At 35.7% G+C, this 72,089-nt stretch overlaps 1 long non-coding RNA gene across 1 annotated transcript; it reads right to left on the bottom strand.

Moving 5' to 3' along the window:
• Positions 1-6,953: 6,953 nt before the first annotated feature.
• Positions 6,954-53,951, bottom strand: LOC131813092 (uncharacterized). The gene is made up of 2 exons (XR_009346595.1): positions 53,890-53,951; positions 6,954-8,197 (listed from the first exon to the last, which is right to left on the bottom strand). It is a non-coding gene; the product is annotated as an uncharacterized LOC131813092 (long non-coding RNA).
• Positions 53,952-72,089: the final 18,138 nt, after the last annotated feature.

Raw genomic sequence — 72,089 nt, forward strand, 5'->3', positions numbered from 1 at the left:
ATTTTTATATTCATAAGTTCTCAATTATTTTTTTGTTTTTTCATCCCTTGTCCTTAGTCCCAGGTATCAATATTTTATTCCATAATAAGTATATAACCCCAAATATTCACTGGTTTTATCCAGTTTCTCAAACTTTTCAGAGTTGGCTTTCATGTTATATGTGTACTTTCAGTTCCTTGGAAAATTTTTTTCTGATGTTCATCTTCTAGGAAAGAGACTAACCACTTCACTCTCAAAGATGTTCTTAAAGTTTACTTAGCCTGAGCAATCCTTTTTTTAAAAATATTTAATTAATTAATTTATTTGACAGAGAGATCACAAGTAGGCAGAGAGGCAGACAGAGAGAGAGGAGGAAGCAGGCTCCCTGCTGAGCAGAGAGCCCAATGCGGGACTCGATCCCAGGACCCTGAGATCATGACCTGAGCTGAAGGCAGAGGCTTTAACCCACTGAGCCACCCAGGTGCCCCCTGAGCCATCTTTTTAAAAAATATTTTATTCATTTATTTGTCAGGGAGAGAGAGACAGAGAGTACAAGCAGGGGGAGTAGCAGGCAAAGGAAGAAACAGGATCCCCATTGGCAAGGAGACCAATGTGGGGCTCAATCCCAGGACCCTGGGATCATGACATAAGCCAAAGGCAGATGCTTAACCAACTAAGCCACACAGAGTCCCTATCCTGAGAAACTCTTACACTTAGTTTTGATGCCAATGCAAAAAAGAGAACAGAATTAATTTAGCTAAAGATATATTTAATTTAACAAATAAAACATTTCTACTTTCCATTAAAAAAAATCAAGCCAATATGTTATATATTTGGAATAGGTGAAATGCTTTTATATAATTAAAACTGAGCACTCATTGTTTTAAAATATATAGCTATAACATCTATAATATTTTGGAGAAGAAAGGAAATAATGTTCTCTAATATTGGAGAAAATATAAAGAAAAAAGTCATGGATAAGGCCTAAGGAGGAAAAATGGTGTATTTATATTTACTCAATTTTTTTTCAGAAATATAATATAGAGTTCCCACGGAGCTTTGGAAGTAGTTTGGAGCATTAAGGGAAACTTTAATCATTGCTATGGCACGCTCTGGAGAGGTCATTTCTCTTATGTGACTGCATGATAAATGAAGGTGCATATTCTGGACATCTGTGGCCAGCTTGACTTTTCTCTCTCTCTCTTCCTCTCTCCCTCTTCTTGCTTTTCTGACTTGCCTGAGAGGTTTCTGGACAGCATCAGCTCTTGTGGATAAAAGAATTCTTCAATTCTGAAATATAGAGATACTTTTTCTTATGACTCTAACCTCTTAGATCTCTCCTTATTGTTCCAAGTTAAAGCACAGATTTCGTCCTAAGGAAGCCTCCCATTCCTGGTATAAGTAACTATGGGATAAAGGACAGTGTGCTGCAAGTTCTTATTCTAACAGGCTACTATCTTCTCTGTACCATTGTAAATTTTTCTCTTCGGAAGCAGTGCAGCTCTGAAGGTCCCTAGATGTCCCAGCAAGCGTTTCCATTAACTGCAGCAATCAACAAATATTGCCACCTTAAAGAAGTAAGGTATCCATATACAGGAGAACATCCTTAGATTCTATTGCAAAATATATAATGAGAATTTTCTTGATTCAGTTAAAACATCTGTGGTTTCTGTATGCTGTCATATGAGATTCCCTGCTTTTCTCATACATGGTTCTCTCATTGGTAGGAAAAAAAACAAAAAAACTTTAGAATTTAAAATAATCCCTCTAAATATTTGCTTCTTTCATGTATCATGTTCACCATTCACTGCTCTCGGACAAGCCACAGAAACTGAGAGGCTCATTCAATATAGGGTGATAATACATTTGTTTCATATGAAATCAAGATGAGCAGTTGATAAAACTTTATGTGAAAATTATAATGAGCTGAAACACTTAATGCAACTTTTTATTAACTTTATCAAGACGGGCTCAAACTTTCGATTTTATCTACTGAGGATTGTTCCTCTTTATAGGGCTCTAAACAGACTATTAGGTTTGGTTAGCAATTGCTGGGTTTTATGCTTAAATTTCTTCCTCTCTTTTCTTCAAAAATTGGTGAAGCCTGTTTTCCTAACTTTACTCCACTTTAAACACAAAACAAATAAGCAAAAAAACAGTGATAATTAAACCCATGGGATAAATGTCACAGTGGATAAGGAGAGAATAATAAACCTTTAAAAATACCCTGAAGTCTCAAAAGATTAAAATCATTATGAATCCAATATTCCTTTCCTTATTCTTGAGGTTAGGGGAAGAACTAAGAAAACAACAATGATGACATCAATGACAACAAAAAACAAAATAACAGTATCATATAGTCATCAAAGACATATTTGAGAAAGTTTATGCCACTTTCATGGGCTGTTTAAATTATTTGTGAATACAACAAGTGAAAATAATCTAACCTGTTCCTATAAAAACTACAAAATTGGCTGGGGCGCCTGGGTGGTTCAGTGGGTTAAGCCACTGCCTTCAGCTCAGGTCATGATCTCAGAGTCTTCGGATGGAGCCCCGCATCGGGCTCTCTACTCAGCAGGGAGCCTGCTTCCTCCTCTCTGCCTGCCTCCCTGCCTGCTTGTGATCTCTCTCTGTCAAATAAATAAATAAAATCTTGGAAAAAAAAAAAACCTACAAAATTGGGGCGCCTGGGTGGCTCAGTGGGTTAAGCCTCTGCCTTACACTCAGGTCATGATCTCAGGGTCCTGGGATGGAGCACCGCATTAGGCTCTCTGCTCCGCGGAGACCCTGCTTCTCCCCCACCCCCCACCCACCTGCCTCTCTGCCTACTTGTGATCTCTGTCAAATAAATAAATAAAATCTTAAAAAAAAAAAAAACCTACAAAATTGTCTCAGAAGAGGAGAGGATGGTATGACTTTTAGGAAAAAAAAGAAAGTATAACATGTATTCAACAATACCAACACAGTGGAGAGGTAAAAAAAAGGAAGGAAAAGAGACCTATTAAGCTTGGTAAAAATTATTTTCCCCTTCTCCACCATGTGACAGCAGTCTTCTCCTTTACAATATTTGACACTTAAAATTCCTGGGTCACTTCTAATTAATTGGAGTAATTTGTCCTTTGGCATCCCACCAAAGAGCAAACTTCATGAGAATATGGACTGTGTTTGCTTACACACGTACCATCTTTCTGCCAGAGTGTGAAATACACAGTTGGAGAATATCCAGTAAATATTTGTTGACTAAATCTCTGAATGATAGGGTTTTCTGGGAGATCAAAAGAAATATGCATAAGAAATTCCTTTGTAAATAATAAATTAATGATAGCTTGATAATTTTATTTGTATTGCACATGTGAGTAGGGCCAAATGAAAAAAATGAACTAATGCTAATGCATTAAGGAAATGTTACTAAAATATATGCAAAACCCAGTGCAAACATGAGAGCATATATTGCAAGATTTGGAAATGCATTATGATTTCATGTTAACAATACCTTTCTCTTTAAAACTACTCATTCAAAATGTATATTGCCCAGTGATGTTATTTTAGTTATCTGCATGTTTTGCTTCTTCCCTCAATAAGTTTAGCTGTTTTCCTCTTTTACTTAGTCATCACACACATAGCTAAAGATGAACAAAAAACTTGCTGCTTGCCTGTGGAGATCAGGATTACTTTTAATGGATTGCTCCTTTTGAAAGGGGAAATAAAACATGAGTCAAAACAAGAAAAGAAATAACTTAGACCAAACTTAAAGCTTCCTTAATACACATTCCTCCTGTGCATATTCGTTAGAAAAGTGAGATAAATTTACTCTCTCACAGTCTGTCTTGTGACTATAATATTGGTCCAGAAATACTGTACTACAGGTTTTTCATAGTAGAAAACATTTTACTTGGCTGAATCTCATAGACCATTTGTTTACTGTATCAAAATTGTCATCAAAATCCCTGGGGCCTGGGGCACCTGGTCGGCTCAGTGGGTTGTGTCAGACTCTTAATTTGGCTCAAGTCATGATCTTGGAGCTCTGAGACAAGCCCTGCTTTAACCGTCCGCGCCGAGAAAGGAGCCTGCTTAGGATTCTGCCTCTCCCTGTTCTTCTGCCTCACCCTCCTTCCTCCCACCCCACCCCCTGCTCCCTCAAATAAATACATAAATCTTAAACAATAAAACACCTGGGACTTATCACTATGACGTGATAAGAGAGACTTTGAAATCTGTTTTTAGTTTTTACCTCAACTTTTTATAAATAGTAAAATATTATTATGCCGATAATAGTGATTGCAATATTTCTCCTTTTTTTCTCAGATTAAAGTAGGAGATACTAGACATCAAAATAAAATGGACATTCATCCTTATGTAAGAACCTTGGTGAAGTTTTATGTTTTTTGTTACCAGCTTTGATTTTTGCCTTCCAGAGCTAGGAGACCTACTTCAAAGTTTGTTTCGAGGCTTATGTTCCATGGTGTTCATTCTTGCCAGTGAGTTGTACCAAAAGCCAGCTGGCCGCACAAGACCTTGAATATGGTTCTCATCCTCAAAGGATAACAAAAAGAGGAAAAGGACATTGGAGCCGTGCAAGCCAACTAGTATATGGAAGTAGACTATTCTCTGGCTTGGAAGATTAATGTAGGGAGAAAAAAAAACCAACATCCTCTCATCCAGTTGCCAAGGGCAACCACAGTCTTTTTTTCTATACTTAGGTTTCATTTACAAACTTATTTTACTAAGAAATAACATGTATTAGATAATTAGGCTTCTTAATTTTTATGCATATAACATCTCAGATGGATCACAAAAACATGAAAATTAAGTAAAGAAATCCACAAGAGATCAAATAAATTGTTATTAAATTCAGATAGAGAAAACAACAACAACAACAACAACAAAAACCTTAATACTTAACAACGCATACCTAGGTTGTAAACACAAAAGGAAGCAACAATTATCTCTAGTTGGGAGACATGTATCAGGACACACACAGGGCTCCTCAGATGCTGTCAATCTTCAATTTCTTGACCTGCACGTTGGTCACATGAACTTTGGTATATAATCGTGAATTAAACTATCCATTACATTCATGTTATGCATTTGTCTTATGTGTGCAACTTCCCATTAGAAAGTTTAATAATTGATTATTATATCATTGGAATTTTTATTTAATGAATTTTACAAAGTCACCAGTCTTGGGGTGCCTAGGTGGCACAGGTCATGATCCTGGGGTCCTGGAATTGAGCCCCTGTTCGGCTCCCTACTTGGTGTTGGCAAGGATCTTGCTTCTTCCTCTTCCTCTGCCTGATGCTCCTTATGTTTGTGTTCTCTCTCTGTGTGTCAAATAAATGAATAAAATCTTAAAAAAAAAAAAAAGCACTCTTGAAAATTAAAAGAGATGGGACACCTGGCTGGGTGGCTTAGTAGGTTAAAGCCTCTGCCTTCAGCTGAGGTTGAAACCTCAGTGGCAGTGGTCGGGTTCTGACTTTTACAGATAAGGAGAATGTACTCATGATTAATGGCATGAGAGGGAGAGAAAATCTTTCTAAATTCAGTCTACCCTTACATTTTGGATCTTGTGATCTGAGAATCAATCTGCCAACTTACATTTAGAAATACAGCATTGATATTGCAGTGACTATGCCTCATTCATCGATTGACCCCTGTCTCATATGCATGCGCATATAGAGACATGTGTATAATTAAGTTGTATATCATGTTCACTTATAGGACACCCAATGGGAAGGAGAAATGTACAATGATAATGTTGGTAAAGCCTGTGAAAAGCTAAAGTTTAATTGATTTCCAATATGGAGGATCCTGATTCTGTAACTTAGAGCGATAACTATTCATGATTTATATTTACCAATTCATGTGTAAAAGTTTTATAGAGGATAAGTAATGCTTTATCTGTACCTTCCCAAAGCATGACTGATGTTACTCATTGACAGTCAGAGAAGTGAGCCAAACCAAACAGATGTTCTCCCCACCCAAGGACAGACTAAGGTTTGTTACAACCAAAAATATTGCTAAACAAAATTTCAAACGAACAGACTTGACAATTCATGTCTTCCTGGTTCCCTTCTGCTCCACTATGGCATACATCCACAGAATACCCAAACCCTTTGTTGTTCTCCGTTGCTCCTAGTTTCCTTCAAAAGAATCCCGGAAATTTATTTTGAAACTTCCACGCTTTAAATTTTTATTCTTTTATTTGATTAGCAAAACTCACCGTCATGTGTAAGCAACCAATAATTCACTTTTTCACTGTTCTTGCCTATTTCTTTAGTTTCTTAGTATCAGACATGCTATTTTCCTGGCACTTACTCCACCTATCTCACCTCTTACCTGTTCTTTTATCTCAGAACAATTCAAATGTGAGAAAAAGAACACAAAATTTGTTAAGCTGACCTTCTCTCAGTATGATAGCAATCTTAAACTGTGTTCCACAGAACATTCATATCCCTTGATCTATTAATAAATACTCTCCAAAATGAAAAGTGTGTAAAGTCAAACAGGTCATATGCACAGTAACATATTTAAATAGATAAATAAAATTTTCTAGAAACACCAATTACTATTAAAATCAGTCAGGACTCCAGATTTAGGTGGACTACAGCTTGGAACATAATGGAAGATTTTGATTTATATTGCCTTTCATGATGATGCTTATATTGTTCTATTTCTGGCCATTGAGTTCACAATGGTAGGTGTAACCTGTCCTTGCTCCAACCCTGGATTGTTATTTACTCAGTGCTGGCCCCTGAGTTCTGTGTTGGACTCAGTGATGGCTAATGGCTGTGCAGGTCGTCTGTTGTTCTAGCTGAATGTAGTCCATGCCCAGCATACGACTGAATGCGCAGTACACCTCTGGGTTTCCTTGAGGGATCCATTATCCACTTTACAGTGATTTTTGCATCTGATTTTAGTGTCTACATTATACACACATACATTCACACATATTTACAAACATAATGAAATTCAAATGACATTCTGGACACATCTTTATTGACTATTCTTTTTATGTTTCCAAAAGGGCTTTGAAAGAATTACTGAAGTGATGTGATTGACAAGTGCTTTAAGAATCAGCTAATTAAGTAATATCTGAATATAGATGTTTCCTGGGAGGTTCATAATATGTCTTCATTTTGGCTTGTAGATTTTTTTTCATTTAAAAGTCAACTATTTTAAATAATTTAGCTTCCATATTAGTGAAATATATAACTTTGCCTCAGAAAGCATATCAAAGAGAGTTTCATACAGGTTTAGAAGACCTCTAGATACAATATAAAAGTACTAAAAAGTCAAAATTTCTTTTACAGATGTCTATAAAGTTTCCACAAATTTGGGCCAAGACACACTCTTTTTTTTGGTATTAGCTATAAATTTTAATAATATAGTACAATATATTATAATATAGACTATAATGCTTATATTGGCTTATAAACTGAGTATAGTTCTAAAAAGAAGTACCAGAAATACTTGGGTTATTAGCAGCATGGCTGAAATGATGAACATGTGGCTTCCTAAAGAGATACCTTGAAAAGGTAACACTAATTTACATGTATTTCCTTAGTATTACCACTTACTGGGCCTTCTACATCTTTGCACATAGAGAGTTAACAATTGTTCAGTTGAACTAATATGTCCCATTAATTACCTAGACATGAATGTGTGTGTGTGTATAGTTACAGTTACATATATATATGTAACTATATATACATATATTCATACATACATATATAGTCACAGTTATATATATATATATATTTATATATATATATGTAGTCTCAGATATGATGAAGACAAACTATTTAGATGGACCTCTTGAAAAGCAAGGAAGGGTAATGCATAAAATATTAATAATTTCTATCTCTTTAACATTTAATACTAATAATAATGTTATTCATTTCCCTGGTGCTTTTTTAATTTTTAGGATGCTGTAAGTATATAAGGCAGAGATCTCTACTTTATAGATAAGACATCTGAGAAAGGAACAATTAAGTAGCTCAGTTAAGGTAACTCTCATGTTGCCTCTGGGAGTTGAAATCAGCTACTCTAACCCAAATCCTGAATTTTTACAAAATCTAAAACCCAGCTGACAAAGCCTGAGAACATTACATATGCCTGTGATTTTTTAAAATTTGGAATTGAGAAGGTCAGTCTTTTTCAGGTGAGGATTGCTGTCCATATGAGGTTCAGGAACAATTGGTGGTCATTGTTTCTCACTCTGTTAAAAAAAAAAAAATCAGTTTTGTGATAAAATAATATACAAAGGTAGATCAATGTAGAAGGTCCTAACAGCATTGAATATTCTCGTTCCGTAAGTTGCTGAGGTTGAGCTGCATGTCTGTGCTTTAACAAGTGGGCTGTTAATCTTTCTTGGATTCTAAGGGCCAATAAATCTCTCCCTTTCCATGAGATGGGTTTGTGTCCCTTGTGTAAAATCTGACTAATTCATACAGCTAGCCTGAAACTTTCAAGGATTTTGATACCATTCTCTTCTGTTCAAATTAGGAATCTATTCTCTTTTTGGAAAATAGAAACTATATTATTGATTTCTTTTTTCTTTCTCTTTCTTTCTTTCTTTCTTTCTTTCTTTCTTTCTTTCTTTTTTTTTTTTTTTTTTAGATGGCTTGGTTGTTCAGGCCCTACCCTGGGAGTTTTCAAAAGATGCATTTTCTAGTTTTCTGGCAACTTTCATCTATTGATACTACTCTTCACAGAAAAATCCAGGTCTCCAGTTTCAACTTAAAACATGACATTGATAGTTCACAAAAAGAATTTATTACCAATTTAAAAAAATAGCTTTTTCCAAAGTAAAGATCTTTGAATTAAAAGCTAGATCACTTGGGAGACTGATTTCCTTCAACAGTGATTTATCCAAACCCTATCACATTTAGAGTATGGATTGGGGTGAAGACTGTGGAGACTGAAAGGGGATTATAATACAAAGAAAGAGGGATTTATCTCTTCTTATCTTCAGCCTATGTCACAGTATTTATCCAGGGAAAGGCCTGACCATCCCAATCTTCTTCCCAGAATCATGACACTAATTTTAAAAGCTGTTAAGATTCTGTCATTCAAACTGGCTCATCATCTTTCAAAATTATCCCAGGAATTCAAAGAACCAGTTTGGAGAGGGGTCCTTGGTTGTAGTTAAAGATTATATATATAAATATCTTAATAATTATTGTCATTTGAAATATATGTTGTTTAGACTGCATGTTTATACATAGAGAAGTTTGTTTCTTAGAAAGGATGCATTTGTGACCTTTTTGGTCTGTGTGCTATTAAAAATAGCTGCCCTAGTAGAAGGAAAACTTGAGAGTTTCCTTTACTGCCCACAGGATGGCATCAGAGTTCTCTTCATAAATCCAAAGGTTAGTGCTTTTCTCTGACATTTATGTGCTAGACTCTTAAAGTAGAAAGTTTCAGATCTGAAGATTTGAGTATTCATAACATCTTTATTATGGCTGGTCCTCATATCTCCATTTTGATGCTAATTCTGAGTGTAGTTACATGGGTGAATAATCAGCACAGCACTAAGAGGAAATATAAAACTTGGCCTGAGCAAGCTTGAATAAATGTGAGGTTTTAAAGCACATACTAAATGTAAGGAGAGGGAAATATACTTTTCTGATGGCAGGGGTAGCAGTAGCTGTCTTGATGATTGGATGTTTAACAGAGCATATAAATTCAGCTACAGATAGTTGCCAGGAGTAGTTGCATAATTCACAAGAAGCAAGTTTGCATCAAAGGAAGTCAGTGCATCCACTGCTTGCATCAAACTATACTTTCTCTCAAAGAGGAGATACCTAGTTTCTTCAATATTCAAGGGCTGTACAAACAGAATGGACAGTTGTTTTCTCAGAACAATCAAAAGTAAACTTAATCAGGGCGCCTGGGTGGCTCAGTGGGTTAAGCCGCTGCCTTCGGCTCAGGTCATGATCTCAGGGTCCTGGGATCGAGTCCCGCATCGGGCTCTCTGCTCAGCAGGGAGCCTGCTTCCTCCTCTCTCTCTCTCTGCCTGCCTCTCTGCCTGCTTGTGATCTCTCTCTGTCAAATAAATAAATAAAAAATCTAAAAAAAAAAAAAAAAAAAAAGTAAACTTAATCTTAACTCCTAAGATGTACTCCAGATGTAAGAAATAAGGGCAAAAAGATGTTTTCCAAATTTCAAGTGGAAGCAAAAATGTCTAAAGACCTGGATCCTGAGCCTCTCGTTGCTGTAGCAAATCAGATCTCTGACCAGGCATTCAGTTAGCTACTTTTATTTTTCAGAAATGCTACCTAATACTGAATGGAACCCTATATGGGAATCTCTGGGAATAGGCCTCTCATGGTGGGTATTTTGCTAATCTCATATATGATTTGCGGCAAGAATTTTAACTAATTTCTGCCTTAAGTTTTTGTTTGTTTTGGTTAAATTCTAAACTTAATAGATGCAACCACATGGTCTCTAAGACACCTTTTGCCTCAGAATGATCTTTTTCCATGGATGTAATAATACATTTAGAGATTATTTTTCCTAGCTAACAGCAAGCACTACTCAATCTTATTTCATGATGAAATGATAGTTCATAATGACATCTATAGTTCAGTAAGTAATGTAAAAACTGTTACTTAATATTATTCATTCACTCTTGTAAAAGAGACACAAAGAATAAAAGCTGGGGTTCATTATCAGGAAACTGGAATAACTTCTGACAAAGGGAATTTCAGTGAAGAATGAAGTCTAGAGACGGACTTCAACTATGAAGGATAAAACTGAGATGAGGTTTGGAGAAATTTCACTGATAAAGGCTCTAGAACGTAAGCAGCATTTTCTGAGCAGGAACAGCTCTTGGAGTTCTGGTTTTTCAAGGAGGGAGAGATGAGGGGCACCTGGGTGGCTCAGTCATTAAACATATGCCTTTGACTCAGGTCATGATCCAAGGTTCTTGGGATTGAGCCCCACATTGGGTACCCTGCTCAGCAAGAGGTCTGCTTCTCCTTCTCCCATTCCCCTTGCTTGTATTCCCTCTATTGCTGTCTCTCTCTCTCTGTCAAATAAATAAATAAAATCTTTAAAAAAAAAAAAGGAGGGAGAGATCAATTGACACACATAAATTAGATGTGACCACTCATATATGTAACTGAATTCCTAAATCACATTGAATAAAAGTATTATATCACTATTTGACAACTAATCATATACTCATAAAATAAATTCTTATCCCACAGTAAGTAAATAATAAAAATTTGCTAAATAAAATTGAATTCCAATTTATTTAAATTGCATTGCACATATATGTCGGATATTTTATAAGACTTGCAAAGATGGTTCTGGCTCATTTATAACATGTTAAAATATATTGTACACTGATCATTAAAATATTAACAACAAGTAATTTCAATGTAGATAAGACATTGGATAATCACAGGATCTGATTTTTAAGTGGGAAGTTGGTCATATGGTAAGGGGAGGAAAGTTTAGGAAGAGGATGGATGCAAAATGCAGTGATATGGAAGAACATTCAGTGTATTGGGAACTATGAATAATTTTCAAAAGGAGTGGTGGTAATAAAAGGAGTTGGAAAGGTTGTTTTGATTAAGAAGGGTCTTGTAAATAAGGTAGTCATAGCATGACAAAGAGGAGACAATCTGTATGCTCTGGTAATTAGCAGAGAGTTTATAAGTATTTGGACTAAGGAAAGAAGAGATTCCAGAAATATTCAATTATAGGATTTAGTGGTATGATTTCAAGAAGTCTTATTTTTGAAAGGAAAATATACTTTTTGAGTGAACTAGGATGGGTTATGCATGTAGTTAACATAAATTGGGGTAAATGGTGACTTGTGCAGGAATTAGTTTGAATTCATTCGGTAAGCTGCTAAAACAATAAACAAGCAGTGCAAAGGATACCTTTGAGCTCAAAGACACCGTGGGGTAGATGCAACTTTCCCCTGTTCTTTCATAAAGGTCAACCTAAAGTGCAGTAACCTCAATTTGTGGATCTAAAAACTCCAACAGTCTCAAAGGGATGTAAAAATCCAACACTCAGAAAACCCCAGACCCTCAAGCTTCATGACTCCTGTATGAGTGACTGGAGTGGGAGAACAGTGAATACTTAATAATACAACTTCTTAGCACAGAAGGAAAGCTTTGCTGAAATAGGGTTAAACACTTCTGTATTTGAATTCCCAAAGAATCATCAAGCCTATGGCAGGCCTAACTTGCCTACTTTGTGAAGAAAAATATAGCCGCATACAGGAAATATTTTATTAACTTTAGCTAGAGGCATTTTTTCCATTATCAGCCAGAGAAAAGATAAACATGAAGTTTCTCTATTCAATTTCTGTATAATCTTATATGTTCCACGTTGGAGCACATCTAGTAATTATATGCTTGTCGTATATTAAACTTCTTTCTTTCTATGAAATATTTTGTAGAGGCATTGCAGAACATCCGTGTGCCTCACATCACACAAAACTGAATTGGAATATTCAAAACGTGCATAAATTACCTAAAGAAGTTATTGTATAATAGGAAGAGATAGGAAAGTATCACAGGGAAGAATGCAAGTCACATCAGTGGTGGGTGACGGTAACACAGAATTTCAATTTCTCCTATATTCATGGTAATAGGAATTGATAAATGACTTGGGAAGGCCAGCTATCTATGGAGATAATGCAAGGCTATTTCTTTACCTAGTTCAATAGAAAAACAGTAAGATCACTCTTACTTGCCAAGTCAGAGCAAACATGTTAACAGAAAGAGTAGTAAGAAATGTGTGGCTGTGAGAAGATAAAACCAGATATGAAATAGTCTTAATTTCAAAAAGAAACAGAACAAACTGACGTGCACTTGAGGACTGACATGAAGACTGACTTGGAAAAAGACTGCGTTGGAAGAATCAAGTTTTACAGTTACTCTCCATGCAGCATCCACAATGTGAACAGTACCTCACAAGATAGTGGCATAGGAAGATCCCGAGCCACCTCATCCCAGGGACACACAAAATCTATAGCTACATATGAATCATTTCCCTCTGAAAAAGATCTGAAAACTAAATTAATTCCTTCTCCACAACAAAGGATTAAAAGACCATATTGAGATGGGTGAGAGAGGCAGAGATACAGTCTCATCAAAAATCCCACTCTCAGTGCAGCAACACAGTAGGGAGGAAGCTCGCTAGTCTGGCCCTTCTCCTGGAGGAGTAAGGTGTTGGTGCCCCACATCAGGCACACCAACCTCTGGGATATATACCAAAGAGGTGAGATCTCAAAATATCTAGCTTAGAAAAACAACAGGACTAACATCCAAAGGATGTTATAGGAAACTGAGATTCCCTCCTTAAAGGACTCATGTATAGTTTTATTCACTCTGAAACCCAGCAAAAATTAACAGTGTGAAAAGCACCTGGGCTGTATATGAAGGGGATTCATTTGCAAATCTAAAAGCAATTACTGGAGGGGCAGGAAACTGTTGAAAGACAGAAGGGCTGGCAGATATTTTTTTTTTTTTTTTTACTCAACTCTGACTAGATTGGCAAATTCTACCACTCAAAGATTTAATACCTATCATCAAACTCCTCAAAAAAAAAAAAAAAAAAAAATGAAGAGGAAGGAATGCTTCCAAACTCATGTTACAAGGCTAGCATTATCCTCATACCAAAATCAGATAGACACCACATAAAAAAGAAATATAGGCCAATCTTCTTGAAGAACATAGACATAAAAATCCTCAATAAAATGCTAGCAAACTGATTTTAAAAATATATTAAAAGGATTATACACCATGATCAAGTGGGATTTATTCCAGAGATGCAAGGATGGTTCAACATTTGCAATCGGTGTGACAGACCACATCAACAAAAGGAAAGGCAAAAATCTTATGATCACCTCAAAAGATGCAGAAAAAACATTTGACAAAATTCAACATCCATTTAGGATAAAAATGCTTAACAGAGAATGTATCTCAACATCATAAAGGCTGTAAATGATAAACCCACACCTAATATCATGCTCAATGATAAAAAGTTGAAAGCTTTTCTCTAAGATCAGGAGCAAGACAAGAATGCCTACTCTCCACACTATCATTCAACATAGTATTTGACTTCCTAGCCAGAGCAACTAGATAATAATAAAAAAAAATCCAAAATAAATAAAAGACATCCAAATTGGATAAAGAAATAACTATGACTATTTGCAAATGGCATGATACTATCTAGAAAAAACCTTAAAAACTCTACCAAAAAACTGTTAGAACTAACAAATGAATTCAGTAAAGTTGCAGGATACAAAATTAATATAGAAAAATCTTTTGCATTTCTGCACACTAATAACTATCAGAAAGAGAAATTAAGGAAAAATCCCATTTACAATCTTATCAAAAATAATACAAGTATGTAAGAATAAATTTAACAAAGGTGGTTAAAGACCAGTGCGCTGAACACTAAAACAGTGCTGATAAAAACTGAGGAAGACACAGATAAGTGGCAAGATATTAGTTGCTCATGGATTGGAAGAAATAATATTGCTTAAGTGTCCACACCACCCAGTCTATGGATTCAATCTACAGATTCAATATTAATGGTATTTTTTTTTTACAGAACAAGAACAAATAATTTAAAAATTTATGTGGAATCACAAAAGATCCTGACTAGACAAAACAATTTTAAGGGGGAAGAACAAAGCTGGAGATATTATGTTCCCTAATTCCAATCTATACTACATAGTAATCAAAACAGGATAGTACTTGCATAAAAACAAACACATAGGTCAAAGGCTCAGAATAAAGAGCCAAGAAATAAACCCACACATATTTGGTCAATTAATTTATGATAAGTGAGCCAAGAATATACAATGAAGAAAGGACGGTCTCTTCTATAAATGATGTTGAGAAAACTAAACAGCTACATGCAAAAGAATGCAACTGGACCACCATCTTATATCCTATATAAAAATTAACTCAAAATAAATTAAAGACTTAAATGTAAAACCTGAAACCATAAAACTCCTAGAAGGAAACATAGGCAGTAAGCTCCTTGATAGAGGTCTTAGCAATGTCTTTCTGGATCTGAATTCAAAGGTAAGAACAACAAAAGCAAAAATAAAATATTGGAATGACAACAAAGATCTTCTGCCCAGTGAAGGATGCTATATACAAAATGAAGAGGCAACCTATTAAATGGGTGAAGATATTTGCAAATAATATATCCAATAAAGAGTTAATAACCAAAATATATAGAACACTCATACAACTCAATAACAACAAGAATAACAACAAAACCCCTCAAATAATCCAATTAAGAAATAAGCAGAGAGGGACGCCTGGGTGGCTCAGTTGGTTAAGCAGCTGCCTTTGGCTCAGGTCATGATCCCAGCATCCTGGGATCGAGTCCCACATCGGGCTCCTTGCTCGGCAGGGAGCCTGCTTCTCCCTCTGCCTCTGCCTGCCATTCTGTCTGCCTGTGCTCGCTCTCCCCCCCCCCCCGATAAATAAATAAAATCTTTAAAAAAAAAAAAAAAAAAGAAAGAAGCAGAGGATTTGAATAGATATTTTCCCCAAGAACACACACAGATGGCTATCATTATATGAAAAGAAAAGATGCTCAACATCACTAATCATCAGAGAAATGCAAATCAAAACCACAATGATAGGTCACCTTACATCTGTTAGGATGGCTGTTATCAAAAAGACAAGACAACCAATGTTGACAAGGATGTGGATAAAAGGGAACTCTTGCGCACTGTTAGTGCTCATATAAATTGGTGCAGCCACTATGGAAAACAGCAAAAAGATTTCTCAAAAAAAGTAAAAATAGAGCTACCATGTGATCCAGTGGTTTCACCACTGAGTATCTATGTGAAAACAAAACAAAACAAAACAAAGAAACAAATAAAACAACAAAAAAGCCTCACTAACTCAAAAAGATATATGCTCCCCATGTTTATTGCAGCATCATTTACAATAGCCAAATTATAGAAACAGTCTTATGTGTCCATCCATAGATGAACAGATAAGAAGATATGCTATATATACAATGGAATACTACTGGAACATTAAAAAAAAAAATTGAGATCTTGTGATTTGCAACAACATGAATGGACCTTGAGTGTATCTGGCTAAGTGAAATAAGTCAGACAAAAAAAGATATATCACTGGATTTCACTTATATGTGTCATCTAAAACAAACAAAAAATAAAACCCAAATTCACAAATGCAGAGAAGGGACTGGTGCTCACCAGAGGAGAAGAGAGTGATGGGGGCAAAATGGGTGAAGGAGACCAAGAAGAATAATCTTCCAACTATAAAATAACTTATGGGCATATAAGGTACAGTATAGGGAAGATAGTCAATAATACGATATAAGGATACAGATGGTAATCAGGCTTATTATGGTGATCATTTTATAATGTATAGAAATATAGAACTACTATGTTGTACACCTGAAACTAATATGATTTTCATGTCAATTATACATCATCTTTTTAAAGGGCATGGTTTTCTTTTTTTATTGATGTATAGTTGACATATTAAGACATTTTTTATTATACATTTAATCATTATAAATGTGAAAATATGATAAACCTTTAAATCCTAGTTTCCTAGGCTGTAAGCATGCTCATAACTTGACTTTTCAGGGTTCATAAATCTTGTCAGATTATCTAACCCAACAGACCATGCTGCTCATGGAGCTTTAACACCTCTGCTCATATTATCTCCAGATATCATTAGCATATGAATGTCTTCAGCCAAGCCATTAATCAAAAATATCCACCAAACACAGCCAAGAATATCAGTTCTGTAGCACGCCACTGGGAGCTCCTGATATATTAATACATGTATTATATACCCATTTCACGAACTTGTGATTTGTATATATTTGCTCATTTAATCCTCCACCTTAAGGAAGCTGCTATTATCACCCCCTATATAGGCTGAGAAGGCAGAAATACTGAGAAGCACAGCAGCCACAGTGAGAAAGCCAAGATATGGAGAAGGTGGGACTCAAACCAGCTGATCTGAAGTGTATACATGGCCTCATTAAGAAGAATGTTCAGCCTCATGATTCAGTTGCTGAAGAGAAGAATTCCTAAATTAGAAAACATGGTACAAACCTTCGAGTTTATGGTATAAAACTTTATGACACAAGATACAGAAGAGGGGGAGGGAGGAGTCAAGATGGCGGAGAAGTAGCAAGCTGAGACTGCTTCAGCTAGCCGGAGATCAGCTAGATAGCTTATCTAAAGATTGCAAACACCTGAAAATCCATCGGCAGATCGAAGAGAAGAAGAACAGCAATTCTGGAAACAGAAAAACAACCACTTACTGAAAGGTAGGACCGGCGGAGAAGTGAATCCAAAGCGACGAGAAGATAGACCCCGGGGGGAGGGGCCGGCTCCCGGCAAGCGGCGGAGCAACCGCGCACAAAATCAGGACTTTTAAAAGTCTGTTCCGCTGAGGGACATCGCTCCAGAGGCTAAACCGGGGCGAAGCCCACGCGGGGTCAGCGTGGCCTCAGGTCCCGCAGGGTCACAGAAGGATCGGGGGTGTCTGAGTGTCACAGAGCTTGCGGGTATTGGAACGGGAAAGCCGGCTACAGAGACAGAGCCGACAGTAAGCTCGCAGCTCCGTGTTACCTTGAACCGGTCGCAGGCTCCGTGAGCTCGGAGCGCGGCCGGAGGTCAGGCAGACGGGAGTAACTGGGCGCAGTTCTCTGAGGGCGCACTGAGGAGTGGGGCCCTGGGCTCTCGGCTCCTCCGGGCTGGAGACCAGGAGGCCGCCATTTGTATTCCTGTCCTCTGGAACTCTACGGAAAGCGCTCAGGGAACAAAAGCTCCTGAAAGCAAACCCGAGCGGATTACTCACCCCGGCCCCGGGTAAGGGCGGTGTAATTCCGCCTGGGGCAAAGACACTTGAGAATCACTACAACAGGCCCCTCCCCCAGAAGATCAACAAGAAATCCAGCCGAGACCAAGTTCACCTACCAAGGAGTGCGGTTTCAATACCAAGGAGAGCAGCAGAATTCCAGAGGAGGAGAAAGCCAAGCACGGAACTCATGGCTTTTTTCCTGTGATTTTTTTTAGTCTTGCAGTTAATTTAATTTTTTCTTTTTCATTTTTTTTTTTTTCTCGCCTTCGGGTAAAATTTTTTTTTAACTGTTACCTTTTTCTTTTTTAACGACTTTTTACTAGTTTATCTAATATATATATATATATATTTTACATTTTTCTTAGGTGTTTTCTTTTTTTAAAAATTCTTTTATTTTCTTTTCTTTTTTTTTTTCTTTTTCTTTTCTTTTTGTTTTTTTTTTCTTTCTTCCTTTTTGAACCTCTTTTTATCCCCTTTCTCCCCACTCACGATTTTGGATCTCTTCTAATTTGGTTTAAGCATATTTTCCTGGGGTTGTTGCCACCCTTTTAGTATTTTACTTGCCCCTTCATTTACTCTTATCTGGACAAAATGACAAGACGTAAAAATTCAACACAAAAAAAAGAACAAGAGGCAGTACCGAAGGCTAGGGACCTAATCAATACAGACATCGGTAATATGTCAGATCTAGAGTTCAGAATGACAATTCTCAAGGTTCTAGCCGGGCTCGAAAAAGGCATGGAAGATATGAGAGAAACCCTCTCGAGAGATATAAAAGCCCTTTCTGGAGAAATAAAAGAACTAAAATCTAACCAAGGTGAAATCAAAAAAGCTATTAATGAGGTGCAATCAAAAATGGAGGCTCTAACTGCTAGGATAAATGAGGCAGAAGAAAGAATTAGTGATATAGAAGACCAAATGACAGAGAATAAAGAAGCTGAGCAAAAGAGGGACAAACAGCTACTGGACCACGAGGGGAGAATTCGAGAGATAAGTGACACCATAAGACGAAACAACATTAGAATAATTGGGATTCCAGAAGAAGAAGAAAGAGAGAGGGGAGCAGAAGGTATACTGGAGAGAATTATTGGGGAGAATTTCCCCAATATGGCAAAGGGAACGAGCATCAAAATTCAGGAGGTTCAGAGAATGCCCCTCAAAATCAATAAGAATAGGCCCACACCCCGTCACCTAATAGTAAAATTTACAAGTCTCAATGACAAAGAGAAAATCCTGAAAGCAGCCCGGGAAAAGAAGTCTGTAACATACAATGGTAAAAATATTAGATTGGCAGCTGACTTATCCACAGAGACCTGGCAGGCCAGAAAGAGCTGGCATGATATTTTCAGAGCACTAAATGAGAAAAACATGCAGCCCAGAATACTATATCCAGCTAGGCTATCATTGAAAATAGAAGGAGAGATTAAAAGCTTCCAGGACAAACAACAACTGAAAGAATTTGCAAATACCAAACCAGCTCTACAGGAAATCTTGAAAGGGGTCCTCTAAGCAAAGAGAGAGCCTACAAGTGGTAGATCAGAAAGGAACAGAGACCATATACAGTAACAGTCACCTTACAGGCAATACAATGGCACTAAATTCATATCTCTCAATAGTTACCCTGAATGTGAATGGGCTAAATGCCCCTGTCAAAAGACACAGGGTATCAGAATGGATAAAAAAACAAAACCCATCTATATGTTGCCTCCAAGAAACACATTTTAAGCCCGAAGACACCTCCAGATTTAAAGTGAGGGGGTGGAAAAGAATTTACCATGCTAATGGACATCAGAAGAAAGCAGGAGTGGCAATCCTTATATCAGATCAATTAGATTTTAAGCCAAAGACTATAATAAGAGATGAGGAAGGACACCATATCATACTCAAAGGGTCTGTCCAACAAGAAGATTTAACAATTTTAAATATCTATGCCCCCAATGTGGGAGCAGCCAACTATATAAACCAATTAATAACAAAATCAAAGAAACACATCAACAATAATACAATAATAGTAGGGGACTTTAACACTCCCCTCACTGAAATGGACAGGTCATCCAAGCAAAAGATCAGCAAGGAAATAAAGGCCTTAAACGACACACTGGACCAGATGGACATCACAGATATATTCAGAATATTTCATCCCAAAGCAACAGAATACACATTCTTCTCTAGTGCACATGGAACATTCTCCAGAATAGATCACATCCTCGGTCCTAAATCAGGACTCAACTGGTATCAAAAGATTGGGATCATTCACTGCATATTTTCAGACCACAATGCTCTAAAGCTAGAACTCAACCACAAAAGGAAGTTTGGAAAGAACCCAAATACATGGAGACTAAACAGTATCCTTCTAAAGAATGAATGGGTCAACCGGGAAATTAAAGAAGAATTGAAAAAAATCATGGAAACAAATGATAATGAAAATACAATGGTTCAAAATCTGTGGGACACAACAAAGGCAGTCCTGAGAGGAAAATATATAGCGGTACAAGCCTTTCTCAAGAAACAAGAAAGGTCTCAGGTACACAACCTAACCCTACACCTAAAGGAGCTGGAGAAAGAACAAGAAAGAAACCCTAAGCCCAGCAGGAGAAGAGAAATCATAAAGATCAGAGCAGAAATCAATGAAATAGAAACCAAAAAAACAATAGAACAAATCAACGAAACTAGGAGCTGGTTCTTTGAAAGAATTAATAAAATTGATAAACCCCTGGCCCGACTTATCAAAAAGAAAAGAGAAAGGACCCAAATAAATAAAATCATGAATGAAAGAGGAGAGATCACAACTAACACCAAAGAAATACAAACTATTATAAGAACATACTATGAGCAACTCTACGGCAATAAATTTGACAATCTGGAAGAAATGGATGCATTCCTAGAAACATATAAACTACCACAACTGAACCAGGAAGAAATAGAAAGCCTGAACAGACCCATAACCAGTAAGGAGATTGAAACAGTCATTAAAAATCTCCAAACAAACAAAAGCCCAGGGCCAGACGGCTTCCCGGGGGAATTCTACCAAACATTTAAAGAAGAACTAATTCCTATTCTCCTGAAACTGTTCCAAAAAATAGAAATGGAAGGAAAACTTCCAAACTCATTTTATGAGGCCAGCATCACCTTGATCCCAAAACCAGACAAGGATCTCACCAAAAAAGAGAGCTATAGACCGATATCCTTGATGAACACAGATGCGAAAATACTCAACAAAATACTAGCCAATAGGATTCAACAGTACATTAAAAAGATTATTCACCACGACCAAGTGGGATTTATTCCAGGGCTGCAAGGTTGGTTCAACATCCGCAAATCAGTCAATGTGATACAACACATCAATAAAAGAAAGAACAAGAACCATATGATACTCTCAATAGATGCTGAAAAAGCATTTGACAAAGTACAACATCCCTTCCTGATCAAAACTCTTCAAAGTGTAGGGATAGAGGGCACATACCTCAATATCATCAAAGCCATCTATGAAAAACCCACCGCAAATATCATTCTCAATGGAGAAAAACTGAAAGCTTTTCCGCTAAGGTCAGGAACACGGCAGGGATGTCCATTATCACCACTGCTATTCAACATCGTACTAGAGGTTCTAGCCTCAGCAATCAGACAACAAAAGGAAATTAAAGGCATCCAAATCGGCAAAGAAGAAGTCAAATTATCACTCTTCGCAGATGATATGATACTATATGTGGAAAACCCAAAAGACTCCACTCCAAAACTGCTAGAACTTATACAGGAATTCAGTAAAGTGTCAGGATATAAAATCAATGCACAGAAATCAGTTGCATTTCTCTACACCAACAGCAAGACAGAAGAAAGAGATATTAAGGAGTCAATCCCATTTACAATTGCATCCAAAACCATAAGATACCTAGGAATAAACCTAACCAAAGAGACACAGAATCTATACTCAGAAAACTATAAAGTACTCATGAAAGAAATTGAGGAAGACACAAAGAAATGGAAAAATGTTCCATGCTCCTGGATTGGAAGAATAAATATTGTGAAAATGTCTATGCTACCTAAAGCAATCTACACATTTAATGCAATTCCTATCAAAGTACCATCCATCTTTTTCAAAGAAATGGAACAAATAATGCTAAAATTTATATGGAACCAGAAAAGACCTCGAATAGCCAAAGGGATATTGAAAAAGAAAGCCAACGTTGGTGGCATCACAATTCCGGACTTCAAGCTCTATTACAAAGCTGTCATCATCAAGACAGCATGGTACTGGCACAAAAACAGACACATAGATCAATGGAACAGAATAGAGAGCCCAGAAATAGACCCTCAAATCTATGGTCAACTAATCTTCGACAAAGCAGGAAAGAATGTCCAATGGAAAAAAGACAGCCTTTTCAATAAATGGTGCTGGGAAAATTGGACAGCCACATGCAGAAAAATGAAATTGGACCATTTCCTTACACCACACACAAAAATAGACTCAAAATGGATGAAGGACCTCAATGTACGAAAGGAATCCATCAAAATCCTTGAGGAGAACACGGGCAGCAACCTCTTCGACCTCTGCCGCAGCAACATCTTCCTAGGAACAACGCAAAAGGCAAGGGAAGCAAGGGAAAAAATGAACTACTGGGATTTCATCAAGATCAAAAGCTTTTGCACAGCAAAGGAAACAGTTAACAAAATCAAAAGACAACTGACAGAATGGGAGAAGATATTTGCAAACGACATATCAGATAAAGGACTAGTGTCCAGAATCTATAAAGAACTTAGCAAACTCAACACCCAAAGAACAAATAATCCAATCAAGAAATGGGCAGAGGACATGAACAGACATTTCTGCAAAGAAGATATCCAGATGGCCAACAGACACATGAAAAAGTGCTCCATATCACTCGGCATCAGGGAAATACAAATCAAAACCACAATGAGATATCACCTCACACCAGTCAGAATGGCTAAAATCAACAAGTCAGGAAATGACAGATGCTGGCGAGGATGCGGAGAAAGGGGAACCCTCCTACACTGTTGGTGGGAATGCAAGCTGGTGCAGCCACTCTGGAAAACAGCATGGAGGTTCCTCAAAATGTTGAAAATAGAACTGCCCTATGACCCAGCAATAGCACTATTGGGTATTTACCCTAAAGATACAAATGTAGTGATCCAAAGGGGCACATGCACCCGAATGTTTATAGCAGCAATGTCCACAATAGCCAAACTATGGAAAGAACCTAGATGTCCATCAACAGATGAATGGATCAAGAAGATGTGGTATATATACACAATGGAATACTATGCAGCCGTCAAAAGAAATGAAATCTTGCCATTTGCAACAACATGGATGGAACTAGAGCGTATCATGCTTAGCGACATAAGTCAAGCAGAGAAAGACAACTATCATATGATCTCCCTGATATGAGGAAGTGGTGATGCAACATGGAGGCTTAAGTGGGTAGAAGAAGAATAAATGAAACAAGATGTGATTGGGAGGGAGACAAACCATAAGTGACTCTTAATCTCACAAAACAAACTGAGGGTTGCCGGGGGGAGGGGGTTTGGGAGAAGGGGTTGGGATTATGGACATTGGGGAGGGCATGTGATTTGGTGAGTGCTGTGAAGTGTGTAAACCTGGTGATTCACAGACCTGTACCCCTGGGGATAAAAATATATGTTTATAAAAAAAAAAAAAAAAGATACAGAAGAGGGGTTACTCTAATTAAATGAGATTGATTCAATTCATACAATTAAGGTCAATGTGAAAAGCAAACTCAGTGAAAGGAAAGAAAGCTAAAGATAACAAAAAATTAACTTAAAAATAAACAATTCTAAATACCCCAAATTTGAAGGATAGTTATAGCCTATCCTATAGGCATTAAAAATGGTATCAAACAAATCATATGTGATAATGTGGAGATGCACTTTTTTGGTAAAATATTAAATTTAAAAAACAAACTAAACTGTGATATGTACAAAATGATTACAAGTTTATGTAAGAACATACTGCAAAGTAGCAATAATATTACCAAATTATTAATACCAAAATATGCCAGATTATTATGGAGGGAGCTATGAAAAAGTAAAAATTGAACAGCAATTTTAGGGGCACTTGCACCCGAATGTTTATAGCAGCAATGTCCACAATAACCAAACTATGGAAAGAACCTAGATGTCCATCAACAGATGGATGGATAAAGAAGATGTGGTATATATACACAATGGAATACTATGCAGCCATCAAAAGATATGAAATCTTGCCATTTGCGACAACGTGGATGGAACTAGAGGGTATCATGCTTAGCGAAATAAGTCAATCGGAGAAAGACAACTATCATATGATCTCCCTGATATGAGGAAGTGGAGATGCAATGTGGGGGTTTGGGAGTAGGAAAAGAAAAAATGAAGGAAGATGGGATTGGGAGGGAGATAAACAATAAAAGACTCAATCTCAAAAAACAGACTGAGGGTTGCTGGGGGGAGGGGGGATGGGAGAGGGTGGTGAGGATATGGACATTGGGAAGGGTATGTGCTAAGATGAGTGCTGTGAAATGTCTAAACCTGGCGATTCACAGACCTGTACCCCTGGAGATAAAAATACGTTATATGTTTATTTAAAAAATTAATTAATTAAAAAAATTGAACGGTAATTTTAAAAGATAATAATATAATATGTGATAGTTTAAATCCAGTTGTCAAAAAGGACAATGCAAGTCTTTTATCACTTAAGATATGAACAGCATCAAAGATGTGAGGTGCATTTTTTTGTGGATTTTTTAAAAGCAGGACAGAAAATGCAAGACAAATTTGTTTAATTTGAAAGACAGTCAAATGGCAAATAAATAAAAACAGGACAAATAAGTTATAAAAACGAGTTCAGCAAAAAGTTGGTTTTAGTATTTTCATATTGGACTTTTAAAACAAACAGCATGATAGCACAGAACATCTTATTTTCTGATTTAAGTAGAAAAGAGCATTGACTTCAAAATTCTTCACACTGTGGAGCTTCTTGAGAATTTGTTTGTATTACAAATTTTAGATGGAATGCAGAACAATTTTGTAGTTCTTATTTCACAGACAGTTACTCCAAACTCCTTTTTTGAATACCAACTAGGGGCATCTACTGTGGAAGACTTTAATATAAACTACTGTACCTGCCCACAAATAAAAAAAAAATAAATACATAAATGTTATAAATGTTGTTGATGTTGTGAAGAAGTGTCCAAAGAGGTAGAAATCCAGTTATATTAAAGCACAAAGGAAGGACTCACACCCATCTGGATGTAGGGGTGTCTTTCAATGGTACTTGCTACTTGAACAGTGAATAATGGGTGAAATTGTAATAGATTAAATGAGTTTTAGGGAAGTGTATTTTATTAGAACATACTACATGAATAAAAGACAGGAAAGATTACTAGAAGCATGCTTAAGGAGTTAAGTTTTGGTTTTTTTTCCTTAAAGATTTTATTTATTTATTTGACAGAGATCACAAGTTGGCAGAGAGGCAGGCAGAGAGAGAGTGGGGGAAGCAGGCTCCCTGCAGAGAGCCTGATGCGGGGCTCCATCCCAGGACCCTGGCCTCATGACCTGAGCTGAAGGCAGAGGCTTAACCCCCTGAGCCACCCAGGCGCTCCAAGGAGTTAAGTTTGATTAAAGGATAGGTTATATGAGAAATTGGGACATGTAAATTAGAAACAATTTTGAAAAGGTAGTGAATGTACTCGTTAAAGATTTGGCAGTTTGGTTTTGTTCATGACAGAGAAAAGAGGATAGAAATGGACTATTCAGTAAGTATCAGGTAATTATGTGTTTTTATTATATCACCCTTTTGACTGCAATGGGATTACTGAACTTGAGGCTCATGTTAGTTGCATAAGGTAGCATACTTTGCAAGAAGCAGAATTGGAGTCAGAACCCACATGAATAACTTCATATCACAAGCTCTTTCCATTGTATTATACCCTAACATTTTTAACTCCCTCTGACAGTTGGAGCTAAAATATTTCAGAGCAGTGGAAAAGAAGATGATATTCTGTGTGCAATTTTCAGTGACCCTATGAAAGGGAACAATGGCCACCTGGATTTTTTGAAAGGGGACCATAGTCCATTTAGACACTTATCTCCTGTTTTTCTGTTTGTATGTGTGTGTGAGTTTTGTTTGATTTTTTGTTTGTTTGTTTGTTTTTGTTTGGTTTTTGTTTGGTTTTTGTCTTTTGTGGTCCATACAAATTTTAGGATAGTTTGTTCTAGCTCTGTGAAAAATGTTGGTGGTATTTTGATAGGGTTTTCATTAAATGTGTAGATAGCTTTGGGTAGTATAGATATTTTAACGATATTTGTTCTTCCAATCCATGAGTAATGAATGTTTTTCCATTTCTTTGTGTCATCTTCAATTTCTTTTATCAGTGTTTTATAATTTTCAGAGTATGGGTCTCTCACCTCTTTGGTTAGGTTTACTCCTAGGTATCTTACTGTTTTAGGTGCAATTATACATTCCTTAATTTCTCATCCTGCAGATTCATGATTGATGTGTAGAAATACAACAGATTTCTGTATATTAATTTTGTATCCTGCAACTACACCAAATTAGTTTATCTGTTCTAGCAGGTTTTTTTTCTCTTTGCCTCATGACTATTTTTAATTAAGTTATTATTTTAATTCCAGTATAGGTTATAAACAATGTTATGTTACTTTCAGGCATACAGTCTGGTGATCCAACAGTTCTATACATCATTACTAACTACTCATGATAGGTGTACTACTTTTTTTTTCAGTGTTCCAAAATTCATTGTTTATGCACCATACCCAGTGCTCCATGCAATACGTGCCCTCCATAATACCCACCACCAGGCTCACTCAACCCTCACCCCTTGGCCCTCCAAAACCCTCAGTTTGTTTCTCAGAGTCCACAGTCTCTCATGGTTTGTCTTCCTCTCCGATTTCTCCCAACTCACTTATCTTCTCCATCTCCCCGATATCTACTGTGTTATTGCTTATGCTCCACAAATAAGTGAAACCATATGATACTTGACTCTCTCTGCTTGAATATTTCAGCATAATCTCTTCCAGTCCCATCCATGTTGATACAAAATGTGGGTATTCATCTTTTCTGATGGAGGCATAATATTCCATTGCATATACGGACCATATCTTCTTTTTTCACTCATCCGTTGAAGGGCTTCTTGGTTCTTTCCACAGTTTGGCGACTGTGGCCATTGCTGCTATGAACATTAGGCATACATGTAATTATTTTCATTACATCTGTATCTTTGGGGTAAATACCCAGTAGTGCAATTTCAGGGTTATAGGGTAGCTCTATTTTTAATTTCTTAAGGAATCTCCATAATGTTTTCCAAAGTGGCTGCACCAATTAGCATTCCCACCAATAGTGTAAGAGGGTTCCCCTTTCTCCCCATCCTCTCCAACACTTGTTGTTTACTGTCTTGTTAATTTTTGCCATTCTAACTGGTGTAAGGTAATATCTCAATGTGGTTTTTTTTTTAATTTTTTTTTTATAAATATTTATTTTTATCCCCAGGGGTACAGGTCTGTGAATCACCAGGTTTACTATGCAGCCATCAAAAGAAATGAAATCAATGTGGTTTTGATTTGAATCTCCCTCATGGCTAGTGATGATGAACATTTTTTCCTGTGTCTGTTGGCCATTTGTATGTCTTCTTTGGAGAAGTGTCTGTTCATATCTTCGGCCCATTTTTTGACATGACTTTCTGTTTTGTGTGTTTTGAGTTTGAGGAGTTCTTTATAGATCTTGGATATCAGCCCTTTGTCTGTACTGTCATTTGCAGATATCTTCTCCTATTCCATGGGTTGCCTCTTTGTTTTGATAACTGTTTCTTTTCCTGTGCAGAAGCTTTTGATATTGATGAAGTCCTAAAAGTTCATTTTCACTTTTGTTTCCTTTGCCTTTCAGACATATGTTGAAAGAAGTTGCCATGGCTAATGTAGAAGAGGTTACTGCCTATGTTCTCCTATAGGATTTTGATAGATTCCTGCCTCATGTTGAGGTCTTTTATACATTTCAAGTTTATCTTTGTGTATGGTATAAGAGAATGATCGAATTTGATTCTTCTACACATAGCTGTCCAATTTTCCCAGCACCATATATTGAAGAGACTGTCTTTTTTCCACTGTATATTTTTTCCTGCTTTGTTGAAGATTAGTTGACCATAGAGTTGAGGGTCCATATCTGGGCTCTCTACTCTGTTCCCCTGGTCTATGTGTCTGTTTTTGTGCCAGTACCATGTGGTCTTTGCGATCACAGCTTTGTAATAAAGCTTGAAATCAGGCAATGTGATACCTCCAGTTTTGGTTTTCTTTTTCAACATTTCCTTAGCAATGTGGGGTCTCTTCTGGTTCCATATAAATCTTAGGATTGTTTGTTCCAGCTCTTTGAAAAATTCTGGTGGAATTTTAATTGGGATGGCATTGAAAGTACAGATTGCTCTGGGCAGAATAGACATTTTAACAATGTTTATTCTTCTGATCCATGAGCATGAATGCTCTTTTTGTGTCTTCTTCAATTTCTTTCATGAGTGTTCTGTAGTTTCTTGAGTACAGATCCTTTATCTCCCTGATTAGATTTATTCCCAGGTACCTTATGGATCTTGGAGCTAGAGTAAATGGAATTGATTCTTTAATTTCCCTTTCTATATTTTTGTTGTTAGTGTATAAGAAAGCAACTGATTTCTGTACATTGATTTTGTATCCTGCCACATTACTGAATTGCTGTATGAGTTCTAATAGTTTGGGGGTGTGGTCTTTTGGGTTTTCCATAAAAAGTTTCATGTCATCTGTGAAAAGAGAGAGTTTGACTTCATCATTCCCAATTTAAATACCTTTTATTTTGTTGTGTTGTCGGTTTGCTGTTGCTAGGACTTCTAGTACTATGTTGAATAACAGTGGTGAGAGTGGACATCCTTGTCATGTTCCTGATCTCAAAGGGAAGGCTGTCAGCTTTTCCCATTGACGATGATATTCACTGTGGGTTTTTCACAGATAGATTTTATGAAGTTGAGGAATGTTACCTTTATCCCTATATTTGAAGGGTTTTAGTCAGGAACTGATGCTGTATCTTGTCAAATGCTTTTTCTACATCAGTTGAGAGGACCATGTGGTTTTTCTCTTTTCTGTTACTGATTTGTTCTTTTACGTTGATTGATTTGTGAATGGTGAACCACCTCTGCATTCCATGGATAAATCCTACCTGGTCATGGTGGATAAACTTTTTAATGTCCTTTTGGATCCTATTAGCTAGGAACTTATAACTGTTAATAATAATTTCTGATGATTGTTTCTATTTCCTTGGTGTTAGTTGTGATCTCCCCTTTTCATTCATAATTTTATTAACTTGAGTCCTCTCTTGAATTACTTTGGCCAATGGTTTATCAATCTTATTCTTTCAAAAAGCCAGCTTCTAGTTTCATAGATGTGTTCTACTGTATCTCTAATTTCTACCTCATCGATCTCTGCTCTAATCTTGATTATTTCTCTTCTTCTGTGTGGTGGGCTTAATTTGTTGTTGGTTCTCCAGTTCTTTAAGGTGTGAAGAGAGCTGGTATATTCTGGATTTTTCCTTTTTTTTTTTTTTGATGGAGGCTTGTATGGCTATGTACTTCCCCCTTAAGACTGCCTTGGCGGTATCCTATAGGTTTTCAACCAATGTGTCTTCATTCTAATTGGTTTCCATGAATTGTTTAAGTTCTTCTTTGATTTCCTGGTTGATCCAAATGTTCTTAAGCAAAGTGGTCTTTAGCTTCCAGGTTCCATCCAAACTTTTTCTTGTGGTTGAGTTCTAGCTTCAAAGCATTGTGGTTTGAGAATATGCAGGGAATAATCTCTATCTTTTGGTATTGGGTGAACCCTTATTTGTGACCCAATATGTGGTCTATTCTGGAGAATATTCTATGTGTGCTCAAAAAGTACGAGTATTCTGTTGTTTTAGAATGGAATGCTCTGTATATATGACGTCCATCTGGTCAAATGTGTCACTCAAGGCTCTTACTTCTTTATTGATTTTCTCCTTGGGTGATCTGTCTATCACTGAGAGTGGCATGTTAAGATTCCTTACTATTAGTGTATTCATATCAATATGATCCTTTAACTTGATTAACAGTTGTCTTATGTAGTTGCTGCTCCCATATTGAGGGCATCAATATTTACAAATCTTAGATCTTCATGGTGGATAGACCCTTTAGGAATGATGTAGTGTCATTTATCTCTGACTACAGTCTTTGGTTTAAAATCTAATTATCTGATATGAGAATCACCACCCCAGCTTTCCTTTGAGGCCCACTGGTATGAAAGATGCTTCTCTATCCCTTCACTTTCAGTCTGAATGTATCCTTAGCTTTAAATGGGTCTCTTGTAGACAGTGTATGGACAGGTCCTTTTGTTTTATCCAATCTGCAACCCTGTGCCATTTTATGGGAGCATTTAGGCCATCTACATTGAGAGTGATTATTGAGAGATATGTTTTTATTGACATCGTGGTGCTGTGAAGTCCTTGTTTCTATAGATTGTATCCATAAATTTCTGTTCTATGACACTCTTTGGTTCTTTCTTCCTTTATAGAACTCCCCTTAACATTTCCTATAGTGCCAGGTTGGTGGTCCCATACTCTTTTAAGCCTTGCCAGTCTTGGAAGCTCTTTATCTCTCCATCCATTTTGAATGTCAGCTTGGCTGCATGTTATTCTCATTTAGTGCTCTGAATATGTCTTGCCTGCCCTTTCTGGCTTGCCAGGTTTCTGTGGACAGGTCTGACATTGTTCTGATGGACCTTCCTCTGTAGTGAGGAATCTCTTGCCCAGCTGCTCCCAGGTTCCATCCTGGAACTCTTATCTAAAATTATGATTCGTCAGTCTTACAATCAAATGCCTTGATGCCTCTCTAGATTTGTTGATCTTGGAGGGTGCTCTTTCTACATCTAGGACAGGAACGGTGCTTCAATTCCCCAGGTTGGAAAAAATTTCATCAAGAATTTGTTCAACTATATCTTCTTTCTCTGTCTTCCCCCTCAGGGATCCCAATAATTCTGACACTGGAACCTTTCATGGTGTCATTTATTTCCCTAATACTGTTTCATGGATTCTAAGCTATTTTTCCCATGCCTTCTCCTGATCCTTTTCCTCTATCAGTTTGTCCTCTAGGTCACAAATTCTATCTTCTACCTTGGTTACCCTAGCTGTTAGAGTATTTAAATAAGATTGAATCTCATTCATAGCATTTTTAACTTCTTCCCAGGCAGCTTTCACTTCTGCCCTTAGCAATTCCATGTTGTCACTAATGGTTTTCTCCAACCTAGCCATTGCCTGTATAATTGTTAACTTGAATTCCCTTTCTGACATATTGTTTATGTCCATATCCAATAGTTCTGATGAAGAAGGCACAGTCTCTGAATTTTTCCTCTGTTGGGTGTTTCTCCTCCTAGTCATTTTGGTGAGAGGTGACTGAGGGGATGAGTAACTGAATATATCAATCGCAGTCTGGGCAAGGGGCACCCTGGAATGTTTCTGAGCAATTGGAAGTCACCACCAAAAAGAAAGAAAAAAATAATGAAAGAGAGAGAGAAAGAGAAATTAAAAAAAAAAAAAAAAAAAAAAAAAAAAAAAACAGCCAGAATGGGCCCCAAAGGTAAGATTTATAAGGTATACAAAGGTATACAAACAAAAACGGACAAACAAAAAGACCGACAAAGGTAAATGACAAGAAAAAAAAAAAAAAGAACTCAGCCAAAATGAACCCCAAGGATAAGATTTATTTAATACCAGAACAAAAACAAATACACAGAAACACTGACACAAGAAAAATATTGGAGGGTGGTTATAAATCCTTTCTGTGGGCAAGGAAGTTTATTTTGATTTGTCCTGGGTGTATCTTGATATCTTTGTTAAAGGACAAAACTTTCCAGAGATAAAAGGAGATTAAAACTGGTCTATATATAGGGGTACTATTGATTAGGGAAAGAGGATTAACTTGTAGCTTATATCTGTAGGTATATTAAAGAAATAGAAAAGAAAAAATATGTATGTCTATTAAAGAAATAAAAAAGAAAAAGAAAAACACAGCTGTATGTATGAAAAAAGTTCAAGTTAAATGGTTATTATGGAATATGTTGTATTAAACATCTAGTTGTAATGGTAAGTAGGTTAAAATATTATAAACAACAAGAATAGTGAGAACAAATTAAAAATAAAAGTTGTTTTTATGAACTATACAGTTCTAGTTCTATACAGGTTTTAGGGCAATACCGGGAACTTAATATCTTTTTTCCCCTGATATTGGAGTTTTACAGTTTTATGAGGACCCTGTGTTGGTTGTCTGCTCATTATTTTTGCTGGGTTTTGAGGGAGGGGCCTGCCATGTTGATTTTCAGTGAGTCTTGGTTGGGTTGAGTGCTCCTGGCCCCTATCAAATGGCTGGGCTCTGTGGAAACCGGTTTTTCAGTCTTTTATTCTCTGGAAGATTTTTTTTTCCTTCTTTTGGTGGCTTTTTGTGGCTTTTCAGAGGTTTAGTGGAAAGCAAATTACAGATAGACCTCTGTCTCAGAGAGAAACCTCAGTCTTCTTTCCTCTGGGTGATTCAGAACACACAGACTCCCTCTGCAAACTCCCACAGGAAAAGCATATCCCCAGCCAATGTCTCAGGGGTCACCCAAATCACTTGCTTGTCTCTGCACCCCTGTGATACTAAAACTGCAAGCAATATTGGTCCAGCAAGCCTACTTCCAGTGGCTGCCTTTGCTGGGACTGCTGTGGGTCCAGACCTCAGATTGATACTTCAAGATATTGCACTGAGTTCCTTCTGGCCCCAGCTGGGAGAATCCAGACTCTTGACTGGTCCTAGAGACCACTGGCTAGCCTCTGCAGAGAGCTTTCTCAGGCGTGGGCAGGGAGTGGGTCAGACCCCAGCCACATAGTGTGCAAAAGTTCTAGGGAACACAGGCTGGTGCTGTCACCAGACTCCCTCACATGGGGGCTGAGCTGTGATGTAAGCCGTGCAACCCTGGAGGCTACACCTCACTCTCTTTGGCACGGGTGGTTAGAGAGGTGGCTCTTCTGGGACCGCGGGCTTAGAACTGTGCCCATGACTTTTTGAGTGCTTTTAACCAGACTCCAAGTTAATGCTGGTCACCAATCACAGGGCACTCTCATATTGGGGTATTACTTTCCAATGTGTCTCTTCTGGTGGCTCCCTCCCCCTTCTGTTTATCCTCCAATATCAGTCAGAGGGTTCCCACTGTGCTTTACCTCTCCGTTGGTGTCTTCTGCCACCACAGAGATCCAGAATTATATAATTCTACATCTCAGGCTGATTTCATGGGTGTTCAGAGTGTTCACGTAGATAATTAGCTTATTTTAGGGGACCAGTTGAAACAGGGTCTCCTACTTCTCTGCCATCTTGTGCCTCCTTCTGCTAGCAGTTTCTTGGTAGAGTCTTTCAGGTGTTCTATATAGAATATCATGTCATCTGCAAATAGTGAAAGTGTTATTTCTTCCTTACTGATTTGGATGGCTTTTATTACTTTTTGTTATGCATTTTTTCTTAACCAATCATATTTCTTTATACTCACATCTTATATTTAGTTAAAAAGACTTAAGTTGCTAAATAAAATCTTACTTCCAATGTTCTTATTTTGTCATCTACATACAAGCTCTGGATGTTTCATTTTATGACTAATTTTCTTCTCAGTCAGTCTAGGGAAATTCCCTTTCTAGTGGTTTGATCTTTAGATCATTTCCTTAAGACCATCCTTCCATGTCCTTCTTTAGATCTTCCCTTTCTCTGAGTGAGAGAAGAAAAAATTAAATTTATGGAGTCATATAGTTGTGAATGTGGGGTTTTTTTTCTAATAAAAAGAATGTAACTTCTGACTATTCTATTAAAGAAAAGCATTTTTCTTTTTCTCAAAGTTTTCTTTTTTCTTTTTTTAACTTTTTATGTTATGTTAGTCTCCACACAGTAAATCATTAGTTTTTTATGTGTTACAAGATTCATTGTTTACCTATAACACGAAGTGCTCCATTCAATACCTGCCCTCCTTAATACCCATCACCTGGCCAACACACCCCCCTCTCTGCTCCTCTCCAAAACCCTCTATTTGCTTCTCAGAGTCCACAGTCTCTCTCCCCCTCCAATTTCCCTGCCTTCACTTTTCGTTTCCTTCTCCTAATGTCCTCCATGCTATTCCTTTTGTTCCACAAGTAAGGGAAAGCATATAATAAATGACTTTGTCTGCTTGACTTATTTCATTCAGCATAATCTCCTCCAGTCCAATCCATGTTGATGCAAAAGTTAGGTATTCATCCTTTCTGATGGCTGAGTAATATTCCATTGTATATATGGATTGCATCTTCTTTATCCATTTGTCTGTTGAAGGCCATCTCTGTTCTTTCCACAGTTTGGCTGTTGTGGACATTGCTTCTATGAACATTGTGGTGCATAAGGCTTTTCTTTTCACTACATCTGTATCTTCAGGGTAAATACCCAGTAGTACAACTGCTGGGTCATAGGGTAGCTCTATTTTTAATTTTTTGAGGAATCTCCACTCTATTTTCCAAAGTGGCTGCACCAACTTGCATTCCCACCAATAGTGTAAGAGGGTCCCCCCTTTCACCACATCCACCACCACAACATTTGTTGTTTCTTGCCTTGTTAATTTTGGCCATTGTAACTGGTGTAAGGTGATATTTCAATGTGATTTTGGTTTGAATTTCCTTGATTGCTAATGATGATGAACATTTTTTCGTGTGTCTGTTGGCCATTTGTATGTCTTCTTTGGAGAAATGCCTGTTTATATCTTCTGCGCACTTTTTTTTTTTTTTTTTACTTGATTATTTGTTTGTTGGGTGTTGAGTTTGAAAAGAACTTGGATAGCAGCCCTTTGTCTGTAGTGTCACTTGCAAATATCTTCTCCCATTCCATGGGGTGCTCTTTGTTTTGTTGACTCTTTCCTTTGCTGTGCAGAAGCTTTTGATCTTAATGAAGTCCCAAAAGTTCATTTTCACTTTTGTTTCCCTCGCCTTTGGAGACACGTCCTGAAAGAAGTTGCTGTGGCAGATGTCAAAGAGGTTACTGCCTATGTTTTCCTTTAGGATTTTGATGGATCCCTCTCACATTTAGGTCTTTCATCCATTTGGAGTTTATCTTTGTGTATGGTGTAAGAGAATGGTTGAGTTTCATTCTTCTGCATATAGCTGTCCAATTTTCCCAGCACAAGTTATTGAAGAGACTTTCTTTTTTCCACTGGACATTTTGTCCTGCTTTGTTGAAGATTATTTGACCATAGAATTGAGGGTTCATATCTGGGCTCTCTACTCTGTTGTATTGTTCTATGTGTCTGTTTTTGTGCCAGTACCATGCTGTCTTAGTGATCACAGCTTTGTAATAAAGCTTGAAATCAGGCAACATGATGCCCCCAGCTTTGTTTTTCTTTTTCAACATCTCCTTGGTGATTCAGAGCCTTTTCTGGTTCCATAGATATTTTAGGATTGTTTGTTCCAGCACTTTGAAAAATGCTGATGGTATTTTGACCAGGATGGTGTTGAAAGTATAGATTGCTCTGGGCAGCATAGACATTTTAACAATGTTTATTTAAAGAAGAAATAATACCTATTCCACTGAAGCTGTTTTAAAAAATAGAAACAGAAGGAAAACTTCCAGACTCTTTCTATGAAGCCAGTGCTAGCTGGTTTCCCAAACCAGGCAAAAACCTCATCAAAAAGGAGAATTTCAGACCAATATCCCTAATGAATATGGATGTCAAGATTCTCAACAATAACCTAGCTAATAGGATCCAACAGTACATTAAAAAGATTATCCACCATGACCAGGTGGGACTTGTCCATGGGATGCAAAGTTGGCTCAACATTCACAAATCAATCAATGTGACAGAACAAATCAGTAAGAGAAAAGAGAACCATATGGGTCAATTGGTGCAGAAAAAACACTTGACAAAATACAGCATCCTTTCCTGATTGAAGCTCTTCAGACTATAGGGATAGAGGGAACATTCCTCAATTTCATAAAATCCACCTATGAAAAACCCACAATGATTATCACTCTCAATGAAGAAAAGCTGAGAGCCTTCCTACTGAGATCAAGAACATGACAAGGATGCCCACTCTCACCATTATTGTTCAACATAGCACTAGAAGTCCTAGCAACAGCAATCAGACAACAAAGAGAAATAAAAGGTATTCAAATTGGTAAAGAAGAAGTCAAACTCCCTCTCTTCACAGATGACATGATATTTTATGTGGAAAACCACCCCCAAATTACTAGAATTCATAGCAATTCAGTAATGTGGCAGGATGCAAAATCAAAGCACAGAAATCAGTTGCTTTCTTATACACTAGCAATGAAATTATAAAAAAGGGAAATTAGAGAATCAATTCCATTTACAATAGCACCAAAAAACATAAGATACTTGGGAATAAACCTAACCAAAGAAGTAAAGGATCTGTACTTGAGGAGCTACAGAACACTCATGAGAGAAATTGAAGAAGGCACAAAAAGATGGACAAATATTCCATGCTCATGGATAAAACAGTTTTCTTTTCATTAGGAAATATATTTGTTCAGAGTCTTTCTTGCATTTCCTAAGCACCAGCTGCCACTTCATTTTCATAACCTGCCTATTTTACTCAACATAATTATTGTTCATATACTCTTAATGATAATACAAAAAATGGAAGTAGACATTCAGAGTTCCCTCTTTCATTTTAAGTGCAGTACCAACTTAGTTAACGTGGATTTGGGAAATGCTTGCTCTGCTATATTGTTGACTTAAAATAAAATGAATTGTGTGATAGTCTTAAACTTTGATCTTTTTCCCTCAGCTTTACTGGCATATATGACATATAACACTGTGTAAACTTAAGGCTTACAATGTGATAATTTGGTACATTTATATATTGTAAAGTATTTACCACAATAAGGTTAGTTAACATAGCCTCTACCTTACATAACTGCCATTTTTGTTTTTGTCATTGTTGCTATGGTGAGAGCAGTAAAGCTCTGCTGTCATAGCAACTTTCAAGTATATAATATGATATAGTCACCATGCTTCACACTAGAGCTCTGAAAATTATTCCTCTTAAAGCTGAAAATTTGTTACTTTTGACCATTTCCTTTTTTCCTTCACTTTTCAGTGCCTGGCAACCACCATTCTATTCTCTGTTACTGTTGATGTCTTTTAGATTCCACGTGTGAGATCATACAGTATTTGTCTTTCCCCATCTGGCTTTTTCACTTAGCACAATACCATCAAGATCCATCTATGTTGGGACGCCTGGGTGGCTCAGTTGGTTGGACGACTGCCTTCGGCTCAGGTCATGATCCCGGAATCCCGGGATCGAGTCCCACATCAGGCTCCCAGCTCCATGGAGAGTCTGCTTCTCCCTCTGACCTTCTCCTTGCTCATGCTCTCTCTCACTGTCTCTCTCTCAAGTAAATAAATAAAATCTTTAAAAAAAAAAAAAAAGATCCATCTATGTTATCACAAATGGCAGGGTTTCCTTCTGTTTAGAGACTGAATAACATTCCACCATATATAAATAAATAAATACACACACACACACACACACACACACACACACAAACTTAATTATTAAAACGGAATTTGTTTTTTTAGTGGACTCTTTTGGATTTTCTATATGCAAGATTATGTCATAGGCAAACAGAGACAAATTTACTTCTTCCTTTCCAATCTGGATGCCTTTTGTTTCCTTTTCTTGACTAATTTCTCTGGCTAGGACTTTTACTACTATTTTGAAAAGGAGTGGTGATAGCAGGTACCCTCTTGTTGTTCCTGATTTTAAAGGGACAGTTTTCAACCTTTCACTATTGAATATATTATTAATTGTGGGTCATATGTGGTATTTATTATGTTGAACTATGAACTTAAGTCTTTCTAAAGAGAGAAGTCTCATTCAATAATACTATATAACCCAGATTGTCATGTGTACTTAGCAATCCAAAACTTCTTATTAGATATTTTTATGTTCTTTATGAAGGCCAGGGCATGATGAAAAAATGAATAGTATTAAATCTCAGCTAATAATATGGTTTCTAAATTTATTTAAATGACAACTATCTAAAATTTCTCTGGAGATAAACATTCCTTAAATTTGGTAATAAAGATTATGAGGCAGTGTTTCATCAGGACATACATTTGGGAACTCTGAGGACATAAAGACATTTGTCAAGAGAAGGTGGAATTCTCATACAACACAAAAACGTATGTTTTGGCCAATATGAGGTAATGAACATTAGCAATAGAAAAGCAGAATGTTGAATAGTAAGAGAAGTTTGAACAGCTAACCAAACTTAAGGTGCTGTTCCATTATTCGTCTGAAAGCATAAACATCCTGACTTGACCCTCTCAGATAGTCATAGATGATGGACATGTGCATGACCCATTTCAGGTATGATGGGATATGGTAAAACCTATAGTAATGTGTTAAATGTTAAATGTGTTAAATTTCTTTTCCTGGGGATGCCATTTTAATTCATCTAAATTCTTCTACCTCAAAAGAAATATTATTCACATTTTGCATAAAAGAACATAATTATAAATTAAATGCACAGACAGGTGTTCAGTAAAGCACAAATTATTTTTTCATCATATTATGATCTAGCAAACCTCCAGTTTTTAAATTCATTAAGTAGAATCTATTATTTAAAAATATATCTCATTCTCATCCAGTTTTCCCAGTATGTCATGTTTGTTATTTTTATAGTCACTTATGGAAATTTTTATCACATACCAGATGAAAAATGTTGTTTTCATTCATTACATGTGTTTGTAAAGCCATGTGAGAAAATAATAACAATATTTTAAATGAAAAGTTCAGCAATTCATAACGTCATTTGGAAAGTCATGTATACTTTCAGGGCACCTCGGTAGCTCAGTTAATGGAGTGACCATCCAACTCTTGTCAGACTTGGCATGATCTCAGGGTCCTGGGACTGAGCCTTGTGTCTGGCTCCCTGCTCAGCAGGAAGTACGGCTGAGGGTTCTTTCTCTCCCTCTCACTTTACCCCTCCCCCCACTCATATACACACACTGTCTAAATAAATAAATAAATAAATAAATCTTTAAAAAGAGAAAAATCATTTATACTTCTAATCACATCCTATAATCAAGTTATAGTTTACATATTAAGTCCTTTGAAATTTAGCAAGTGCTTTACACCATTGTCTCATTAAAGATTAATACAAAACTATTGTAGTAAACCATGGAAGAATTTCTTGGTATTTAGAAAGGCTGTTGTTCTGTTATAGTTGTACTATAAATAAACCTTAAAAATTAATAAATAAAACTAATTTCTCATATCAAGGTAACTTACCACACCATACTGTATCACTAGAAGTGCTAAAATATCTCATGTACTCCTTGGTAGCATATACGCTCCTGACCAAGAGTGAAAATAAATACCAGTAGATGTTAAATATGTATAGGTATTGATTTCAAATGTGCTTAGTGATTTCTTCCTTTAATCAATAACTTTGTTACAATTTGTATTAGAGTAAAACATCCTTTAAAACTTTAAAGTTAGATAAACATCATACCTAAAACAGTACAATGGAAAGCCAGAGTGGAGTTTGGATACCACACAAAAAATATCAGGGCTAGGTAAGCAATCAGAAGTTCCAATAGCAAGGATTGGGGCACATCTGGAGGTCCACATGGGTGGATTAGACATTAGAAACAGTGGGCAGAGAGATAAGTGTAGAAATGTCAGTAAGATGTGTAGGGTAAAAAGTGGGCTCCATTCCTATAGGTGATTCAGATGCCGGAAAGCAGAACAAACAGGAGCCAGCATGAAAGTTGATATTACTGGGGCGCCTGGGTGGCTCAGTGGGTTAAGCCTCTGCCTTCGGCTCAGGTCATGATCCCAGGGGCCTGGAATCGAGTCCCACATAGGGCTCTCTGCTCAGCAGGGAGCCTGCTTCTCCTCATCTCTCTCTCTGTCTCTCTACCTATTTGTGATCTCTCTCTCTGTCAAATAAATAAATAAAATCTTTAAAAAAAAAAAAAAAAAAAGAAAGTTGATATTACTACTTTAGTAGTTTAAGTCACATTATATGCTAAAAGAGTTACTCAAAATATAAAATGGGATTAACCAAGGGTAGATTGCTAAATAGGCTTGACTGTGAAAGTTAGAGAAATGCAGGTATTCGAAATAATTAGAGGGGCACCTGGGTATCTCAGTCGTTAAGCATTTGCCTTTGGCTCAGTTCATGATCTTAGTGTCCTGGGATTGAGACCCACCACACTGGGCTCCCTGCTTAGCGTGAAGCCTGTCACCTTCTCTCACTTCCTCACTTGTGTTCCCACTCTCACTGTTTCTCTCTGTGTCAATTAAATCAATAAAATCTTAAAAAAATAATTAGATAATTTGCTCAAGAGCACTTCTGTTGGACTTTCTCCAACACAGATAGTTCCTTTTTCTCAAGAAGTATATTAGTGTGATGGCAAGTGTTTATAGAAGATTTTGTGTCATATAAGAAGTAGTGTATAAAACCAAACTTATTTCAAAATGCCTGAAATAGTACTTTTAATGTAATGAGCATTAGGATATGTTCGTTCATTCATTCAGTCAGTCAGTCAATCTTCATTCATTGATTCATTCACCATTATTTTTTAAATTCAATTTATATAGTGTTCAAGACACTCTTTCTGATCTGGAGACATTGCAGTGAGCAGAACAAATCCAGTCCTACTTTTCCTCTCATGAAATCTGTTTCTGTAAGAGTAAAGCAATAATTAAGATTATAGATAAAAAAGTAAAGAAGTCATATAACACAAACTATGAAGAAAAACCAAGCAGACTAGAGGATTAATAGTGAAGAGAGTAGTGTTGGTGGAGCATTTGTGCTATTTCATACTATTGTGTATAGGATAGACACGGAATGCATCCCAGAGAAGGATATATTTGAGCTGACATATGAATTAAGAGGAACGACATATGCATGGTGTGGGGAAGAAGGAATAGCAAACACAAGGGCTCTGGACTGAGACTGTTTGCCAGTATTTGGGGAAACACCAGTTGCCTGTCTGATTGGCTGAATCAGTGTGGGGAGTAGGTGAGTGATAAGACATGAAGTCACACAAGTTGTGCAGTCAGATTAAGGAAAACCTTGTCAGCTATGAGAAAACTTTGAGTTATATTTTGTGTGAAAAGGAAAGCCATTGCAGGTTTCAGAGAAAGTACTGGCATGACTTCACTCATACTTCTGGATAATTCTGGTTCATGGGTGGAAATAAACTTACAGAACAGTTAAAAGGGAAACAAGAAGACCAGTTCAGAAGTTATCAATGTGTTGATTAAAGGCTATCATATTCAAGCCCCAGATAATTCCTCCATTTAACTGTAGTTTCGGGATAAAGAAGCAACATATTGATTAGCCTATTGTATTCCCTGATGATGTCACACTAATCATACTTAAAAATATGAATAATTCAAATCTATACAGCACCACTAAGAGTTGAAGGCATTTCAGGCTCCACATTATAAGTAAGAAAATGGAGTCTGAGAGGGGTTCCTGAAACTCATGATTAAATTAGAATTGCTGGGTGCCTGTGGCTCAGTGGGTTAAGCCACTGCCTTTGGCTCAGGTCATGATCTCAGGGTCCTGGGATCGAGTCCCACATCAGGCTCTCTGCTCAGCAGGGAGCCTGCTTCCCTCTTTCTCCCTGTCTGCCTCTCTATCTACTTGTGATCTCTCTCTGTCAAATAAATAAATAAATAACCTTTTTAAAAATAAATAAATAAATAAACTAGAATTGCTACAAAGAGGTAGTGATTGAAATATACATAAACTTTGGAGTTACACACATTTGGTTCATCTTTATTACATCTGATACGTAGCAGCAGAGTCAAGTCACATTGTCTTTATGCTTCAGTTTTCTTTACAATTTTCTGTAAAATGGACTTAAGTGAAATAGTTACCCCAAATCAGGGGATGTTAAGGTTAAATGAGATGGTTTAATGATTTATATTAAAATGCTTATTGTCATGTCTTGAATATGAGTACTCAATTCAACTATTTTCCTTATTGTCAACCTCAAAAGTCATCTTCAAATATTCATAGTTCCTAACAGTCTGACAGGTGATTCAAGATAAAGCTACACTATCAAATCATAGATCTGTCTCTGAGCCATAGTCTAGCAGTCTAGTCTTATCTTGACAGAGGGACACTACCCTCTTTAAGCTGGGAACATTTTGTCTTCTGGACCCTAAATCCCTTTCTATAAACTGGCATTATTCAAATTCTTTACACTAGAAAATTTCTTCCTTCTGGATTCCAAAAGCCCCTGCTTTAAAAAGTAAGGACTCAACAGGATACATTACATAAATGTAAGAAATCATGTTTTACATTCTCCCTGGAAAGATCAACACTGTTGCCATAGTCAAATACATTTCAAAATGTAGTCTTATACCCAGAGCACCATTCTATAGACAGGATACCCACAACAAAGCAGTACATATTTAGACCCTATGCATTCTTTTTTCTTTGGATTTAGCAAGACATGCACTATAATCCAATTAGAAAGTAAAATAGGCTTAATTACTTAGCTCAGATCAAAGAACATAAAGAGGCAAAGAATCTAATTAAAATTAATAATATAACGGGCAGCTTTATCTAATGCCTAATCTAGGGCATTTCATCTTAATTTAAACTCAGCTCTCAAGATCACAACAAGGTCCCATCATTGTCACTGATTGTTATGAAATCTGATAACCCTGTGACAAATCCTTCCTGTTATTTGTTGCCTGATTCTAAGTAATAGATTTAACTCTGTTCAACCAAGAGAGGTCAGAAAGTTCACTCTGCTACATGTTTTTATTGAATTTCTTAGCTTCCTATCTCTTATTTTAGTCTGATTAATATTCTTCAGATGTTATTGAGTAGTGCAAATGATCTGTGAAATGTACACAGCCACAGTCCATACTTACATTGAGTAGGAGCAGTGCCTAACTTAATCTAGAACTTTCATAGATGCCACTAAACCTCACTTAGAGTTACATTTACAAAGTGCTATTATTTATTTTAATGTTTGTACTAAATTGTTCCCTCAGTAGAGTCCAGAGAATATATTAAAATAATTTTCTTGGCAATATGTGAAAAAAATAAATCTAGTTAATTTATGGACGTACAATTTCTACTGTTAATGTGTGTGTGTGTGTGTGTGTGTGTGTGTGTGTACATGCAGGTTCAAACAGTCCCAACATGGGTATTACAAATCCAAAACCAAAGCAGACCAACATTTTATCTTGGTTTTTGAGGCAAACCTGAATCAATCCTTCAGTTTTCAGGTAGAAATGACCTATATTTCTGTCAATTGTTAGTTGTTTTAAGTATCTTTCCAAAAAGAGAAATCAAAATATTTTACTATTAAGTATATATATTGATTGTAAGCCTCATTCTTATTTAAAATTTTTTTTGAGCATTTTGGTGTCTAAACGCCAGAAATTGGGTCTACAGTCAAAATATAAAAGAATTCAGTAGGATTATAAAGCCCCTTAGAATGGCAAGGGCAGCTATGGGATAACAACCATAATCAGCTGTAGTTACCCAGGTAAGAAAAAAGTGATGACTAAGAGCCACAATAGATGGCTTTGATCAGGATCAAAGTGGGAAGAAGTGTGAAAGGAAAATGAAGTTTAGGAAAAAGTTGCTAGTATGAGGCAGCTTGGGAGTTTTCTCTTACATGAATGTATGCACTAGCCCTCTTCTGGGAACTCTGCAGTTATGTTCTCATGGGCTTCCCTTTGTGCATCAGAAAGCCAAGGATATTAAATCTTAGCCTCTCAGTGAATAGAAGCCTTCCTGAAGAGGCCAGATCTCCAAGGCATGCCAGAGAAGAGAAAAATAGATCCCAGAACTATTCTTTGGTGAAGTATTTGCTTCCCACCCCCCACCAAAACAAACAAACAAACAAACAAACAAACAAAAACTATTTGGGGTGAAGGTCTGATTAAGCTACTTTAAGAAGACAAACTTGCTTGAACTGATTGGCTAACACCTCAAAGTGATTGAAATATGTGGTTATAAAAAGCAGGGTAATTCTATTGCAAAGAAAATTTGTACACTCAATATCCCTCTTGTAGTGGCACTTAAACTTCAGCACTCCCTGGTGTTTCACCTCGTTTATCCAACTCCCAAAGAGCCTACATAATCAAATACTCCCCCACTACCAAGTTTGGAGCCACAATATTTTCTTGCCCTTGGGAATGTTTCTCTTGATTGCAATGCGTTTCTGTAAGTGTTACCATAGTGGCTCTATGTCAATTCAGCAGGAGATATTTTTGGTACCTGTTGAATTAGGTGCTTTCTTGCTCATGGTGTATTAAATCAGATAAACTAAAAATCTTTAATTGAATTATGGATAATCACTTTATAAAAGTTCATCAGTTTTGAGATCGAAAATTGAGCATACTGAACAGATTGAACAGGACGATCTGATTAAATTCCTCACACACCTTTTTTTTTTGTAAACTGAATTACAAGACTGATGACCACTAAGGAAAATTCTGTACTTCCAAAGAATTAAATGTTAGGATATTTCAAATGCCAAGTGAGGAAATGTCATTGTTATCTTGACACATTTGCCACAAGAATGAATTAGTTTGTAGTGCAGAGTACATAAAATGGAATTGTTTTATCAGGAAAATGAACATTTATTATATTTTTAATGGATATACTGTGACATCTTCATTTTTTTAAAAATGCATTTGGTTGCATATAGTTAATTAGGAAGAATGGAGAAAAAATAACTGAATAATTTCATAGTACAAAACATAAAATCTTGTCTTTCTGATTGGATTATCATGTCTGAATGTCAAGATCATTTTAGATTAATCAAATTATATTATAACCTTCAGCCTCCTGACTACTTCAACTTGGCCTTTGAGTCACCTTTGATAATACATTTGGATAATTGGAAATATTTTTGTCATTCATACTTTACCACATAAAATAATTTTAGACTTTATCTTGCAAAGATACTAAATCCCTAGAACATCAAAACATGTTAATATAAAAGATTCTTCATCAGGTTTCCATGAACAGTGATTCTTCATAATCGTTTAGAATGTTTGCTATGCTGTAAAGGGCCATGGAATAATGAACCTAATTTAGCTTAAACCAGCAGTTTGTGAATGCTGATTTTATTCAAGGCTTTACGCCAGTCATTTTGGAGAGACAAAAAAAAAAAAAAAAAAAAGAAACCACAATGTTTCTTACTCTCAGGAAGCTTTGGTTATAACCTATTAAATGAATGCATGAGAGCTAACTAGGTGGTTTCTTGAGGAAAAAGAAAGAAAGGATTCTTTTCTGACTCATAAATAGGGCTGGCTCTGGTAGATCTCCATGGAAAAGACACCACTTAACTGACCTGACAATAATTGTCAGGATTTTGACAAACTAAAAGGAAGAAGAAACATGTACCAAATATAAGTGTTTTTAAAAAGACAGGTAGAAATGCAGAGTGTTTGCGAAATGATCACTTTTCTAGTTGGAGCCTAATTGGTATACAGAAAAGGGAAGGAAAGAGTATGTAGGCAACAAGAACTGGGGCCATGTCATGAAAGCTTTTGATAGTCATGCTTAGGAGATTAGGCTTTATACTCTAGGACCCACATGTTCATCACATGGCACAACACCTTAAGCAGGATTCTGGAGGCGACTGTGGTCTTTCAAATTCCAGCCCCAACATGTACCCACTTAGGTAAGTATCAAGTATCTAGGTAGGTTTTTTTTTTAAAATGATTAACCCTTCTGTGCCTGATTCTGCATCTAAAATATTGAAATAATAATAGTACCAGTGTGGGGGAGCCTGGGTGGCTCAGTGGGTTAAAGCCTCTACTTTTGGCTCAGGTCAGGATCCCAGGGTCCTGGGATCGAGTCCCACGTCAGGTTCTCTGCTCAGTGGGGAATCTGTTTCCCTCCCTCTCTCTCTGCCTGCCTCTATGCCTACTTGTGATCTCTGTCTGTCAAATGAATAAATAAAATCTTAAAATAATAGTACCAGTGTGTTGCTTTAAAAACTAATGCAATTAAATCAGCTAAATAGCTTAGAATAGTGCCTGCGCATAACAGGTGTTCCATAATGTTAACTTTTTCTTAGCCTAGAACCAGAAAGTGATTCACAAGACTATATTTGACAAGGTGAAGTATGGGAAATTTCAAAGACATATTCTTGTTGGCTTACTCTCCTGGAAGATTCATTGTGTGATTACAAATTATTTTCAACATTCCAACTCTGCAAGGCCACTTATAGTCACTAGCATGGATTGTGGCAACTGAAATCACTGATTTAAATAGTTATGCATATTGAAAGTTATAATTTCTAGCTCTTAATAAGAAGTATATATGTATTTCTTTTCAGACACATACTTCAAATAGATTAGTGAATAAAGCCAGAAGTATATTCCACAATCATTGAGGGCTTAAAAAGAAACAAAACTTAAAAAAAAAAAAAAAAGAAGAAGAAGAAGAAGAAGAAGAAACAAACAAAAACAAAATTAATTAAATTTAACAATGTATTCATTTTGGAACACAAACAAGCGAAACTTAAAATAACTTTTTTTTTAGCCATTCTAAATAGAGGTAATTATATTTCTGCCTTTATACCTCCCAAATTACTTCATTTGGATAAAATATACTCTCTTTTTCTTAACAAATTTATCTAAAATTATATTTTCCTCAAATTAACATCTTATTCTCCTTTAGTTTTTTTTCTTTCATATTTTTACAAGAAGACATTTAAATGTAAGATGACTTTCATACTTTTATTCAAAATGCCTAACATCCTGTATCTTTTTTATCCTACATTAAAAAGATGTGCTGAAGAAGAAAAGAGTAAATATTGCAAAATTATAAAGGGCAATTGGTTTTAGTTATAGCCTGAAAAAATCTACTTAAGTCAAAGGAAATCAATATCACTTGAAAGGGATTGTTGAGGCAGTGGAAATCGTTAAGAACGCTGGGAAGAATATGCCAAACTGTAAGTTAATAGAATTATTGGTAGAATGATAGGCAATCCCAAAGTATCAGAGTTAAATAAAAATAATGCATTTATTGAGCATTTATTATGTAGCTGGTACTATATAGAATGCTCGACATGAATGTTGTCATTTAACCATTATACTAACACCAGGGCATATTTACGATTATTTTCACAATTTTGCAGATGAATAAAATTACGTACAGCAATTAGCTCTCTTTTGTGTAGTTAGAAAGTGATAGTGGTGATTTGAACTACAGAAAGCTAATTTGGGTGGCTTAGTTGGTTGCACGACTGCCTTCGGCTCAGGTCATGATCCCAGAGTCCCGGGATCGAGTCCCACATCAGGCTCCCAGCTCCATGGGGAGTCTGCTTCGCTCTCTGACCTTCTCCTCACTCATGCTCTCTCTCATTGTCTCTCTCTCAAATAAATAAATAAAATCTTTAAAAAAAAAAAAAGAAAGCTAATTTGGGAAAAAACAAACAACAACAACAACCAAACCCCCACTCAATTTACTAAATTTTACACTGAAGAAAGTCACTTAATAAAAAGCAAAGAGCCAGGATATTTTCTCTGATTACCTATTGCTGTGCAAAAACTTTCTCTGAAACTTACAGGACTAAAACAACAGCAACATTTATTTTGCCTGTAAATTTGCAATTTGGACAGTGCTCAGGAGAGAGAACTTGGTTGTACTCATCTGTTAGAGCAATTTGAAATCTCAAGGCTACACTCATCTATAGGTTTGATCATTCACATATCTAGCAGTTGATGATAACTTCTATCTGAAACCTTAGCTGGGACTTTTAACTGGGACAATTAAATGTAGCCTTTCCATGTGGCCATGTCTTCCTCACTGCGTCATGTCTGGATGCCGGAGTGATCCTCTCAAGCAAAAGCTAGATGGAAGTTGTATTAGCTTCTACAGCCTTGGAAGTGAAGTAGCATCACTTCTACCACATTCTGCTTCTTGAGGTAACCAAACAGCTCTATTTCTAGGACAGAAATAGACTCAATTTTTTGATGGGGTAGCAGTAGTAAGGTTCTAGAAGAGCAGGAACTGGAATTGCTGCTCTGGTAACGTTTGGAAAATACAATCTGCTGTAAGGTTAGGGATGAATGGAGAGAGTGAAGCACTAAAGTTTCCAATGCAAGAGGAAGTAACTCTTAGGAGGGACCCTTCCATAGTAAGGGAAATCAGTGGTGATAATTGATAGGCAGTATTGACAAAGTCAGTTTTCTGAATACATGGAAGCCTGATTGCCATGCGCAGTGTGAATGGGAGAGGAGAATATGATCAACAGAGTCTTGCATATTGTTGGAAAAATATACTCCCTTAACCTTACTTCATATCCCCTAGTGGGCTGTGCTCGAGGCACAGTGACTTTTTACCAAGTCCTTCCATTGGTATGCTCCCTTCAACCATATCATCTTTGGATACAGTGTTTCTACTGTTTGGTTTACAATCAATCTACACCTTTGTTTACTTGGTTTCCTACTCTTTCTACTGACTTCACTCATTTTCTCAAAATATTATACCTCCCTCATACTGAGCCAGGTGTTTCATATTACTTTTCTTTCAAAATATTTATCTAACAAATATTAATTTATTTCTGCCATTATTTGATTAATGTCTGCTTTCTTCACCAGTCAACAAGGACTGTGAGATAAAGGATATATCTCTTTTTGCTCATCCCCAGAGCCTAGCAGAGTGTATGGATCCCATTGGTCTCTCTTTAAATAGTTACTATATATGTTTATATAACAAGCTTATTTTTTTAAAGCCTCCATGTAGTATTTAACGGAAATATAAGGTCAAGGAAATTCACTACACAAATGAGAAGATCATTTTAAACCATCAGTGAGAAAGAGTCAATTTGGTATTATTGTTTGTGTCAGGTAAGACAGACTACTCTTTGTAACAGATCACAATCTTGCCTGACTATTCAGAAACACCATGTGCTATTTACCAGTTCTATAAGAAAAAAGGAAAAAAAGAATGTGCAAATGATGATTTAATGATGCAGCTTCAAAGGGGGCTGCAGGGAAAGGGAAACCTAATGTCATTAGACTCCCAAGATCATAATTACAGACCTGATTTTTGAGCAGGGAATTGCCCAGACTTGAAAATTTTTAAAAATCTGAGTGTAAAAGAAACTGAATAAGAAAGGAAAATACTACTCATTCCTTTTTTTTTTTTTTACCTTATATATTCTTTTTATAGAATTAAGTCTTAAACATTATTAAAGTATATAAAATGTTCTATTAAACTTGACTACTTTATATATCTTTAGGGTATGACTATTTTAAATGAGAAATTGCATTTTTAAATCTTGACAGAAGGGATGTAATCTATTTCTACCAGTTCCTTCTTTCCTTTCTGTTCAGGGACCAATTATTTCTAAAAAGGTAGCTGAACACTTGCAGTAGACACTGCTTAGTTAAACTTGGTGCAGAGAGACTATATCAGTCAGGGTCCTATGAAAAACAGATGGCACGTACAAAAGGAGTATAGAGAATTTAATGATGGTATCATTTACTAAAGGGTATGTAAGACTAAGGAAGCCAAGAAGGGACTAGAAAAGACCAGAAGGGGAAAGGAGACTGTGGTTTTCATGAACTCCTCAGAGCTATTATAAAGAAAAAAGCTTCCCAACTAGAATAATGCAGCCTCTGCCTATCCTTTGCCTTATGAAATTTGGGCACAAATCCCCCTCTCTCCCTCTCTTCTCTCCCGTACTGGTTTCCTGCCAGGAAAGTCTTTCATTGGCCAAACAAACTAAAAAGAAGACAGGAAGTTTGACAAAATCCATAGAATTGAGCCTTCTGGACTGGTAGAGAATTGTGGAAAATAGATCTAAAAGGACAGAGTATTTATAATATACACAGGAATGTTTGTGAGAGAGATATTAATAGGGTATATAATAAGGCAAGTGCATATATTTATTCCTGAAATCTATATTTTCTTTAATGAGAACTGTGCGAATATTTGTTTTCTTTAAGCACAAATTTAGAAAATTTCAAAAAGGGAAGGTGGAATCTGTATAAGACCTCCTCGTTAAAAATAAATAAGGGTATTTGAAGTGTGTTTTTGAGCTACTGCCTGACCAAGTGATGCAATACAGCAGCATAGGAGATGCCAAGAGTAACAGCCAAGAGCCCTGATGAAACATGAGTCAATCTGTACTCCATGTTCACTGAGAGGAAAAGGGAAGAGGAAAGGAGTTAGAATGGGGGCCTAGAAGAGATAGGGTGTCCATGCTTTGCAATAAGTATTAACAGAATAATGGTCAAGGTACTCAGATAATCAGAGTCCAGTATTTCAAATCCCACAACATTGTGACTTGAGACTTAATTGGCATCAGTATGGCTGAAAATGGCCATAGCTCAGGATTATATGCACCCATAGGTCCAGAGGAGAAAATTGGTGATGGATCAAGCAAAGAGGATAAGAAGGGATTTTGGCAGACAAGCAGGCAGGCAGGGCTCAGAGGAACTTGGCAATAGGCAGGGATGAAAGAAGTCTTATGAAATTTTGATTGACCATTAGAGAGGTCCATCATGATAACTTGATTAATATCATGCAGATGGTTGATAGATGAATAGAAATTCAATTTCAGGTCTTTTTGACTCAAATAAAAATTCTTTCTGTTGTACCATATGGCCTACAGCAAAGAAGAAATAATGATATCATCAATTAAAATCATTCTTTACCAAGTCTGGAAGTTTTCCTAGCAACAGAATCTCTTTCAGCCAAGGCAACGATGGAGTTGAAATGTACACTTATAAAACTAACGATACAGATGTAGTGGATCACAGTATACCTTGTTGAAAAGTTAAAACAGTGGGATAGACATTTGGTCTTTATGATGTCTATCTCAGATTAAATTTGCAAGCCAGATATTTTTATATTTTAAAGGAACAATTTTATACATAGTACAGAATTGTTTTGTTACTATATCTGGGACTATGTTTTTCCTAATTAGTAACAAGTTTAAAATGAATTTATTGAATGTTATCTGAACTTACTGTGGTGATCACTTCATAATATATGCAAACCAAACCATCAGGCTCTAGTCCTTAAACTAATGCTGTGATATATGTCAATTTTTTCAATAAAACTGGAAAAAAATTGGCATAAAAAGTATAAACTTTAGCTGATCCAATTTAACACCTCTTGGTGTTGCTATTTCTTTTCATGAAACAAACTCTTCTACTCGGCAAAAATAAACTAATTAGCTAATTAATTTACTGAGCCTACTCCTCAAGATATTTTTACATCATCAGGAAGTTTTTCAGGTTCATTGATTTTTACTATTGGGATGAAAAAGGATTTAAATTTCAAACCAAAATACTTTGGTTGAAATTTAAAAATTTAAAATTATAGAGTTAAGTGATATTATTTAATTTGCAATTTATTTGAGCCTTCATTTTTCCTCCTGAAAAATTGGGATATTGTTATCTAATTTCACTTGGTTATTTCCTAATCCACAAAGACTATGAAAGTGGTTTGAGATATATGGGATTCATAAGAAGCAAGGTGTTTTTTGTTGTTGTTGTTTTTTTTTTTTTTTCTAAATGTGTCATTTGCCAGCTATGCCTCAAAGAACATAATAACATTCAGGCCCCTTTTAGGAGTACTGTATATCCCAGGGCTTTGTCTGATGGTGTCACTGGAAAACTTGGATGCTTTGATAAACTTTAGTAATATGACTTATCTGAACTGAAGACTATTGCCTGATACATACCTGGAGACTCCACTAACCTCTTTCCTTTCCTAACATATGAGGTAATAATTGATCACAAAATAGATATGCCAGAGTACAATAGATCCCTGGACAATGCCTTCTTCTCCCTAATAACCACTATCAGAACAGATTACATAAAATAACTTTAGAGAATCTGATCTTGGCTTTCCAAAAAAGCAAGAATGTTTCTTTATTATCTGGTTCACCTGTGTATTCCAAATTTCTTTCACTTATCAATACTAAAAATAGTACAAAAATATAAAACATGAATATTTATAATACATTTAATATCCAATAATTCTTATGTTGTGCTTCTACTTGTGAGTTGGTGCTTATTCTCCCAAAAGTGATGGACCAGAGAAACAGCCTCTAGTAACTTTTACCTTCTGCTATGGCCATGCCTACCCCTCTGAGACTGAAGCATGCTATGTGGCCAAGCCAGTTAATTAAGTAAACATACTAATGTGTCTCCTTCAAGTGATTTTAGCTTTAGTAAGGTAGGAAAGAGCCTCTTCCTTGTCTTGATTAAGTTATAATATTATCAGTGTTTATTATATCATTGTAAATTTTCCGTTCTTCCCTATAAAGGTTTTTTTTTTTTTTTAATTTTCAATGTGAAATATATTGAATTCAGAATATGAACCCATGACCCTTCACTTTTTTCTTATGGCTTACATATGTCCTGTTATGATGGATATCCTGATGTTTTGCTTTTTTTGCTTTTTCTTAAGAATGAACCTCATCTCGGGCGCCTGGGTGGCTCAGTGGGTTAAGCCTCTGCCTTCAGCTCAGGTCATGGTCTCGGGGTCCTGGGATCGAGTCCCGCATCGGGCTCTCTGCTCATCGGAAAGCCTGCTTCCCTCTCTCTCTCTGCCTGCCTCTCTGACTACTTGTGATTTCTCTGTGTGTCAAATAAATAAATAAAATCTTTAAAAAAAAAAAAAAAAGAATGAACCTCATCTCATCAAAAATCCAAATTAAGTCAATAGAATGTACAATGTACATTTTAAAAATAATATTTTTATAGCAATGGAACTAACTTCCCTAGAAAATTGGATAAGGTCATATTTGTTATTTTTAGACATGTTAAGCACTTTATAATTATAGAATATGGGATTTAATCATTTTAGAAAAAGCTTTATTAATCCCATATCCTAGGAGTTATATTTATTTATTAATTTTCCCCATTAGAAATTGTAGCCTAAGGAGATTAAGTGACTTCTTCTGGATCAAACATTAAGTCAAAAAAGTGCCACAACTAAAATTGTGTCTTCTAGCTCTCATCCAATTCCTCTCCCTAATTCAGAGATATGTGACATTTTACTTTAACATATCATAGTAGATGATCATGGTGATAAACTCGCTGTTTATATGGAGTAATAGAGCCCCACAACATCAGTAGAATCCTTTGGGGTAGGGACCATATGTAGAATAGTAGTAAGTGGGTAGATTCTGGGGCCAGATTGCCTAATTCAAATTTCAGTTGTGCCTTCAGTACTGTAAGGTTCAAATCAGCTCCTCTTCAACTGTTATGTGACATTTTTTCCTAAAATTTAAAATGAAATAACAATAGTACTGACTTGAGAAGGTTTTTTTGTTGTTGTTGTTTGTTTCCTTGCTTGCTTGTTTTTTGGAAATTAAAGAAGTTAATGCAAGTGCCTGTCAAATAATAATAGAAAGCACTCTCTTATGATAAGGGCAAATAAGCTGCTATTATTGCCAACAGATCTCATACATGGCCACAGCATTTAAGCTCCAGTTGAATGTTCTGGAGATAAAAGAAAATGAAATATAAGTTTTGGTTCTCAAAATGTCCTGTAAGACAAAAAATTAAGTTACATGATTTAATTCTGAAGGACAAAATAACCATAGCAGTATTTCACATTTGTTAACTGACAATGTGTTGAGTCGATACTTGAACTGATGCACAATCTTTTACTGATCATTTTTCCTTTCCCCTCTTATCACCCTTGTTGAAACCTGTAGATGAAAGTCTGCTTAGTGCTGTGTAATACGATTTAATTGAAATGAGGTTTGAATGTCAGAAATAAAGAAAATTAGAAAACTCTAAATAGCTTTTCAACTTAGAAAACATGAGAATCGCATGAAATTGCACCTTCTGAAAATTTTGTCCAACAGGCAATCTTGCCTTCTCTAAAGGTACATGTAACACATTTCCAAGAAAATACATTTGTTTTTTACTGCTGGAATATTGAGTTTATGGGTCAAATGGAGTCACTCAGCAAAACTAAATAGCAGCGTAACGATGTTTACAAACAGCATTATGTCTGTGTACCTCTGTTTTGCTGTAGTTCAAGGCCTTTCGCAGATTGTCTTTCCAGTCTCCTTAACATGTCTGAAACATAAAAGTAGATATGGACTCAAACACCACATTTTGTATGTGAAAAAAACCACTAACATATAGGGATGATTAAATTGTTTCAAGCTTCACCTTAGCACCAAAGCTCAAACAAAATCCTGACTTTCTGAATCTCAGTTTTATTTACTACCTTGAACACCAGGAAAATCTTCTTCCTTTCTAGTTGTTTCTGAAGTTCAGCACTGTTGGGGGAGGGGATGGTTGGTGGCTAGGACACATTACACAGCAGAGTGATGTCATGTATGATCAAATTCAAGTCTACTCTCCTTTAAAACCACCCTAAAGCAAAGCTAAGGAACTGTTCATTTCTTCAGTGGGCACAGACTATCAAGCACATTTTCCCAAAATGGCTTACAGCAAATGATTCATTAGATTGAATAGCTTTATGAAATATATTCCCTGTAGCCTCTGGGGAAAAAAAAAAAAAAAAAGAATTCTGTTATGGAAGGGCACACAGTTAGAGATTACCACAGTTGAAAAGAACTTTTTAGACCTCTTATCCAACTCTCTGATTTTATAGATGAAGACCAGCTAGGAGATATCACTTGCTCAAGGTCACACGTTGGGTATTTTCTTTCCAGGACACTTTCAATCAAACAGAGCATTGTGGCTGGGTTTTCCCCAGCCTTTTCAGGAAGGGAAGACAAGTGTGCTTCTCTATATAGCTAACACTCTTGTCATTCTCTTTATCTATTCTTTGGCTTGTTGTGCTTATCATTTCTAGTTGTCTTTAAGTCCACTCAAGTGGTAACCTAGAATACATTTGGAAGGTTAAAAAAGAATTTGAAATTCCTCAAAACTACTTTTGGGTCACTTCTGTCCTGGACTTTTATCTGATCATCTTCCTGCAGATCTATGGGGCAAGGGGATACTTATTTATTTCTTAGGTTTTTAAAACTTCTGTTTTAATTCTGTAAAGTGTTGTTAATCTTCTTAAATATAAAATATTCCCAATTTTTTATATCTTTACTACCCAAAACTTTCAAGCTAAAAATTAAGGCTCTCACCCCTAAATAATATTAAAACAGGAAATTATTCAGAAATTGAAGTAGTGAAGGTATACTCAAGGCCATGTAAATGTTACCTATGAACCTAGAGAAATTAAAGTAGGAAAAGATCCTTTTCACAGTTTCTGATTTTCATTAGAGTCCCACATATTTATTTTTTTAAAACCAATAATAATAAAACTTTATTTCTTATAGGCTATAAACTCATTAGTTCACATTCCAAAGGTATTTAATTAAATAAGAGAATATATACATCAAATTAATAGCCTAGAAATAGATGGCAATTCTTACTGGATTACTTAGAATTATTTAGATTTTAGAATGTTACTCTAGAATTTAGAATTATTTAGAAATCAGAACGTGACTCTAAACAATTGTGGAAGGTGTGAGTAGTTAAATAGTAATTTGGTTGATGTCCCTTTGGAGCCAGAGTAGATGTTCCTTATTCTTTGCCTTATGCAATTGTTTTTCACTTATGAAATATCTCAGATTCATGTAGAAATATCACATTTTGCCAGCCCCACTTCTATTATTCCTTGTATAATAGACACATTCATTTATGTAAGAAATATACATACTGATTCTTTCCTTAGCAAAAGAGAAGACATATGACTTGAACCTGGCCCTCAGAGTACCGAAGACTTAATATTTTTCTCTGGTATCTAGAGGCAAAAACTATCTTCTTTTGAGGCTGCTTGTGTTAGGTTGGATTCCCATAGCAGCGGACTCTTGGGCAAGGATTTGAAGGGAAGTAGTTTGAGAAGTGATCCAAAGAAGCACTGCTATGGGAAGAGGAAAGTGTGCAGAGCAGGACAAGAAAACAGTTGAGAGAATGCTAATGAGATTACTGCTTCAGGAAACTGGAGTTCAGTCTCATGGGGGAATTTCTGGATGATGGTGCAGAACATACCTCAAAGCTGAGGGCTGTTCCAGGAGACATTAAATCCTTCACTCTCCCGGCTTCCTCTTGTTCCAGTAGCTACAGAAAGCCTCTAGACAGAGAAATTGCAGATGCTTGGGATAGAGAGCCACTGACACGTGTGGGAACTATGAATACCAAGGGAATATAGAGAGGATACCAAGCGCTTCCACCACATTGTTAAATTGGAAGGAAGAGACTCTTGGGATGCTGGTGACTGTATGGATCTCTGTGAGTAGTGAACCTGCCTGAGGTTAAAGTCAATACTGAGAAAAGCAGAGCCAAAGAAAGGCAAAGAAGAAGATACAGGAAAAAAAAAAATCTATTCTGGTCCTCTGTGCATTTTTTAATCAGATTTATTTCGTATTGAATTGTATTACACTTGTGAGCATAACATAATGTCTAAAAAATGTGTTGAATCACTATGCTGTACACCTGAAATTAATGTAACATTATGTGTCAACTATTGTCAAGTTAAAAAAAGAAAGATGAAGAAGAAGATTTAGAGAGAAAATGAGGTTGAAAATTGTTTGGCTTGGGGCACCTCGGTGGCTCAGTGGGTTAAAGCCTCTGCCTTTGGCTCAGGTCATGATCCCAGGATCCTAGGATCAAGCCCCACGTTGGGCTCTGTTCAGCAGAGAGCCTACTTCCCCCTCTCTCTCTGCCTGCCTTTCTGCCTACTTGTGATCTGTTTGTCAAATGAATAAATAAAATATTAAAAAAAAAAGAAAAGAAGATTGTTTGGCTCTTAGTTTTTCAAAGACATCCAGATGGCCAACAGACACATGAAAAGATGCTCAATATTACTGATCATCTGGGAAATACAAATCAAAACTGCAATGAGATATCATAGCACACCTGTCAGAACATCTAAAATCAACAACACAAGAAACAACAGGTATTGGCAAGGATGTGGGGAGAAGGAAGCCCTCCTGCCCTATTGGTGGGAAGGCAAACTCGTACAGCCACTCTTGGAAACAGTATGGAGATTCCTCAAAAATTTAAAATATAGAACTACCCTGTGATCCAGCAATTGCACTACTAAGTGTTTACCCAAAGAATAAAAAAAATACTAATTCAGAGGGATACATGCACCTCAATGTTTATAGCAGCATTATCTACAGTAGTCAAATTATACAAACAGCCCAAATGTCTATCAACTGAAGAATGGATAAAGAAGAAGTGGTATATATATATACAGAAATGTTATATATATATAATATAATTATTATATATGGAAATGTTATATATATATAATATATATTATATTATATATAAATAATATAATATAATACAATACAATATAATATAATATATAATAATTATTATTATATATTATAATTATATTATGATATAATATAATTAGTATATATGGAAATGTTATATATATATATAACATATATGTGTGTGTATATGTATGTATGTATATATATATATATATATACACACATATAAATATGTATACTGTTCATTTCTTCAGAGGGCACAGACTATCAAGCACATTTTTCCAAAATGGCTTACAGCAAATGATTCATTAGATTCAATAGTTTCATGAAATATATTCCCTGTAGCCTCTGAGAAAAAAAAAAGAATTGTTATGGAAGGGCACACAGTTAGAGATTACTACAGTTGAAAAGAACTTTTTAGACCTCCTATCCAATTCTCTGATTTTATACATGAAGACCAGCTAGGAGATATCACTTAACAGATAATGTGTTAAGATATATAAGACAATGTGTTAATATATATATAAAACTCATCCATGAAAAAGAATGAAACCTTGTCATTTGCCGTGACATGGCTGGAGCGATGGATTATTATGCCTAGTGAAACAAGACAGTCCAAGAAAGACAAACATAATCTGATTTCACTCATATATGGAACTTAAGAAACAAAACAAATAAATATAGGGGGAAAAGACAGAAAGAAGCAAACCAAGAAACAGGCTCTTACCTATAGAGAATATTCTGATGGTTATCAAAGGGAGGGCATGTGTGATAATCCTGGGTGTTCTAGTCAAGTGTTGAATCACTAAATTGTACACTTGAAACTAATATTGCTGTATGGTAACTAACTGAAATTTAAATATAAACAAAAAAAAAAAAAAAAGGAAAATTATTTGGGTCCTTTAACCCGACAGTCTCCAGAAATCCGAGTCTCCAGAAATCTTAGAAAGCTGATATATTATTTTTTTCCCCTCATCTTAATGGGAGTTTCTATAACTTGCAACCAAAATAAGTCCTCATTTGTATACCTATCCTTATGATTTTTAGGCTTAGGTCCTCCTAAAATCTTAATAGTATATTGATAGACCAGATATTGCAGGAAGTGCTTCCTGATGCTAAACAAATGGTGCTGTCTCTTTTATTTTTATTGCATGTATCTTATTTCTCTTGCTAGTTCTTAATTCTATGAATGCGCTCAGCTTTTATTGCTATATTTGCTGCAATTGCCACTCTTAAAGAATGTGGAAATGCATAGCCAGAGGCTCTTGTGACAATATTGAATATAAAATAAATATTTTAGAAAAAAAATATTTTGATATTATTAACATTTTTGTAATTGCTGTAATATTTATGCTACAATTGCCTTTACTCTACACCCTTTTAATTATTCAACCATAATCCTCTTCAAAGAAAAACTTGAATCATTAAAGTTTTCTCTCTAAGGAAGGAAACTACTCCTTGCAAAAGGCCTATGCTATTAACTACATCTGCTTCACCTGGGTCTTTAACACTCTACTCCATTGCTGTATAGTACTCATAACCTGGGAGTAACATGATACATGAGGCTTCCACTTTAAATTTCTATATCCCATTTGTGACCTTACCTTCTGGTAAAATAGAACCTTTGATCAGAGGCACCAAAGACTTCATTGGCCCATAACTCTTATTCTAGTTGCTTAGTGGAATGATGATAAATACAAAGCAAAATGCCAAGTAAGGACCACTCTCTGAGTGCTACTAGCTATTGTAGACACCTTCTAGTTCTCTTGGAATTTTTTGATTTAAGACAGTGTCTGTGTATTGCTTGAACTAGAGTCATTGATATCCGTGGAAAATGTCATTTATGTTTAGTTGCTTTTAATAATATTGTACCCACACATACTCTCTATTGTATTCCCCATCTCTTCTTCTTTTATAAACATACTGCTTAAAAGCGAATAAGTGTGATTCAGATCTTTTAGTCAAAAGTCCATGTTCAGGGGCATCTGGGTGGCTCAGTGGGTTAAAGCCTCTGCCTTCGGCTTAGGTCATGATCTAAGGGTCCTTGGATTGAGCTCCACATTGGGCTCTCTGCTCGGCAGGGACCCTCCTTCCCTCTCTCTCTCTGCCTACTTGTGATCCCTGTCTGTCAAATAAATAAATAAAATCTAAAAAAAAAAAAAAAAAGAGCCCATGTTCACTTTCACATCCCCAGGTATTTAAATCAGGCATTGGTTTATCATTATTTAGCACTGGGTGCTGAATACAACATCTTATTCTCCATGAGTCAGATTTGACATGAGGGAGGCACCTGGGCGGCTCAGTTGGTTAAGCATCAGCTCTCAGCTCAGGTCATGATCCCAAAACCCGGGACGAGTCCCATGTCAGGTCCCTGCCTGGCTGGGATTCTGTTTCTTTTTTGCCCTCTGCTCCTCTCTCCTATTCACACTCCTTCTATTTCTCAAATAAATAAATAAAATCTTTTAAAAAAATAAGAAAGATTTGATATGAAGACTCTTTTCTCCTGATCTGTTTCAATTAATTTCCTGTATTTCGAGTTCTGGATAAAAACCAACCAACTTCAGCCTATTTTTACATAAGATAATTGGTTTATTGAACCAAGAATTATACAGTTCAATGTCATACATGCAACCATCAAGGCTAGATTGAACGCCAGTCTGATGAATCCTTATGAAACACTACCTGAAAGATTCCAAGATGATAGTCGATTTTCAGTTTGCACCCTAGACTTCTGTTACCAGATGTCCTGCTTATGCTTATGCCATAGAAATGGCAAGCCCAGATCTTTTTCCCCACTTATAGGGGTTTTCCTGGCCAACTGGACTAAACAGGAGATCTGACATAGAAAGAACAAGTAAGTTTGCCTTAATAATGAGTGGATTTCTGTTCGATGAAGTAGTCACAGGACAAACTTTTCATTCATCACTTGTCTAATCTTAATCCAATATAGTAAATAAACAAAACAAAACAAAACCTTTTAATAATTATTAATAATTATTGTAATCAGAATCCAAGAAAAAGAAAACCTTAGAAATTGGCAGCTAAATGTTTTCAATTTAGCTGTTGTGTTTCCAACTAAACGTGTAAACATTCGTAGACAATAAACAAAACTCCAAAAAGGTCACTGCAAAGGGCAGAACAAGCCAGGGACAAGCACACCATGCAACCAAAACAAAGAACAATAACAACTAGTCGTTCTCCTCCTCTAGCTAACTTCAGTGATTATTGCTTCCGTGACACTCATAAATCTATTCCTACTTTCATTTTCAAATCTCCTCAATAAAAAATACCAAGATATCCAAAGACCAAACTGACCTCACTTCACAAGGCTGACCAACCCAAAACTGACATCCACTTCCCTAAACTTGCTGTAAAATCAACCAGAACGAGCATAAAGACTGTAAGATACCCCTTCAAACTTCCTTGTGCTGACTCCCATGGTTCCTTTGGTACATGCTCTATTTTATCACTGAAAGCTGAATAACATAGCTCTATGTGATTACAAACACGTTTCTAGTACTCTCTGGCTGGCCTATTTCAATGCTGGAAATACGGCAAAAATGGACCATCTAAACCATCTATGTAAAGTACAGCTCAGAGCATAGACAGAGCGTAGACAGGTAAGCCAAGGTTATGATTTGATTCCCAAGTTGCTTATTAAAAATGAAATTGGGATGGTAGGAGGTGCTTCAGAGGTGTTGATTAAAGTTTTTATCCTCCCAGTTTTCTCTAATTAATACCACTAATGGTGTCAATTTTGCTATAATGAAAATATTTTCTCACTTTTGCTACAAATCTGAGCATTGATTTTTTTTTTTTTTTTTTTTTTTAATCAGTGTGAAAACATGAAACCACTAGAGCAGCAAGAATGATAAAGGCTGGTCTTTCTAACTTTCCTCTTCCAGGAATGCCACACCCTATTAATTTACTTTCATTTTAATCATGTCAGGCAATTCAAGTCAGCAAATGCATAACAAATGGCTACTATGTGTCAGGTGCTATACTAGGGGCTGAAGGGTGTTATGAGCAAACACCACTTCCTGGCTTCAGAGTTTACAGGTTAATGGGAGGAAAGAGAGGACTAAATTAAATGTAGATGATTTTGTACAGAGATTCAGTGAAATTTTAAACCCTGAGCTAGTTTAGTTTTCACAGAGCATATAAGTATTGGCACTTGGCAAAATAATTATATAATTGCAGCTTTCACATTTTTCTCTTAAATGTCATTTTTGTGAAATGAATAACACAATTACACATAATGAAAGGAAATAATTATTAAATGCTGTCAGGTGTTTTATATTTTACATGCCAAGAGCCTAGATTGTTTCTAAAGAGAACAAAAAGAGAAAATCAGTGTTTTGACCATTATCCACAATTCAGGGATATAATTATAGAAGATTATAGGGTATTTTTTTCTAAGATTCGCCTGAAGACAGTTGTTTGCAAAACTGTATTTGAATGTTTTCCCTTGCAGACTTACAACATGATGCCCCCCCCCAAAAAAAGAGTTTGTAGGCTTGATTTCTTTAGAGGAAAATCAAAAAATCTATTAGCTCTGTCAATATATTAAGATTGCATGCTAGGAAACACTGAATGCTATGTCCTCCAAAGCCATCTCACGCTGACATCTACTAAATGCAAAGTCCTGGGGAGGAGATTTGTCTGGTTCCTTCATGGGAAGAAGTAGCACACGATCCAAGATGGAGATTTATAAAGTGGGTCATCCTCACATGTTAATTACTTTGAAATGAGTACACAAAATATACAGTGGATGCATACTGTTTATGTTATAGAAATACATTTTAACTTCATCCCTTGGCAGGTCTTTTAGAAAATGCCCATTATAGTTTCAAACTATTACATGTGAGATTTTCGTTTAATCACCTTTTAATAGAATTGACATTATCATCTAATACAGCAAGGCATAAATACTCACATATATTTGTCAAATGTTTAGTGGGAAACCTGGACCATTACAAACATATTCCTCACAAAAAAGTAATTTTCATTTTCTTCTCAAATGACAGTGCATTATTAGACTTTGTCTCTAAAATGCCTATAAGCAAATTTAATTAGTCAGTTAAATGAAACTGTCAGAAATTTAAGAAACATTTTTGTAGTAAATTATAGCCCTAGGTATTTCTTAATTTGCTTTGTGTAACTTCAACTAGAAAGGGTGTTTATAATATTCTATTTGTTCAGCATGGATGAAGGTCACTTCACATTTACTTTTATCTTCAAATCGCCTGGCCATTTCACAGCTGTTTGAATTTTAATAAGAAGGAATCAGTTTGGAGCATTCAGAGAAAAGAAAAAGGAAAAATAATAATAACATTTGGCATTTATGAGATTTATAATAATTCTGCTCTTGGAAACCATGGAACAAGACTGATGTTTTTGTTTCAAGTCATAAGTTATGGAAATTAATTCTACAGACAAAATTAATAGGTGTAAAATTATGGTAATTACAGTCATGGTAACCAGATATCTTTATGCATTAAAAGCCAGGTCCTGTACAGTGGGTCAAGAACAGTATCGCAAAACCATAGCTCATGATCAAATAAACATTTTTATGTAGTATATTTAAGTGTTATACTAAAATTATTCAGAATGTCGTTCTATTAAATAATGATACTTTCCCTCCACCCAGAGAAAAACCAGAAATAACATAAATGAAATGCTAGGAGTCCGGTAGGCAGTCATACACACAATTATAAACACTTATTCATCTACATGGCTTTTTATCACTTTTAATCTTTTTGTTTGTTTCTTTTTCTTTTTAATACAATTAGGAACCTGAAAATCTTCCATCATTTCCTTTGAAGTTGTATTTTAAGATAACAAATATAGAATTCACTTGAATATTTCTCAGTGAGAAACCTTGCTTTGACATCAGATCTCTTTGTGTCTTTTATCATCCTCTTTTAAATAAAATCCCTAATTTAAAAATTTGAGATTGAAGAATAAACTGTGAGAAAACAATATATGTATGAATGTGCAGTGATAAAAATTAATTATTCCCACAGAGAAAATAGTAGTTGATATAGAAGTCAACACATGAACATCTGAGTTTCAATAGGAATAACATGTTTTTAAGCAGCAGATATGTCACATAAACAAGACATTAGAGTAAAATATAAAATGTGATTAATCTTTTTACTGTTTTATTTAAAGTAGGCTGAAGTTAAAACTACATGTTCTTCATTGAACAGTGAGATTCTTGCTATTTTTTTCTTTCTTAAAAGTTTATGGAATTTATTTGGATTTTAGAGGTACAGCAAGATAACCCATATAGCAAGATGTAGTTTTTGTGAATGACCTTGCAATCTAGTAAAAAGATGTACGTTATAGTATTCCCCCCTCATTTCTTGTTTTACTCACAAAGGAACTCTGACAACTTAAAACTAATTGTGAGAAGTTCTAAAGTTTAGGAAAAAAGAAAAAGAAAAAAAAATCTCTGGATTTGGATTTTTTAAGACCTAGTTTCAAGAATCAAATTCCTTATATCTTAATTGTGGCACCAACTCCACGTCTATCTCTTGGCTTCTTTGATTTTCAGTTTTCTCATTTATGGAAAGTGTATGCTAATACTTATGTTACAGACTTGTGAAGTTTAGATCAAGTAAACAGTGAATGTGTAGCAGTGAAAATAGTCTGTACTGATTTTATGTTTATAATTTCTGGTATTATTTGTCTAATGGAAGACGTGGGGTAAGACTGCACCTTAAAAATGAAAGAAAGTAGTCACCCTTGAAAGGCTGTTATTACTACCAATGTTAATCTTAGGGATTAATGAATAAGATTTCTGGAATTTGGGAAACTGTTGACCTTACTGGCTATGATCTGGACTTTGAGGGATCCATCTTTGCTTGAGTATAATCTAGAGTTAGAGTAGACAGTTCTGGCACATGGTGAATTGTCAGCAACTAGGCAGAGAAACATCTCTGTCATGATAATGTTGATAACATTAATAATTACTATGATAGTTAATCTTTATTAAATACTACCTACTGGGTGCTATTAAGCATATATTAAATTAATTATATTTAAATTATTAAATTATTTAGATTATTAAATTATATTATATATTAAATTAAATCCTCACACTACTATGTGGTGGACACTATTGTTATCCCCATTTTACTGATGAGGAAACTGAGGCATAGAAGGTTAAAAAATTGTTAGAGGTCTCATACTTAAAAGTTACAGGGCTGAGATACACAACAAGGCATTCTTGGTTTGCTTTTATTTTTTAATCCCTATCTTAATTTCCTCATTTCGAAAAACAGATTATCTAATCCTATGTTCCTTTTTGTAGCAGATGTATTTCTTTTGTTTGCTTGTTTGCTTTGTTATATTTCTGATTTCCCAAGATTTCTAAATTCTTAATTGAACAGCTCATTCTGTCCTTAAAAAAAGTAATTTTATATTCAATTTTAACATAGCACAATAAATAAAAACAAACATCCCCTGAAAACTGGTCTGATGTTAGGCAAATTTAAATCCTAAGAAGTCATTAAAGTGAAAAATCATGGTAATATGCCAATAAAGTATGTGGTAGTTTTGAGTCAGAAATAGTCTATCGCAAAAAACAAATCTACTGGCACTAAAAATCTAAATATCCACCCCATATAAATATTTTTTTCTTCATTGTGGAATTTGAAGAATCAAGATACGACTTTTGTCATATCTTGATTTGACAATTTGAGTCGTGCTTGTGTTGGGAAAGCTGAATATCTACATGCAAAAGCATGAAATTGAAGCTTTGATGCTATACACAAAAATAAATTAAAACGGATTAAGAGTTAAACAAAATACCTGAATCTATAAAACCTCTTGAAAAAACATGAGAGAAAACTTCTGACATTGGTCTTGGCAATGATTTCTTGGATTTGACACCAAAAGCACAGGCAGCAAAACCAAAAATAGACAAGTGGAATTGTAACAGACTAAAAAGCTTCTGAACACCAAAGGAAACAATCAACAGAATGAAAAGGCGACATGTGAAATGCGAGAAAATATTTGCAAACCATCTACTGACAAGGAATTATTATCCAAAAATATAAGGTATCCCTACAAGTCAATAGCAAAAAACAACATGATTTTTAAAATGCACAGAAGAATTGAATAGACATTTCTCCAGAGAAGACAAACAAATGGCCAACTGGTATATGAAAAAATGCCCAAGATCACTAATTTTCAAAGAAATGTAGGTCTAAACCACAAAGAAATATCACTTACACCTGTTAGAATGGCAATTATCAAAAAGTCAAAAGTGTTGATGAGGATGTGGAAAAATTGGAATCGCTATAAACTCTTGGTAGGATAGTAGAGTAGCAAGGCCATGATGGAAAACAGCATGGAGGTTACTCAAAAAAAAAGAAAAAAAAAAATTTATATATATATCTACCATAGGATCTAACAATTCTACTTCTGGGGTATATATCCAAAAGAATTGAAATTGGGATAGCAAAGAGACATCTGTGCTGCCATGTACATTGTAGCAGTATTCAGTATATCCAAGATATGTAAGGAACCCAAATGTCTATTGACAGATGAATGAATAAAGAAAATATGGTATTGTACAATACAATATTATTTAGCCTTAAAAAAGAAATCCTACCATTTGCTACAAAATGAATGAATGTAGAGGAAATTGTGCTGAATAAAATAAGTCAGTCACAGAAGGCCACATATCGAACGATTCCACTCATATATGGTATCTAAAATAATCGAACTCACAGGATCAGAGAAAGAAAATGGGCTGCCAGGGCTGGGGGTGGCTGGGTGGTTGGTGGAGAGAAGTGGAGAGTTGTTGATCAAATCATATCAGGTTTTAGTTAGGTGAGGGGAACAGAGAATAAAGGAAAGAAAAGGCAGTGAGTCTTCCATCTGGCCCCAATGTCTGGCAGTACCCTGCAGGGATTAATGCAGAGCAAGAAATCAACCTTATTACCTCCCTTGCTAAAATGTAACACAGAGGCTGATGCGGGGGAGGGAGGGTTTCAGAGAAGGGAGAAGGTATTTGGAATCCGAGGCCTGCATGACCACATTGTCTTGCAAAGCCTTGAGGAGTTGCCTTCCTGGAAGCTTTCTTAGGCCAAACAGCCACCCTGTGGTTTAAGAGATGTATGCATTATCCCTTAGGCTATGTTTACCAGCACTCTTAGAAAGGGCACACATTAGTTTATCTTATCTTTCCCTTAAACAGATCCTCCTAGTTTTAGGAAGACCGCTTGTCACACATCAAGTCCTGAGAAACAGTGATAAGGATTTGTGATTACCCTGAAGGACCAATACAAGCTGGAGCAAAGGAGAGCAAAGGGTCTTCCTCTCTGAGTGTTGACCCCCTTTCATTCTCCTCTCTTTCCCAGCAAAATTTGAAGTAATCTTTCATCTGGCAGTATAGGGATTGCTGGACATTCTTGGAAGTACCTAAATAAGTTTACTCCAGTTTTGACAGGCTATTTTCTTAAGAAAGCATTAGTTGCATGTCTGTCATTTAAAACCAAAACATCCTGATTTTAAAGCTAAATATGCTCTTAGATGTCATCTAAATGTGCTTATCTTTTTTTTTCTTTTTTTCCTGTTAAGGAATATCACTGGACTATGAGAAAATACACACCATTTAGGTTCTTGGAAGTGTTGGTCAAAGCAAACAAGCATAAGTACAAATTTCTTTGAAGTTTTATAATTTGCTTTAATATAGCATAAACATTCCACTCCATAATGTTGTTTGGTATATTTGTTCGTTTGGTAATATGAATAGTTTTACAGGGGCTTAACAATCAAATAAAAATTGAAGTAACATTATATTGGAATAAAGGGTTTGAATGTGTGAGTATAACAAGATATACAGTATGTGGGTAGGACAAGAAGACCTCTCTATAGACTTCAGGTATTACCGCTCCTTTACTGACGCCATCCTTATTGTATAAAGTGGATTTAGGCATTTATCAGTAACATTTGAAGATTATGGACTCAAGGTAAACAGCAACCCAATTATGAATATATATGTGCATATTAGGTATCTTAGAACTGTTGTTAGTAAATTTTATTTATGTTACTACTTTTATTCTGATTCTCATTAAGCCATCTGCTGATTATGTACTTGGCTATTCTTGTCACAGTACACGCAGGAAAAGAATGTGCTGGTTCTATGAATGCAAATATTCTGATTCCCAAGATAATTCTGTTGCCTGTACAAATCTATGCATTTTAATACTGCTTTTAGTTATGAGTGTTGGAAACTTCTTAGTTGAGCCTCAAAGGAATAATTGAGATTGTGCTTACCCAATCAAGTTTATAAGCATAAGATGGGCCGAATACTTGGCTATGCTTAATTTACCAAGGTAAATCCTTTTAAACTATATTGGGAAAGGTTTCTGCTAGTGGTTCCCTAGCCTTGCTGATTGTTGTCCCTTAAATTCGTATATTAAAAATGGGGAAAAAACAAAACAAAACAAAACACTAGACTCAGAGGAGTAAGATAGTTTATTATCATTGGCCAAAAACTGCTTTAATAAATATATAAATTTATAATACCAGGAGAACAGTACTCCCTCAGATGTGGTATCAATGTACAAAGTGCAAATTCAAAATTATTTATAGTAGTCATATGAATATCTCATTGCTGTCCTTCTTGCTGGATGGTGAGTTTCTAGGTATAAGGAAGTTAAACTGGTCTGTTGTATGCTTGCAGCAATTAGCAGGTTGGTTACATATAGTGTTATTTAATATATAAATGGTAAATTTATTAAGGCAAACTGAAAGTGAAAAGCACTATGGGTATGCGAATTCAAGCAGAAAGCCTAACTTCAAAGGTAAACATTTCTTTCATGTACTTTGATCCACACTAAAGAACATCTGTAATGGATGACCCTGTTTTTAACTTACTAGTATCCCCTTTAAACTACGAGATGGTTTTGTTTCAGTGAAGACTATTCTTTATTTCTTTCATGATATGCCTCCAACATTTCCTTTTATCCTGGTCTCCCCTTTTCCCATAACTTCAAACTGGTAGTGACGGAGGAAGTTAACTAATTAATTCCCTTTAGACTCAGCAGTAAACTGGACAACTTTAGTCGGTATTAAAAGGTAGACATTTGTTTTGCATTTTTCAGTTATTGTACATAAGGTTATCCTATGTTTGCTAAGGTACAACTGAAAAATACCTTTTGAAATTATTTTGGGGTACTGATGTACTACAAATCATAAGCAATTGTGCCTTCTGTGATTCCTAATGGATTGTTTTGAAGTTTTCTCTTCTTTTGAAATAGCCATGAAAATCTTTATTCTTCTTAATACCTGTGTCTTAAAAGTTTTCTTTATGCATTTTGATAATTATCTAAATCCTCTAAAAATACATTAGCAATTAAAAAAAAAATCTGGTTTGAAAAGAAAGCTTTGATTGTAATGTCTTAATGAGGACATTTAGTAATGCTTTAGTTTTTACCAAAGGCTATTTTCAATGTCCTTGACATTGTCCTTGACATTGAAAATTTCTTTAGGTTTTCAGGATGATACAAAGTAATGCATTATTTCTATGCTTAAGTTTTTATAAGAGCAAGATTTAACTACATCATTCAAAGGAAGTGTTCATTCTTATTCCGGGGCAAAAACTGACTCTGGATACTAGTGATGTCTCACCAATGTAGTCACAACTCATTCACACAAATGCTGTGGTATGTAGTTCCCTTTCTATTTTTGGCTTGTGGAATATCAGTTTCTTTTTCTTATAAGGTTAATCTTGTCAAGAAAAGTTGATTTAATTTGTATCTACTTAAGATTTATTTTTATTTAAATTTTCTGAATTAATAACATTGAATTATATTTGCCTTATAGATTCACATATTTGGAAATGCTATTGTGGCATATGTTAGATACAAATCATACTATGAGGGAAACAGAGAAATTGAATATTAGATATATTAGAATATTAAATATTAGATATATTAGAATATTAAAATCAGATATAAGGTTAGTCTTCTAGGAGAAGGGGGAATCTAATAGTCTAATATGAAGCAAGCAAAGCTATGGCCTTGGCTTCTAGTTCAGCTCTTCCTGATGACCTCGGGCTTCCCAGCAAAAGAGAAGAATGGTATTTGTCTGAAGTAATGAAAATGATACAAGCTGGATGTAAACTGGTGTCATATTTCCAAATGAGCTGTTTGCTCTAAACAATTCTTGCATATAAAGAATAGTCTTGAAGCAAGGGAGGAAAGGGATAAAAAAATACAAATAAGTCTTTAAATATTTTCTTTTTGTCCTTACAGGGAGAGTCTTGCCCTTTTTCTAGGGGCTTTACATGTGCTTTGTATAACTATTAAAATTGTAACACCAAAAAAGTTAATTAAGCTCATGAATGAATGTATATAGATAATCCTTTCAGAACTATGTATTTTTGCCAGGTTCTGTCACAAATCTATGTCACTAGTCAAAAGAAAGATTGAAGTCACCGAAATTTTAGTCCCAGTGATAAAGAGTACCTTTGAAGGGCTCATATTTAGCCCCCAAAATATTAGCCCCCAAAATAGTTTCCTTGCTTTAGTTCCTATAATGAAGACTATTTATGGCACCACAACAACCGGTTTTCATTGCACAGCCCATGATTCCCAAGGTCTAATCAGGTAAAATTTATTGATATTTCTTTAAGACTTCACATAGGGACAGACTTCTAAACTTTCATTCATGCTACAAGGTTTGTGTGGATTATCTTACAAATCTTTCCTTTCTCACATGGCAAAATGCTAGTCATTCTTCAAGATATATGTTAAAATGGACTAATTCATATGTAAAGATTGAATCTGTACTTTCCAAGTTTGAATTTTACAGTGTTGAATTTAATTTATCTACCATGTGTGTTTATACATTTTAATATAAATACTTGATGACTTATGTTAAAAACTGTTCAGTCAATTTGGGATACTTTTCACACGTTTAGTTTAGTCCAGCAAGATGTAAGGAAAGCACCTGCTAATGCTTATCTTAAAATCACATAATTTGGAGTTTAGCTTGCAACCAGGAACAGTAACTGACACTAGGACTCCAAAATAAAAACAAAACAAACAATGACAACAACAACAAAACCCTTTAAAACTATATGAGATATATGAAATTTCTGTTTTCAGATACAAAGAAAGTGGATAAGTGTGATTTCTAAGAGAAGAGAAATAAATGAGGTGAACTCCACAATTTTATATGCTTTCTAACTCTAGAGTCTTTTTGGACCTCTATAAGGGAACCTAAAAATGTATGTGAAAAAACTGAGGAGACAGAGATGCACGATTGGGGCTGCTGAGGTAGCTGACATTTGGAGGGAAAAGTACCACTAAGAAGAAAGCTGTAAAGAACTCCATAAATCTACATAGTAATACCCTTAAATTAATGGCTGAATACCAAGTTGAACAAGCACAGTGAGAGAACTCTACGAAGTCAGACAAGAGATATCTACTGGGAAAGAATAATTGCCAAGAATTTGTAATTCGGAAAAGTACAAAAAATCATGTAAAGATAAGAAAAGTTTGAATTCTGACCCTCCAGAGTAGAGAGACCTCACCGACTACATAGGTGTATTCAGTAGAAACCCCCTAAAAGTGATGCCATTGGAAAAATGACTAATTTAGTTCTAGAATAAAACCTACTCTGAAAAATTGTGACACTGCTTAAAAACAAGCATCAAAGGGCACCTGGGTGGCTCAGTGGGTTAAGCCTCTGCTTTCGGCTCAGGTCATGGTCCTGGTGTCCTGGGATGGAGCCCCGCATCTGGCTCTCTGCTTAGCAGGGAGCCTGCTTCCCTTCCTCTCTTTCTGCCTGCCTCTGGGCCTACTTGTGATCTCTCTCTGTCAAATAAATAAATAAAATTTCAAAAAACAAACAGGCATCAAAAGATCAAGCTTAACTGCAAGTAAATTAACTGTTGTAGAAAGAAAAATAACCTATTAAAAAAATTAGAAAAAAATTCACCTAATCAAGAACATAACATTTGTAATAACAAGAACAAGAATACAAAAAAAAAAAAAAAAAAAACCAAATATATGAAAAAACAAAACAAAACAAAACAGAAAAGATCAGTAATAACTAGGAACAAAACAAACTTAGGAAATAGATTGAAAACTAACAAAGACAATGGAATAAGCAGAAAAGAATGTTTTTCTTAAGCAGAAAAGAATTTTAACACAATTATTAAAATTAAGTATATTTAAAAACAAAAACAGAAACAAAATAAAAAAACTAAGAGCTTAGCTGTGTAACTAAGAGAGTCCTTAGGAACACCATGGCATATATCTTAGTGTGTAGTAGTCACCGTCTGTTGTTTTTTTCGGATATGCAACATATAAACATGAATTGTAGGAAAGGTGGAGTGGTTCTATAAATATAGAAGAAAGTAGACATTAAGATAAGAAAATATTACTAGATTTGATAATGATAATGAAGTCAATCCATAATGCAGAAATAGAAACTTTCAAGGTTATATAATACAGATTAAAATTACATCAAGTAAAAACTGACAAGGAGAAAAATAAATAAAACCACAATTATAGAGATGTCAACCCTCCTCATTCTACAATTGTTAAAACAATTCGTAGGTAGGAGAGTACTTGAAGAAAACACTGTCAACTAGTGCACCTAATTGACATCCATAAAGCACTGTAACAGAAAATACCCATTCTTTTCAAGTTCACAGAAATGGATTATACGTTAGGCCATAAAACAAGATTTAATTCATTTAAAAGAATTGAAATTATCTACAATACATTCTCTTGTCATTACAGAATTAAATTAGTTGTCAATTTATTTATTTTTTTAAAAGATTTTTTTTTTTAAGATTTTATTTATTTATTTATTTGACAGGCAGAGACCACAAGTAGGCAGAGAAGCAGGCAGAGAGAGAGAGAGAGAGAGGGAAGCAGGCTCCCTGCTGAACAGAGAACCTGATGTGGGACTCGATTCCAGGACCCCGAG

This window comes from Mustela lutreola, chromosome 12 (assembly GCF_030435805.1).
Source record: "Mustela lutreola isolate mMusLut2 chromosome 12, mMusLut2.pri, whole genome shotgun sequence".
Lineage (NCBI taxonomy): Eukaryota > Metazoa > Chordata > Mammalia > Carnivora > Mustelidae > Mustela > Mustela lutreola.